Here is a 71,942-nt window from a genome sequence, read left to right as displayed (position 1 = left end):
TCAACATAGGTGGCATGTTTAATTCGACTCCAAGCTGACGGAGGTCATCTTCAATGAGGAATCCTCTATCCGCCATTACGCTGTCCCCTTCCTCGAGCAACTCATAGAGGCCACTGTGTCTCGTGATTTCTCGATCGGAAAGTCTCCCAGGTGCAAGATTTGACACGAAAGAAACGAAGCCGTTTGGAGTGATGCCAATGAGCCCTTTTGCAGTGTTGTGTCCTTTGTACGAGCTGAAAGTGTCGCTTTGCGTACTGTAATCAGACGGGTTCTCGATAAAAATTTCTGTGCAGTCCAGTACAATGCGTGTCGATGGGTACAATTCTTTAAAATTGTCTGGCATGAACATGTCCACTGTGTTACGGGATGGCCACATTGGTATCTGGATTAACATTTCAAACAAAAAATTTACCCAAAATGTGAACATAGCACTCACGGTTGACACAGACACTTTCAGGCGATATGCCAAATCCTGCTCCAGTAACCCAACCCGGAGCCTGCAAAGCACTGCAATGACCTGTTCTTTCATTTTCAGTGCTGGTGGCCTGCCAGCACCTGTTTTCAGTGTCTGGTACATGCCTTCAACATGTTCCAGAAACGCATCAAATTTTTCAAAGGAGTTAAACCCTGTATAAAACACTAGTCGCTTTTGATCTGAAACAAAACCGTGAACTTTTGAGACACGGTTTTTTGTTTTTAGCTTCTCTTTAAGCGCCTCAACTTTCACATGGTGCAACTGAGCCTCCAGATCCTCAACCGTTTTCTGGAGCACAGATTTCTCTTTTCGAAGCAAATTATTTTCATGCTCCAGTTTTCCACATACTTCGAGAAGGTGGTTGACTTTCCTTAGTGCGGCAGCAGATGCTGTGTCTGGAGGCCCCATGGAGTACGAATGCTCGGCACCTAGAAAATAAAAACTGTTTATTGATTTGCGAACAGTTAGGCCGTGCTTTAATACAGATTTCAGGGCTTGAAATAGTCACTTCAGCCCACAATGTGTGTTCTGAACCCTTGCTCTCAGCTTACACTGATATACAGACAACAAAGAACTAGGATGACAAAGCCATAGAGCCCAACTCTCTTTCACTCCACTGATCCACCTGTGCAAGCAGCTTACCAACCAGCATGGAACCATAGGTTTCATGCACCCAGCACATCAGCCAAATCTACACTGTATATGCATTTGGATAGCCTGACTTTTGTGTCATTTTTCCAAGCTGTGGTGAAGGGAATAATGTCGCGGTGAAAGAAATGAAATGGGTAAGTTTCACAATGCATGCACTGGTGGAAGAGGTACCGCGTTTATCAGAAAACTCGCTGAAGTAATAACACATGCACGGTACAAATCACTGATGACATGTCACAGAATACATGAGGTTATGCAACTCATAACATGTAGACTTCCCATGGCTAGCTGCAAAAGCTTGCGAAAAACTGGCTTCGCGGGAAAAAAGTTTGGTCCATTTATTAATATACCGGTCGCCACAGCACCCGTGGACCTCCCAATGAGTGGGCGCGATAGGGGTCCGTTAAATGCGAAAAATAAGTTTTCATAGTGGAATGGAGAAAGTGAGAATTTTGAACCATCACTAACCTGTTTCCGTGCGAGACGAAGCCGGTGCACCGAAGGTCAGCTGGGTGGGCTCCTGGGAAACTACGTCGCTCTCTGCGTACAAACGCTTTGATGAAAATGCGAACACACAAAATCGAAGCCTCAGAAAAAAGATGGCACAGTTAAAGCGTCTCTTACGTTGATCGCATTGGGGCACGTCAACTACGTAGCCGATCTCCAACTCGTTCAGGACGAGCACAGGGCTGGCAGAGGCAGTTTGGGAGCTCGTCTTCTTGCGTTTCGCGACTGGAAGAGATTTGGCAGTAATGATAATATGCGATAACCGCCTGAATATATATATTTACCGGTATTAAAGGAAGGAGATAGTTGACTGATGACTTTATGAGGGAAAATTGTCGGCAACCGGTCCATATAGCCACGGCGTCCACTTGCGTTGAAGTGAGCTCCGCAGATCCGGTGGTGCTTAGAAGGTTGCCACAAAGAGAAGCGACCAGCACTTCCCTGGCGGTTGATTCTTCTCACCCACTCCTTTTTTTCTTTTTCATTTGCAGGGAACGCGTGAAATGAAACGTTCTTGTCTTTCAGCGTGTTGTTGTCGCAGCCAGGCACACAACAAGTCTGACCGCCGCCTCGGCACTTCGACGACATCGCGCGCAGTAGTGGCAGCGGCCACTAAGTAACCCACAGGCACGTAACACTTTATATAACGCACCTGCAACCGCCCACCACCAAAAAATACACGAAATCTTAAAGCAATCGAAGCACGTACACACACACACACCACAGCTATGCGAACGCAGGAGGCAGGAAAGACGAGCGGTCGGTCGGCGTTCGCTCACTTTTCCCATAATGCGTCGCGCGCCCGCTAGGTTTTTTCGCGGCGCTGCGATTTCCGAAATGGTGCATTGGTCATCAAAAAGGTAGCCCATCAATAAACTGCCTTGCATCATGGTCGGCATTTAAGTGCGATTAGTCGGATCGTAATTTGCGCAGGAGCATGTTTTCCAATACCGAACACTGTGCTTCGGTTGTGCCGACGATGTTTGTTCTACTAACCACATGCAAATGGGCGTTTTCTGCTTCAAACTGTCGCATATATCCGAATGGGCTTTATTGTGCCATATAGGCGTTGTACAGTGCAGTAGAACTGCTCTTCATCCGAGTTCTTTTAACCACCGAGATATATGCTACAAATGACACGAAACGTTTGCGCGCTACTCTGAACGCAAGCGTGTCTGTTATACTGCGCAGTCTAGCTGACCTGAAAATTATCACAATTAAAATCGATAATCCATCGTATACGGCATGATCACGTATTGGTAATCCCAGCGATGCTTATTACCTTCGGAACATGCAGTTTTGCAAGCGGAAGAAATGTTTTTCGAAACTTTAAATAAAATTTAGAAATGCGCAATTTTTGTCGTTTCTTGAAATATTATATAGGTACGTACGACAACTTATATTATTTCTCTCAGGATTTTCGAATATCCACTTTGCTTCCGTCGACGTTTGTTATCTAAAACTAATGTACAGCTTATGAAAACGCGTATATCGATTTAAGAAAATGTTAAACACGTTAATTTTGAGCCATATAAAGAGCAGTTAATTTCACCCTGTATTTAAACAAGTTAATATACACAAAATAGCGGTTCAGCAGAACTGTTTATTGTCTTTCATTCCTGAATTTTTCATTGACGCAACTTTTTTCCAAAGGGAAAAAATAAATCTTGAAGTTGGGGTCACAATTCCCGCATGTTGCGTCGTCTTAACGCCTCTTCACCGCAGAGCACGGCACGCGACGCGGCACAAGAGGCACTTGTGAGTAGACAAATAGTAACAAGCACAAGTACGTACGTCATCCGATAACATCGCGGGGAGCGCGCGCCTCGGAGCTGCGGCGAGCAACCCGATACGCGCCGGCGGGGAGCTCGGCCCGTTCGCCCACGGTGGTGCCTCGCTGCCTCGCTCGCCTGAGGCGGCTTTTCTCACGAGTACGTGTTCGGTTTGCGGTCGTGTTAAGAACCCCTCTATTAGCGGAAAATGGCATTGGGGGGTTTAGTCCTGCTCTGCGGTAAAGGAACGACATAACTTGCAGCGCGAGCTCAACTTCGAAATAATTTTCTCGTTCTAAACAAAAGTTACCTGCCCGAAAATTTCAGAAATGAAACGTAATAAACTGTTCCATTCAACCCGATATTGTTTGCATTTTTACTTGTACATGCTCAAGGTGAAATTAACGGATGTTTAACTGAAAACGCACTTTCTTTTTTTTTTGTACTTTAATGTAAACAGGTTCGACATATCCATCTACGGTGAATAATTTAAAACAAGTTTTTCTGCATGCTCCGACTTATGTCAGAAGCAGAAACCTGCGAAATTGTCAAACGAATATCTTGAATGGTTTCTGAAATTTTGTTTTTATTTGACAAGCAGTTCCTGATTTGTCGCTTTTCGTTCAGGCTGCGGTAATCTCAATATTAATTTTAGGCAAAATATTTTACTCTTTATTATGGCCATTTGGATAAATTTCAAGGATTTTAAATGTTCTTGTCAAATCGGAGATTGTCGAGCGTTTGGCCATTTGGCTATATACTTTGGCGTGGAATATGGGCTTGTATCAAGTCATTTCATATCTAGCCGGTTCCGTAGCCATTCGGCCAATCTGCCATTCATTTGGGAGCTCCCTTTGTTGTGACTAGCGGCGTGCTGCGAATCTGCAAAATATGTTTGTGCTCATTCAATATGAAAACGAAACGGAGCGGCATGTGGTAGAGCACGACGCTATATCAAATTTCCACCCAAGAGACATCGAGGACATCGACAGAAATCACCTATATGAAGCATTTTGGTCAGGCGATGACACAACGCTTGGCGGCTACTACAATGCCAGAATTCTGCACATGACAGGTGAGGAGACACCACATTATACTACTTTTCATTGTATTTAATTGCATCAATAGAGCATCGCGCGATTGTTCTTTCTTTTTTTGTTGTTCAGTGCGAAAATTGCAGAAACGGAGGAGGAAATGTCGGCATGGCGTGCCAGCCGAGGAAAAGCAAGGGCACCGCGCAGACGTGATGAGGACCAACCGCCCAAAAAAATGGTTCGTAACAAGATTTCATTAGGACGCTAGTTTGCTTAACCTCTGTAGGCGGTGCTGACTTGTGTTAAAAACGATTTTTGACTTTCTTAATGCAACTCTCAGCGAAAATGTCAAATCGGCCGGAAAACAGACATGTGAACTTCCACACTTTGCTTGCAAAAATGAGTAGCTGCAGGTTTGCTAGCAGCGATGTACTAGTTTACTGCGGGAGGGTTAACATAATAACCGCAATTTTTTTTTTTTATTTTTCTTCTTCTTCTTATTATTTTTTTTTGCGGGTACTACGCGTGGGGTTTTACCACCAGTGTCACAATGCTGCAGCGGGGATGACCACAAGAAGTCTGCCTGAAAACCATGCACTGCTAGCTAGGTTTAACATTTGCATCTTTTTTCAAAGTGCAGTCAAGCGCTCTAGGCAAGCCTGCTGACTTACTTTGCATTAAAATTATCTCAAGGCAACTGTAGCACTGCTCTTTGATGTTACCAGTTGGGAAGCTCTGCTCCAGAAACTGGCTAGTTTTTAATGCACTTTTTAGTTCTTTATGGGTTGCAGGGCCATCTAGCAGTGGTCGATAAAGCTATATGCCATTGTCGTTAATGCCTTCGGAGAAGCACTTTTTTTTTTAATTTTGCCTCTTATCTCTATGGATTTTGCCTCTTAGAATATTTGCCACAGAACCTTTCACCCAATTTTCTTGTGGGGTGGTTATGCATTTATCAGTAATATCTAAGTTTCAACTTTGCCTTTACTACAGTGGCTGAGCATTTTAACAAACTTTGTTGGCCGTTCTCTGATACATGGCCCTTATGGGAGGTTTTGCATCTCGTAGCATTTAAGAGCTCTGCATTGTAATGACCGTAGTGAGCTAATTTATTGTGACTTCATTGTTTGATCATTTTTTTTAAGTACCTCCGAGCTGCCGCAAATTAAAAAAATGAAATATTACAGCACACTTGAGTGCAAACATAACTAAATATGTTGACCTATATGTTCAAACTTTGGTGCAACACTAACTTCAGGTAGTTGTCTCCATGTCATGACTTTCAGTCCAAGCCCATTGTGCAGCGAAAGACTAAGTTTTTGAAGCGAAGACAGTCATCACTGTTTTTCACTGTGCAGGAAATTAATAAGGTACTGGAATCAGAAGGTGGTTTTGTGAACTCATACTTTGCCTACTGGTTATGCTGCATGTCTAAATGCACTTTTATGTGTAAAAGTATTGGGGAAAGATATGAATACATAAATGAATAACAACTTTATCCCATAAGGGAAAGGGGCAGTGGGAAAGGGAGGGGGGTTCTATGCTGGGTACAGGCCTCAGCTACCTTCCGAGTTCAATGCAGGATCTGATCCTGAAGATCAGGCACTGGGCTGCGCAGGGTAGGCTCCCGTTACTCCTTTGAGTGTATTTTGGTGGGTGGTGGCAAACACATGCCCAAAATCATGTGGTTAAGAGAAGTAAGCTCTGAATCTTGCTGTGTTGTATGTGTGTATAAGATTTAGGCGGTGATCAATGTGCTTATGTCTTAGGCACGGACTGACAAGGCTGCAAAGGCTGCGGCTCAGCATGAAGCAGAAGAGGATCTTCTACCAATTGAGGATGTGGAGAGCCTTAAAGACTCACTAATTAGGCGACTTCAGGAAAAAATTCTATTGTACTGTGATAGTCATCGCCATCGACATGCACCTGTGCGTTGTGCGACGAAGAAGAAGTACGCTGGGCTCGCCGTTGCAAGGTCCTGTCCTCACAGCTCTCCATCTGAGCGTCAATAAACGCCCTATTACAATTGGCGGAGGTGCCGGAAACGATCCCACCCAAACTGGAACTGCGAAGCCGTACGCTACCCTCTACGTCCGCCATGCAAGACACTTCGACGCTGCCGGCCGTTCCACCCACGATCATGTGTGCTGGCGTCGTGCGCCAGCGTGACCCTTGCCTGTTCAGCGGCACGGCCGATCAAGATGTCGACGACTGGCTGTCATCCTATGAAAGAGTAAGCACCTACAACAAGTGGGATGACTCATACAAGCTCAGTAACGTCATATTCTATCTGACGGACGTGGCGAACCTCTGGTTTCGCAACCATGAGGCTGACCTGTCATCTTGGTCGACATTTAAAAAGAATTTCGCGGAAGTGTTCGGCCGCCCGGCAGTGCGTAAGCTTCGTGCCGAACAACGTTTACACGATCGTGTTCAGCGCGCTGATGAGACCTTTACCAGCTACATAGAAGACGTCGTTGATCTCTGCAAACGAGTCGACCCGGCCATGCCGGAAGCAAACAAAATCCGCTACATCCTCGAGGGCATTTCTGAGGACGCCTTCCAGATGCTGGTAGCGAAAGATCCCACCAGCGTTAGTGAACTCGTGAAGCTTTGCCAGAGCTACGACGAGCTCCGCAAGCGGCGCGCTTCTAGGCGCCGCTCCAGTGTGTGCGACGAAGGCGTATCCGCATTAGCCCTGGGTGGTTCGCCAACTTCTGAAGGGAGCCCGCTGAATCAAAAGATCAAAGATTTTATTCGTGAAGAGGTCGCACGTCAAATCTCACTCCTTCCCCATTTTCAAGACTCGGGCCGCCTCGTTCCTGAACTGGTTCCATCTTTGGCCCCTGCTATACGCCGTGTCGTGCAAGAACACGTCGCTGATGCCTTGCCGTCCAACCCCGTGGTGCCGCCTGTGACGGCACCTCTCACGTATGCCCAAGTAACGGCTAGGCCACCACCTTCGCCCACGTCTGGCTCCTATGTGCAGGTCCCTGCCTACCGTTCACCGCCGCATGCTGAGCCTTCGTTTCAAGCCCCACCCTCAAGGTTCCGCCCACATCCTATGAAACCTTGGCGTACTACGGACAACCTTCCGATTTGCTATGCCTGCGGTCGGCCGGGCCATGTTGCGCGCCTTTGTCGCCAGCGCCTCCAACCTTCACAGCCTGACATTCGATTTTACCCGTACGATACCGACTCACGCTCGCAAATGATTCCGCCCGGTTCTCAATTTGTCCCACAAGATCGCCAAACCTATACCACTCGTCGATCACATTCTCCTCGGCGCCGATCGCTTTCTCCAGTGCTGCGACGTTCTACCAGCACCGTTGAGGGAAACTAACAGTCGCAGTTCCGGGGGCAAGAACTGCGCTTGTTTCGAATTCCTCAAGTCCTCCATGCCGTCCCGCTAATGTTATCAAAGTTTCTGTAGAAGGCGCCACAGTTCTCGCTTTCGTCGATACCGGTGCAGCCGTCTCCGTCATCAGTGAAGCGCTCTGCCGTCGAATTCGCAAAGTGACCACTCCGATTTCCGACTTTTCGCTCCGCACCGCCTCATCACAGCACATTCACCCCTCCGCATCTTGCACAGCCCGTGTGCTCATTCAAGACGTCTTGTACCCCATCGAGTTTATTGTTCTGCCGAACTGCTCGCATGATATCATCCTCGGATACGATTTTCTATCGACTCATCAAGCCGTTATTGACTGTGCTCGTGCACAAATTGCCTTCGCCCCCCTCTGTGATGCCCCCTTCTGTGATACCCCTCCCCGCACTGCAAAACTTCTCGTCGCCCATGACACCGACATTCCTCCGTTCTCTGCTGCCCTCGTACCACTGTCTTGTGAGTGGGTAACTCCTTTGACTGCGATTTTTACACCTTCCGAAGCCACCTCCCGTCATCCCTGCCTCCTTTTTCCGTTCGCTGTTCTCGAAATTCAAGACGGCAAGAGTGCACTATACGCCTCGAACCCATTTTCTTGCCCAGCAGTCCTGCTCCGTGGCGAATGCATTGGACGTCTTGAAGAGCTTGATCCCAGTCATATCACCACTCTTGCTGACTCAACCCCCTCCTTCGACGTTAGTCTGTGCTCTTGCGATGTTGCGACCGCTTCGACGCCCTCCGACGTTTTCCAACATGCTATTGATGCTGATCTTCCACTTGCGCAACGTGATCAACTTGTCGCCCTCTTGCAGAACTTCGCTTCTTCATTCGACTTTCCTCAAACTGACTTGGGCCGCACGTCTGTCGTAGAGCACACCATCGACACCTTTAAAACTGCACCTTTGCGCCAGCGCCCCTATCGCGTGTCGGCTTCGGAGCGCCAAGTAATTGCTGATCATGTGGACGACATGCTCCGTCGGGGTGTCATTCGGCCATCCCACAGTCCCTGGGCGTCTCCAGTTGTGTTGGTACCTAAGAAAGATGGCTCCTTCCGGTTTTGTGTCGATTACCGCCGGCTCAACAAGATCACGCGCAAGGACGTCTATCCTCTGCCACGCATCGATGACGCACTAGACTGCTTGCAGGGCGCCGAGTTTTTCTCCTCGTTGGATTTACGATCTGGCTACTAGCAGGTGCCAATGGCTGACGCTGACCGCTCTAAAACTGCCTTCATCACACCAGATGGATTATATGAATTCAACGTCATGCCCTTTGGGCTTTGCAACGCCCCGGCCACATTTGAACGCCTCATGGACACTGTGCTTCGTGGATTCAAGTGGCGAACCTGTCTTTGCTATCTCGATGATATCGTAGTCTTTTCTACCGATTTTCAATCCCACCTGCTCCGACTGAAGGACGTTCTCACTTGTCTCGCTACCGCCGGCCTCCAACTGAATCTGAAGAAGTGCCGCTTTGCTGCTCGCCGACTAACAATTCTAGGTCATGTCGTTTCTAAGGATGGCATTCTTCCCGATCCCACCAAACTTCGTGCAGTTGCCGAATTCCCACGCCCAAAATCACTGAAGCAGCTACGAAGTTTCATTGGCCTATGCTCCTACTTTCGCCGCTTCATCTTAAATTTCGCCTCTATTATTGCTCCTCTCATCCAGCTCCACTCCGGTAGCTCCGACCTCTCCGCATGGACACCTGCTTGTGATGACGCCTTCAACACTTTACGCCGTCTTTTGGTTTCGCCTCCCATCCTCCGCCACTTCGACCCGAATGCGCCAACTGAGATTCACACTGACGCTAGCGGTATTGGGATAGGCGCCGTTCTCACCCAACGCAAACCTGGTATCCGAGACTATGTGGTGGCGTACGCAAGCCGCACCTTGACCAAGGCAGAGTCCAATTATTCTGTTACGGAAAGAGAATGCTTGGCCATTATTTGGGCCATCGGCAAATTCCGTCCGTATGTCTATGGCCGACCATTTTATGTGGTCACTGATCATCACGCTCTGTGCTGGCTGGCGTCCCTCAAGGACCCGTCCGGCCGCCTTGCTCGCTGGGCTCTTCGCCTCCAAGAGTATGACATTCGTGTCATATATCGCTCAGGCCTCAAGCATACTGACGCGGACGCTCTTTCGCGCTCACCGCTGCCTCCCTCTTCGTTGCCTGATGAGATCTGCGCCTACGATTTGTCTTCGCTTGCCACTATTGACATGGCCACGGAACAGCGGCGCGACCCGTGGATATCTACACTTCTGGACTTTCTTTCAAGTCACTCTCCAGGTCGTCTGTCTCGGGCGCTTGCCCGCCAAGCTCACCATTTTTGAATTCGTGACGGGCTGCTCTATCGCCGCAATTATCTTCACGACGGAAGGAAGTGGCTTTTAGTCATCCCCCGTCATCTCCGCGCCGAAATTTGTGCTGCTTTCCATATACTGATCCCCAGTGCGCCCACGGCGGAGTGTTGAAAACCTACACGCGCTTGCGTCTACGCTTCTTCTGGCGTGGAATGTACCGCTTTGTCCGCCATTTTGTCCGCTCCTGCCAGTCTTGCCAACGCCGAAAAACTCCTCTCAAGTCCTCTGCTTCGTTGCAGCCGTTGCCCTGTCCTGCCCGTCCGTTTGATCGTGTCGGCATAGATCTATACGGTCCCCTTCCTACAACTTCAGCTGGCAACCGCTGGATTATCGTGGCAGTGGATCATCTAACCCGCTACACTGAGACATCATCATTGCCCTCTGCTTCCGCACGCGACGTGGCTGCCTTTATTCTGAAAAACCTGGTTCTTCGCCATGGTGCCCCTCGCGAACTGCTCAGTGACCGCGGACGCGTTTTCTTATCAGACGCTCTTGAGGCTCTCCTGAAAGAATGCCGCATCATACACCGCACCGCTACCTCGTACCACCCTCAGACGAATGGACTGACAGAACGTTTTAACCGCACTCTCGGTGACATGCTGGCTATGTACGTGAACACCGACCATTCCAATTGGGACCAAGTTCTACCGTTTGTTACTTACGCATATAACACCGCGACACAGGCCACTACTGGATTCTCTCCATTCTTTCTCCTTTACGGGCGCGAGCCACCCTGTACTATGGACACACTTTTTCCCTACCGCCCTGACGTTTCCGAATCTTCCCCGCTATCCGATGCCGTCACGTACGCAGAAGAATGCCGTCAGCTCGCCCGCTCTCTCACAACAGAAAATCAGTGGCAACAAAAATACCTCCGTGATACCGGCGAAGCTTCGCCATATCTCCCGGACACACTGGTGTGGCTCTGGGTGCCCTCCACAACCCCTGGCCTTTCAAAGAAGTTTCTTGCTCGCTACCACGGGCCATATAGGGTCCTCCAGCAAACATCTGCAGTCAACTACGTAGTTGAGCCCGTCACGCCCTCTGCGGACTTGCGTCGCCGTGGTCGTGAAACAGTTCACGTGAACCGATTGAAGCCATTCTATGACCCCGCTGTGCTTTCCGCGCCATAAGTCGCCAGGATGGCTCCTTTTTTTTACCCGGGGGAAAATGTACTGTGATAGTCATCGCCATCGACATGCACCTGTGCGTTGTGCGACGAAGAAGAAGTACGCTGGGCTCGCCGTTGCAAGGTCCTGTCCTCACAGCTCTCCATCTGAGCGTCAATAAACGCCCTATTACACTATGGTTAAAAGCAGAAAACGGCACGTTGCGAAAGCTAAATCGCAATTTGCAGGAAGCCCTGCTTTCAAAAATATTTGCTTCTGGTATGTGCAAAGTTGTTTTTTTCTAACGATTCCCTTAACACCACTTTCACAATTTTTCTTTTTGTCATCATTCTGTTTATATCTTTGAGCTGTGGATTCTCGTGTAGCAAGCAGCCAGATGAATATTTCAATTCGTCCTTGGTGTGCTATTGAAGGTGGCATGACGCTTAACCAAGAGGTAATAAATCAAAGCTATTTATGTTCCTAACACAAGGCACAAATATGATGCAGTGGCAGGTATAAAAATGCAAATTTGTACAAAAAGATTTGGAGTGTTTCTTGAATTTGCTTTTGAATTGAGGAAATTGGTGCAGTTAAAGCAAAGAAAAATCCCAGAGAATGTGGTTTTCATTCCAGGTTTACCAGATTGGAATGCATATGGATTCAAGCATTTAATAAATATATTAAGCATTATTTTGTACCTGCTCCTATGCATAATCACTGCTCAGCTGCATCATGTTGCTTTGATTTCATCATTGCCACAGAATATTTTACTCCATATTTGGCAGATAGCACAAAAAAAAATGAATGGAACTTTTGCTCACAATAGCTACTTATTCTTTGTAAAGTGTGTATCGCCACTCTGCTTGATTTTTGCCATTTGAAATGTTTCTGTCCTACTGCTAGAACAAATACCTGCCTCCGGTCCTCGGCGAGGGCATGAGCAATCAACTGGACAAAAAGAAGCAGATGCAGGCTTGTATGGTAGGTTGAGATTTGAGTTGTTTGGATAAAGCTGCCCTCCTTTTATACCTGCTGAGCACCCATTGAATTCATTGTGAGCAAAGCATGGTAAAATGTATGAAAATATTCTTGTGTCATATGCTGTCTGACATTGCAAGTGGCATTTCCTTTTATGGTTAAACTTGGATGTAACGGACCTGCATATGTAGTGAAATCCTTAATATACCAAAATTTCTTCTCAATTGTCTCTGCATCGAATGAAGGTGTTGTGGCTCTTTACATTGATAACACGGATCTGCCACGTCAACTCTGTTAGCTAATGACAAGTTACTGGAAATTTGGCAGAATATGCAAAAGTTTCATGACAGTAAAAGACAAACTGACATGAGAGGCATGTCTCAGATGACAATGGGAGACTGCAGATGGCAATATGCATCATAGTTTAGTACCATAAGTGTATATTTATGGCAAATGCAGCAGCCTCCGGCACTTTGCTTTAGAGCGTCACGCCATTTGGCACTAAGCAGTTTAGTTCATGATCGAAATGAGTGAAGTTTAACATAATACAGAAAAGATCACAAGCATTCCCATTGCCGCTATGATATTGCTCGCGAGATTCTGATGCTGGTAGCTCTCACATGTCAGGAAGGGGGACAACAGATAGTGCCCGCATGGGTCTGTGCATGCATCTTGCATGCATCACTTGTATGCAATATTCTGACTTATGAAAGTCTTGTTCTTAGTAACGATATGTATTGGCCATCATAGGGGCTAACCTTTCAGTCTAGCCTGACTTATAATTCCTGTCTAACTTTCCTTGAAATTGCTTCAAGTTTGAAAATGCTACTAATTTTGGATGAACTGTTGTCTGTGTCGCTATGCCAATCCATTGCTTTTCACATACTTCTGCCCTGTCACTAGAGCCGACAGCAGCCTCTGAATGCTGCACAAGCCGTGCATCAGGAGGAGCAGCAGACTCAAATGGTTGGTTTATTTTGCTGTTGTATCGGTGTATCTTAATTCCCAAGATTAACTATTTTGCTGACATATGCCGGATGCAGTCACTGCGAGCAGAGTACGACAAAAGGTGCAAGAATGTTGCATGTCCAATGGAAGCTAATCATAGCCAATGGCAATACCCTTGTCACTTGCAATTAAGTTGAATTGGAATGATTTATTCAGACAAGCTGGACTTAGACATTTTACTGACGGTAACATTCATAGCCATCTGTTTGCAAATCATTTTAGTCTTGCTGACTTGTCTCACTTGAAGATGTTTCAGCTGACCGAAGTGTCTAGCAACATAAGAGCTGCCATTAGCTAGGTGCTGCAATCTCACCACAGCATTTGTTAGCCAGAAGTCCAATGTTGCAGTGAAAATAGTCCATATTCTACTGTACCTGCTCATATTCTACTGTACCTGCTCAAAGCAAGTATTTGACAAGCCTCGTGGTAGTGCAGTATAGGTTTCTTAATTTTTTTTCCTGTCACCTGCTTGCTACTGGGGGCAGAGTAGTTTTGGGATGTGGGGGAAGCTGGATTTTAGATGATTTTTCAGTAACAGATTTTGGGTGCAGAACTGAAACATTAACAATATTGGGCTTTACCACAAAATAAAAACCCTTTTTCAATGATCTGCATTTTGTCAATGTTGCCCATTTTAGGCAGTGTTATCCTTGCACCACCACTTCATGAATTGAATCCTTTTGTATATGCTTGTGCTTTGTGACCAGAGCTGATGGCCACCTGCAGTCCTCGGCCAAGTCTTGCGGCACCGGGTCCACTTGGACGAAATGAAGAAGCTGCAGTCTTGGATGGTAAGTGTTGTAGCGGCGTGTGCCGCAGATGTACACGGACTGCCAAGCAACCAAGAAAATCCTCTTTATTTCAACATGCAGTCACTTATATACACAGAGCGACACTGGTGCCTCTGGCGGCCGGTGATCACAAACTCGGTTCAAAAACGACTACATTGGTTAGTAATTTAGTAGTGGTAGTACGTTAGTGCTCGTTTACCGAATTATATTTACAATAACGACAACGTGCTTGTCCTAGCACTTAATACAAAAGTATATAGAAAACAAAACAAACAAACAAACAAACAAAACAAGATACACTTCAATAATGTCCACATCTTCCAAACTCAACAACATTCGTGCGGAGAGTGATAAATTCATGTTCACTACAGCACAACGAGTCCTTCTGCACTTAGTGTCCATAGCGGTCTGGGGGTCGCCTGTTCCTTGGTGGCTGTACCCTACGCTGTGGTCCCGATGCTTCAGAGAACCCACTGGCTGCAGGCGAAGTCTCTTCCGGTTCACAGCAGGTCACTGATGGCATAGGTTGCTGCTTAGCAGCAGCCACAGCTGAAGACCCGGTTGGCGCTTCTGAAACGGGTCCGTCCGTGCACTCTAAGAACTGGAACTCTTATTTCAAGAGTCAAACAGCCTAATTACTCCTGCAGATCTCACTTTACTCCTGCCATATGCGAGGAAGAGTGAAATGGCCTTTCAATCTTCCAAGAAAAAATGAGTAAAGTGAACATTCTACTCCTGCAGATTTAGATAGCGTTAAAGGTTGTTTTACTCCTGCGATAAAGAAATTATAACTTTCCGTACCACACATGTTTCGATTGTTGCTCGGGCAGCACAAGTGTCCGTATTGGACATTGAAGCAGGCTTCTTTTTCATTTTTTCCTCCTGTCTGCGTGATACCGCATTAAATAGTAGTAATCAGCTATCAAGGGTAAAGGCTTCCAGGCGTGTCGTCTGCTACTGTTTTCAACTACGAAACTGTCAACTGCTCAAACCAAATTTACCTGAAGAAATGAATAACCTACGACCATCTAACTTCACAAATGAACCTTACTATTTGAAAATAATTTATGCATTCACAAATACTTGATAGTTATCAAACTCATGCTCCCTCTTCTTTCTTTTTTTTTTTTTTTTTTGCGTTGCGCAACTGTTGCTCTCCTTGTTCAGTTCAAGCGCTGCGTTAGCTGTGCGTTGTTTGTTCTTGCGGCCTGTCAGTTACATCGTATTTCGCTTAGAAATCCTTTATTACCGCCGGCTTGACCTCTTAAACTACCCTGTTATATCATTATGAAATGCATCGCAAGCCTCAAGCCTTCGCAGTGTTCACCATTTGCAGCGCGCACACAGGATATGACCTGCAACTTGCTTTCAATGCTCGCTCGCCAACGGCATCAACGGTCTCCGGACAATAATGGAGTCATTCAGGTAAGGTTCGCTTCTATTTTTTTTTTCCGCAACTGCAAGTTTAAAACGCGCAAAAGCGTGTAGACTTCTGTTCATTAGCACATATTTTGAAGCCTCAGTTTTACCAAGCGCTATTTTCTTGTACTGGGAGCAGTGGCATTGTCGCTTGTTCGAACATGGGAGGCGCGTAGGCGCTATTTGTTTTGGCAGTGCTGTAACCGCTAATTTTCTTCCGTAGACACAGAAGTATGTGTTCTTGTGCATACATACTTTAATAACTTCCATTTTTTATCATCACAAATATGCATCGGCAGTCACGTTTACGTCCGGTTGAGTGAGGCATTACAATTTTGTTCCTTGCACTTCCAGGTGTACACTGTTTTTGAAAATGTTCTCCTGGAAGACAGCTGCTTGCTCAGGGTGGATGCTTGCTTGGTTGCTAAAGGCGTCCCGTGAACAGCATTAAGCTCGTAAGTGTGTTCTTCCGTCACATGATTCTCAAAAGGCACTACCATGATTAATGGTGATAAATGCTTTATTTGCCTACCTATGCTGTACAAGTGGAGGAACCGCGGCCTTAGGCTAAGCACATGCCCACGAAGTGCGGTCAGCTGTTGCCATGGTCTCCTAGGCTGTTCTGTCTGAGGACGTCATTGCATATTAGGGCACTTCAGATGGGCAAGCAGCTTGAGTATGCGAATGTGTTTGCTTGCACTTTATGTTCTGAAGATTAGTGTCGTGTGTAGCAGCCAATCAAGGAAGTAATCGTGAGTTAATCCGAAGAAAATGAATTGTTCATTTTTCACTTCCTGGCATACTTTTTTTCTTCTGTAGAAAAGTCACTTATAAACAGTATGCATACTTTTTTTATAGCTGCAGCATGGACATGCTGTTATAAAGCCACTTTGAAACCTCAAAGAAGTAAAGTTGCTATTTAGGTCATGCTCATAAGAAAGAGAAGCTGCTAAGAATGGCTCACGAATTAATTGTCGAGTCATAAAGAATATTCTTTGTTGCTGTGCAAAATAATGCAAAATGTCCTACATCTAAAAAAAAAATCTGGAAACATTTCAGTGACCTGTTGCGTGCTTGCTGAAACACACACACACAAAAAAAAAAGAAAATGAGGGTGGGGACCAATGTTGAGTGCACACAGGAAGTTGAGTAGCGGAGGAAGTCATCACCGAGCTCTATGACAGCAGACTTGGCATGGCAAGGAGTCATAGAGCACTGGCACGACAGTGTTGCATCGGCTTCAGCTCTTTCCACGCACTTTTGATGGCCTTCCATAACTCATCAGAATTTGCAGTGTGCAGGACCCTTTTTTGCAAAATGGCTTTTAATGCCTGAAATGTTTTCAGTGACTTTCATATCAGCGACCTTAGGAAGCCAAGCTAGTGTAATGGGCTACAAAGCTTTTCAAGGTGCACTTTCACAATGTGCGCCGTGAGGATAGGGAAAGAATGCTGTGGCAGAAAATGCCCATTCTTGTAAGCCATGATTGACAGCTCTTAACCACACGGCCAGAGTAAAGAGCACATAAATGACGAACACAGGTGCTGAACTTCAATTTTATTCTGTAACCACTAATATTCTGCTTATATACCCATAAAGGCACAGACAAGTGGCGATTTTTGACACTTGTGGCAACAAAAACTAATGTGACAGATAAAAACCAAAAAAAGTACCGAAAGGGCAAACCCGAACGAGGAGAGAACGAGATAGGCAAGTTATCTTTTAAGCCGCCAACACATGGAAAGTGGACTAATAAGTACAAAAAAATTACAAATGTGGAAGGAGAGCAGAAAATGGGTAGCAGAGGTAAAGGTAACAATTAGCACAGCAAAATGCATGAGATGAAGTGCACTAAAACTGAAAAAAAAAGCGTCATGAACAGCGACAATGAAGCCAACAATTGACATTGCCAAATGCAGAACACAAGCAGTACTAAATAGCTAAACCAAAGCAAATGAACGAAACGCGCATGATCAACAAGGGTGAAGTCAACAATTAACATAGCGAAAGGATGAAGATGAGGCGCATAAAACCAAACAACAAAGATAAAATGTCAAGAAATGAATTCAACAAATGTAACAAAGCTAAAACCAGGCTAGATTACAGAATTCCATAAAGAAAGGCAATCTATTTTTCCAAAAGTGAAATGGAGGGGGTGCTAACACAATCATCCTTGAGCCTCAAAATCTTGGCAGCTTCGACTATTTCATGTGTCAGCTTTACCAATGTGTTTTTAACACTGTTTTTTTTTTTTTTTTTTCAAAGATTGGGTGGCATGGCTTCTTTGAGTCGGTTCCTGCAGTGGACGGGCAGATTCCTGGGGAATTACCTGAGAAGTCATTTTAATGCTCCATTAGCCTTTCATTGATGCATCAAAAAGGCTTGTTTGTCCATGTATACCTTACGGCAAGTGAAAGGCTTAGAGTGAGCGCCTTCTGTACACTGCTCCTAAGGGTTTTCTGTGCTTCTTGGTGCGGCATCTTTTCTTTTTCATTAACGATCCACGAAAGCTGCAATAGTTGCTCAGGGGCAGAAAAGAACGTCAACTCCTGCTTTCTTTTCACTCATCGTAAGGTTGTGGGAAATTTGGTGCATGCAACGAATCACTGCAACCTTTTTGCGTGGCCTGTGCACTTCAGCCAGTGGTTGTGTTTTTGCACTTGGTGTTTTTCAGCACTTTTTCTGCGACAGTGGAGAGGACTTGTAATGGGTACCCTGATTGCGTGAGCCTGCATACCTTTTTCAAGAAGCTTTCTTGCAATTTGTGCTCGCATGACTTGTTCAAGGCGTTGACAAGGGCAGACTGGATGATATTTCTTTTGACCAGCTTTGGAACGAGCGGAGCTGCATGTTAGGAAGGGATTGTTTCCCCTTGGTCCAATCCGCCTTTTGCGCGAGTTTTCTGCGCATGCGCGAAGCCCCAGCGGCGACTGATGAAAACACACTGAGAGGCGTCGACGGCGCTTCTCGTCGCCGCACTCATAGCCAACGCACGGGGGCTGGAGGCGCGGTACGTTCACAGCCTCGGTAAAACGATGCCAACCACCTGTGCCGCTTACGTCTGCCACTCTCGAGGCGTGCCGGGATGCAAGACGCGTTTTGTTAGGTTTCCTTCGGCAAGCCGCGACCTGCAACGGCGTGAAGCTTGGATTAGGGCAACCAAGCGTCAAGACGTGAATGGGCGACCTTGGCAGCCGACTGCGTGCTCTCGACTGTGCGAAAAACACTTCGTTACAGGTATGTATGCATCTAAAGGAAATGTGCATGATGAAAAGTATCTACCGGAGTTTGCACCAAGCCTGTAACCCACCAGTGATAGCAGCAATGAGCATTTGTTCGGCGCGTCTGATGGCGATGTATTTTGTCGTTTGTTGCGAAGGGGCCGGGTAGCGCAGATATCAAAGGTGGTTGTGTGCGCTAGACCGTAATATTTAGCATGTTTTATTGCGACTGCCGCCTGACTAAAAAGAAGAAGAAGAAAAAAGGTGTTGTGATGCACCGCCGTCAGCGAGCCGAGTGGTTGAGCTGGTCATGAGGCTCGCGAACGGCAGTGCATTAAAACGCCGTATTTTTTTTTTCTTGTTAGTGAGGTGGCAGTCACGATAAAACATGCTAAATATTACGGCCTAGCGCACACAGCCGCTTGTGATATCTAAGCTACCTAGCCCTTTCGCACATAAAGATAAGAAGGGACAAAATACATCGCCTTCAGGCCCCGGTGCAACTGAAGCAATCACGCACCGAAGAAATCCTCATTGCAGCTATCACTGGTGCGCTACAGCCTGGGTGAAAACCAGTAGGTACTTTTCATCATGCCTATTTCGCTTAGATGCATACATACCTGTAGTATCTGTGTTTTTGCCGCTCGGAGCATATGACGCACTTGCACGACGCACAGTATTTTTTTTTTTTTTAATAAAAGGCTCGCCTTCGTGCACGCCAAAGCATCCGGACTTTGTTCCTTTAATGTACGCAATCAGATGCACTTCGTTAGGGAGCTTGATAATCGTCTTCGTCCAACCGTTCGCAACGGCAAGGAAACCGCCCGGCACAATAAATGAGTCTCCTGGAGGGTTCATGCTCGTTCACTTGCAGAGTGGATCGCTCTGGACGTAAAACAGGGTTGGTTCCTGACCGAGATGCGCATCCGATATGTAGGAGATTCACATGTGTCACCAAGTTGTTGATTCCGCAGAAATCGCGGCGGAGGCAGAAATGAACGTTGGAGATCCTTTCACAACAGAATGACCATTCTCTGCGCACCGAGAACCTTTTCACCACTGCGACCACATCCGTTCCGACTCCTGAGGCCAGAAACCGGCTACAGCTCTGAATCATCCATTGCCAGAAAAATGCAGCGCGTTTCCTGCAGGTGTGCATTTCGGCCGGGACAATGCCCTTTTCACGGGGTGTGTATATGTGACTCTCTGCCGATCTTCGTGGATGAAATCCTATAGCTGCACGGTTGTAGATGACGCGAGGAGGAAGCGACGCCCATTGCACCATGCCGGCGCCGCGGTGACCGCATTGTGCTCGGTAACTCAAGACACCCCACGCATATGCGCCGCTCAAAGTCACAGGATACGATTCCACCTAGCTCTGCAGCATCAACAAACCCCTGGCTGCTTTGCCCTTTGAGATCCCTCTCTCTCTCTCTGCCCCCACGCTCTCCTGTCTGCCGAAAACCTGCACGCGTCGAACACGGCCCGCGCTACACGCTCTTACAATACGAAGATAGTATATGCGTACGTGCGTTATGAGTGGATTGTGAAAACGCTCTACCTTCCCCCATACTGCGTGAGCATGATATGCTGCAATCACTGTCACTACTTTCCGCTCCGAGGCCAAAAAAGGGGGGAAGCTTTCGCTTTCTACCAGCGTTGGCGTGGCCATTTCGTATGGTGCGCTCTCGCGTCGTCTGCTACACTGCCGCTCAATGTGTTTCCCGCCCGCTCCCGCATGATGGTGCCACATCCTCGCGCAAAAGGCGGATTGCCCGGCACACATAACTGGGTGTAAAGAAGATTCTTAGTTCCAGGATGTGCATGGAATCATTGTCCGGCATTTCGTGCATAAATTTAAGGGGAGCCAGGGCACTCTTAAGGACACTAAAAATTTCAGGTACTTCATGAAAAAAAAGGCTTCCTTGTCACAGTCGAAAAGAACCAAGAAATCATCCACAAAGCAGAAAATATTTTGAACTTGTTAGTGTTTGAAATGGTTCCTGAGACTTTTGTCATGCATAGCTAAGAACAGATCACTGATAACGGGGCAATACATGATCCAATGCAGATCCTGTGACTTTGGATAAAGTGTAAACCATTCCATTCTAGAAATGTTGATTTTAGGTACACAGAAAGCATAACCAAGAAACCATCTACAGAGACACCACACTCATTCTGGAAGGATACTGCTCCAGGTTTGTCGATAGCTTCACGAACGCATTTCATGAGGTCCCCCATCTTGAGGTATAGAATAAAATAATTTTAACATCTGTAGAAAAACACTGTAGGCTTTCTTTCTATTCCAGTTCAAAGACCTAATGATTTCATCTGCATTCTTTACCAGAAAGGTATCATCGATAGAAAGCAATTTCTGGTTGCCTTGCAAATACATAGAGACGTCTTTCTGCCAGGTATCCTCCGAAACAATAACGCACAGAGGGCACGAGAGGTATATCTGGCAGAAAGACGTCACTATGTATTTGCATGGCAACCTGAAATTACTTTTTATCAATGATCCCTTTCTGGTAAAGAATGCAGATGTAGTCATTAGGCTTTTGAACGGGAAAAGAAACAAAGCCTATCATGCCTTTTCTATAAATGCAAAAGGCTTGTTTTATTCTATACCTCAAGATAAACCTCATGAAATGCGTTCGCAAAGCTATTGACCAACATGGAACCATATCCTCCCAGAGTGAGTGTGGTGTCTCTGTAGATGGTCTCTTAGAATTGTTTTCTGTGTATCTAAAATAAACATTTGCAGAAAGGAATGATTCACACCTTATCCAAAAGCACGGGATCTGCATCATATCATGTATTACTTACTCCCTTGCTCAGTGATCTGTTCTTAGTTATGCATGACAGTAGTCTCAGGAATCACTTTGAAAACTCACGAATTCAAAAAATTTTCTACTTTGGGGACGACTTCTTAGTTAATTTAGACCGTGACGTAGAAACCTTTTTTCATGAAGTACCTGAAGTTTTGAGTGTCTTTAAGAGTATCCTGGCTCCCCTTGAATTAAAGCAAGAAATGCCAGACAATGATTCCATGTGCTTCTTGGAACTAAGCATCTTCACACCCAGTCACGTGAGCTGGGCATTTGAACCAAGGGGCAACTAGCCCTTCCTATAAAATGACTCCGCTCGTTCAAAGCTGGTCAAAAGAAATATCATCCAGTCTGCCCTTGTCAATGCCCTGAACAAGTCATGCGGGCACAAATTACAAGAAAGCTTCTTGAAAAAGGTATGCAGGCTCACGCAATCAGGGTACCCGTTACAAGTCCTTTCCACTGTCTCAGAAAAAGTGCTGAAGCACATAGGCAACACGATAATGTTCCAGGGATTCCTTACATGCACCAAATTTCCCACAACTTTACGACGAGTGAAAAGAAAGCAGGAGTTGACGTTGTTTTCTGCCCTCGAGCAACTATTGCAGCTTTGATGAATCGTTAATGAAGAAGAAAAGCAAAAAAAAATAAATAAAAAAGAGGCCGCACTAAGAAGCACAGAAAACCCTTAGCAGCACATGCGGAAGGCGCTCACTCTAAGCCTTTCACTTGCCGTAAGCTATACATGGACCAAACTGGCCGATGAAGGCTAATGGAGCATTAAAATGACTTATCATATCCCCCAGGAATCTGCCCGTCCACTGCAGGAACCGACTTAAAGAAGCCATGCCACCCAATCTTCGAAAAAAAACTGTGTTAAAAACTCATCGTTATAAGCTAACACATGAAATAGTTAAAGCTGCCAAGATTTTCAGGCTCAAGGATGATTGTGTTAGTACCCCCTCCATTTCACTCTTGGAAAAAAAGATTGCCTTTCTTTATGGACTTCTCTAATCTAGCCTGGTTTTAGCTTTATAACATTTGTTGAATTCATTTCTTGACATTTTATCTTTATTGTTTCGTTTTATGCACCTCATCTTCATCCTTTCGCAATGTAATTGTAGACTTCACCCTTGTTGCTCATGAGCATTTCCTTCATTTGCTTTGTTTTAGCTATTTAGTGCTCATCTTCTGCATTTAGCGGTCAATTGTTGGCTTCATCTTTCTTGTCATGCACTTTTTCTTTCAGTTTTAGTGTACTTCATCTCGTGCGTTTTGCTGTGTAATTGTTAGCTTACGTCTGTTACCCATTTTCTGTTACCATTGCATTTTTTTTTTCTGTTATTAGTCGGTTGTTCCACGTGTTGGCGGCTTAAAAAATGATTTGCCTATTTTGTTCTCCCCTTGTTCGGGTTTGCTCTTACGGTACTTCTTTTTGTTTTTATTTGTCACAAGTGTCGAAAATCACCACTAGTCGGTGCCTTTATGGGTATATAAGCAGAGTATCAGTGGTTCCAGAATAAGGTTAAAGTTCAGAGCCTGTGTTCGTCTTTTATGTGTTTACTCTGTCCGTGTGGTTAATTAAGCACTGTCAACCATGAATCAACACCATTAGCCCGACAACTTTTTCTATCCTTGCAAGGTCCTTTTAGCAGGTGAGAAAGGAGCTGGTGGCAATGATTACAAAATAAGCTTGGGAGCTCAGCTGACCATCAATGCAGGGAAGAGGTGAGAGGCTGTCTTTGTGGCAACCTCCCCCCCCCCCCTTCACATGTTTAAGGATTTTTGAGTGCTTGGCCTGAGGCCATTGACATAAAGGGGATCATACCTTAAAATAGCAGTATTTAATGAAAGTTACAGCCTTGGCAGCAAAACAAACATGGTATATAAGAAAGCAAGCCACAGGTCAAAAGACAAAAGTATAATCATTTACTTTTTAGCAACTAGGCAGCACTCTTTTTGTTTCTAGGCCCACCCAGTACAGGCCCACCCAGTAATGCCTTAAAGTTAGGGCTTTTGTGTAGCCATCCTATCTGAATCCTGCTTTGTCACGCCTTTGCCTAATAAATTTATCTGACACATTAAGGCCCTTATCTCACCCCCTGTTACGAACAGGCTGTCACTAACTGAGGCAACAATTTGTAAATTCTTTTTGGTTGCTTTTTGGTGAGATAGTGGGAAGCATCTTTGATTTGGTCTTCATCCCGGTAAGTATGTATGATTATGCCCTCTGAAGCCTCAGCCACTCCAGTTGCTTTTCTGTAGTGCGCTGTCCAGTGATGTCCCTCTAATTATGAATCTTTTCGCTTGAGGTATCGCGGCAGCCTTATAGGTCCGTAGCCATGCTGAAGCTCTAAGCAATGCATGTTGATAACTGTCCATTTTACAGATTGAAAAAGCGTTCACATCAGAAAGTGAGAAATGAACGATCCATAAATGGGTGTGTTTGGCCAGTGTTTAAATTGCATTTCTTCAATTGTTTGCTGTATAGGACAGTCTTCAGAACATAAAATATGAGCAAGACCGTTTGTCTGCTCATGCTGCCTGTTCATCTGAAGTGTGCTAATGTGGAGTAACATCCTTAAAGAACAGTATAGCAGATGTGGGCATGCTATTCAACCCATGTACAACCTCTTGACCAATCACTTTGTGGCTAAGTGCAGTTACTACAGGCCTACTATTACCTTCCATGCTATGTGTGTGTTAATTGTTGCACTCCTTATTTAATCTTAAGAGAATGATCTGTGTAGGTAATTGCATAAAATAGATCACTACCTTATTTTGACAACTGATTTATTGCTATTGCTGCCATGCAGCATGTGACACTGATTGAGTGTATTGTTCTCAATCACTTCCTTCAGCCAATGCTTGGTTTAATAATTTTGTTTTCATTGTCTTGTGTTAAGTAATGGCAATAATTAGTGAACTGGTTGATCTTGTGCCCTTCCAGCAGGTGTGCTTCTGCTTGGCAGCACATGAGACTCACTGATTCTTGTTTATAAGTCACTGTATCTGTTCTGTTCCCAAACATGTAATTGTACTCAAGGGGACGCAATCACAGTTCTTCAATGCTGTTTTTTTTGTAATATACTAGTTGACTTTGCTTTATATTTGATGATATGTATTCTTTCCTTGACTATCATTGTGTATATCAGTGGGCCTCTTAGATTATCCACTGTCCGCAGGTCGCCTGAGTACAGCCCAGCCATTTGTTTACTAGGGTTGCTCTGGCGTTAGTCTTTCTCCAGGTGGACAGTTCCGGGCTACCTGCTGGCTGCTAGACTTGCCAGGATGATTTTATGTTGGCTACTCGCATCCAACTAGCAAACAACGGAGAGGTGATGGGGAGGTGAGGAATGTCTGCGGCTGTTTTTATTGACTAGGACCGCAGAGCTTCGGGTGAAATTATCTTTTGTTTTAAGGGTGTCTTTAATAATGTGCAGGCAGGTGCTCATTTCAGCTGATCTGCAGTGCTCATTTATTACATCTTTAACTGTCGCCGCATACATATTTTGTATGTGTGTGACATTGTCTCCCATCACATAATTTACAAGATCAGATGTTCGTTCCATATTGAGCTTAATGAGTTCGGATTTGCAAATTATATTTGATCTGTCAAGTTCTAGCATCAACTTATTTTACAGCATTGTTCGAGAACCTTCTCGAGCGTGAGAGCAGACTTCAATTCCCTGTGCACTCAGGCATGCGCATTCATGCAAGTATATCGTCAGCATGCGATACACGGTCCGAGTGTTCGGTATTTACTTTTGTAGCGCAGTGGAAAGGACATACTTTGGTAATTGCTCAGAAATATTTTAAGATGTAACGCATGCATGCACTATCACGTTTCACTTGATTCATTAAGGTGGTCACGACAGCTAACAACTGAGCATAAACTAGTTATTGCATTTCACTCCTCACACGTTAAATTATAAATCCTCGAAATTTGAGCTCATTCGGTGCAGCAGATAGTTTTAAAAATAATTTTTATTATTATTGAAATTGGCTTTCTGGTCTGGCAACCATTGGCCGCTGACGTCATGAGATATCATTCCCATGTCGTCTGCTATTCGCGATGTAGTCTATGTATGCTGCACTTTTGCATTCGTGCTTGGATGGTGGTCACAGATTTTTTTTTTTTCAGCAAAAATATTTTATTCGCATATTCTCTTTTCCTTGAAAAGCCTTTACTATAATATGCGACTTTAGTGATCCTCGGACTTGTTTTGGGCTTCGTCTAGAGATTGCCGAGGAGGCTGAAATGGACGGGCTCATGCTGTATAATTCAGCATACAATCAGAAGCATCTTATTCTTACACTATGAGATTTAGCTTGTTTTAGCAACAAGCACTCACGCATATAAAAAGGTACTTGTCCGTTTCTTCCCGCCGTGTACCCGCGCCACGAAAGTGGGGAGGGGTTAGCATTATGTTCCTGATTGCTGAGGTATTGCCGTTGCTCTTTCGGTCCAAAAACTAAGAGTAAGCAAGCATTACCTTGAGGCGAGAGCATACCTTGCAACATTAAAGGAGCAGACAAAACTTTTAAACAAAGCAGTACCTCTTGACGACCTTCCATTGATCAGTTCCGTCGGTGTCGCGGGGCCGAAAACCTCACACTACGGTGATAGGTGCTGGTCGTGCTGGCGTCGTCGCCAGTGTAATGCAAAAAATCATGCGTCGATAAGCTAAAGCTGATAAGCTGACTGACCGTGCCTTATGCTGAAGGAAACATGCCTTATTCTATATTGCTTTTGTGCAGTAGCATCTTCATCAAGCGCTTTCGTCTGAGGGTCGGCCACTGAGTCAATCAACTCCCTCCCCCCTCCCTGCAAAGAAAAAAAAAGTGTCCTTTGATATTGCAGCCTGCATTTCAGACGACGCTCCACCGTGCATAGTCTCCTGTCCGCAGTGATAAGAATGTTTTTAATATGAAAGCGCCTCTACTTTAATAAAACTTTAGCAGCACACCTCTGATTTGAATTCATTATGCAATTGGGGCTGGTACAAAAGCAGCCAATGGTGTGTGCTGTGCCTTCACTGTGGGGAACAACTGCTAGCATGACCAGCGTGGCAGTACAGCCTTGCATGTTGTTTTTCATGCATGATGGCTCACACGGGGAAGATTGGGAAAAAATAAGGCGATAGATAGTGCATGCATTTGGCATTTCTCAAATATTTCTGAGTGCTTCCGAAAACACATTCTTTTTTCACTGTGCAGAAAAATGAAATGAAGACGTGAAAAATTAATGCACTCATGATACTGATGTACTGTCTTTGCCAGAAGTAACCAGGCTGCGTGTTCCGCTTCTCAGTCGGTTAGCAGAGAATTCATAAAAGTTCTGATGCTGTAAATTGGTGCAACATAAATGAGAGCTCCTGTCTTCACTTGCCAAAAAGTTATGATCCTCAGGGGATCCATGTTAGCTTCAGAATACAAGCAAGAAGCAAAACATGCAGCCTGGTTACTTTTGGCAAAGACGGTACATGCACTTATTAATGTGCCTTCTCGAGTACGTACTGGGAGCTGCAACCCACGGCAATGCTCGAGAAGGTCCTCAAACAGCAAGTCAAGTAAAATAAGCTGAGTACGGACTTGAGAGATGAAACGTATTTTGCAAATAAATCGATTTAATGAGCATAGTATGACGCAAACATCTGCACTTGTAAATGGTGAGAAGAGATATGTTGCCCCACATACACAAAATAAGTAAGCAATGGCAATGGAAAGACACACAAGATGTCCACCACGACTGGCAGAAATAAGCACTATCCTTGAGATTGTACGAAATGTCTTGTTCACTAAAGTACCGCACATGCTCACCACTTCCATATAACCTCTGTTGTCTGCTAGCCGCCCAAGCGCAACTCACACTAAATCATCCTTGTGAGAGTGTGGCATTCAGTGGCATATCATCAGAGAAAAAATGACCCCCCCCATACACACAGAAAAATGTAAGAGCTGGCTCCACGCTCGGGCGCCCCTTAGGCTAATAACTTAAGCCCAGTGACAAGGTGGCACGTATGCGGAAACTAACGATAAAAAAGAGTAAGCGTGACAAATGTCTCTTAAATGTAATTTATGTTCATTATTTTACCTGTGTTTGCTGTGTTTTTGGTCATTTATTTTTAATGTGACAGTATTGAAGGCCCCGTTTCCCCAAAATCTTGCATTGTTGGTGGCAACGTCGTGAGCAAAAAAGTCATGAGCAGGGTTCTAGCATTTGGTAATAAGCAGGTGACATTTTTGTGAGTCAGGCATTGATTTTTGGTGTTAGTTTGTGTGGCATCATGAGGCCGCATGAGATGCCGAATTGCCTGGAGCTCCTTACGATTGAAGGGTGAGATGGGCCCTTCCGAGTCGCACTTTTGTGCAATGTTGCTAAAGCAGGTATATATATATCTATGTCAGGTTGTCTTTCAGATAATGTGGTAGCTTATCACTGTATGCTAATGAATGTTTGAGATAAATGGATCAGTGACGAAGCGAATAGCAGTATGCAGGTACGAAAAGGTGGGTCACCTTGTAGAAATGCAGACTGAAGACAGTCAAACTACCACATTATACCCTTAAAGGCAGACTTTAAGTATCCCTCCAGGTCTTAATTTTAATTTATTTATCCGAGGGCTGTTTTTAGCACCTGTTTTCCTTCCGGATTTGGTTTTCATTTATAATTGTGTGAATTTAAGGTAGTCTCATTTCTCGCAAGGGTGGAAGAACGGGCTAGTTGCTGGTTCATATTGGGAAAGGAAAAAATGATTGCACACTCGACAAAGTGCTGTGTTGTCATTTTTTGTTCATGTCTCAAAAATGCGCTGTTATTTTTTCTCAAGCTCTCTGTTCTTACTGAGCTTTTTCATTTCGCCTCAGATGCATGACCTACAGTAATGAAGAAGGACATGCCTCTGTGTTTATGCCTTATCACTTAATGTTGTAGTATTATATTTTTTTTCTTATGTCTATAGCCCTGTGTTTTAGATAAAAAGAACGACCGAGGTTGCCCTGCTTTGTTATATTGAACAACAATGCACCATAAAGTCATCCCGCTGTCAAAACATGCATGAACATCGGAGCATATCCTACCTTCCGTTATCACTCTCAAAGAAAGTGTCTAGTATGCAGAAACACTAAGGCGGTAGGCATTGCTAGTGAAGTTAACTGCCGCCTGACCACATGCCCACAGGCTACGAGGTCAGCCACTCAGTGTGTATGTGTGTAAGGGCTGATGTGTTAGCAGAATTAGTGTAGCAGCAGCTTCTCTACACTACCAGGAAATGAACCACTGACAGGGTTTTAATTAGTTTGAATACTTGTCACGCAGTATGCTGTGTTGGTCCAACTGGTCACATTGCAATGCATCACCTTCTTAGTTGGATCTCTGCCTTCGCCACTACTGCAGAGTGTAGGCAGCAGTGTGTTATTAGTCTGTGCAGACGTAATTGAGCGGAAAGGTTGCTTTGTGGTCCAAGCAACAGCGATCCGATATCACCTTTCTTAAAGGTTGTTGGGCTGGTGGAGTGCATTACACAAATATTACATGTATAATGTATGTTCTGCATGCACATGTGCTTGGTAGCATTGCCGCAGTATCTTTGACTATTCAGGATCGATGACAAGAATGCCAGCCTACCTACCACAAGCTGTTGTGAACACCTCGATTACTATATTATTGCGTTGCTATAGTGGCTTATCCACAACCAATGACTTGGTCAAAAGAACATAAGCACTCCAGAGAGCTTAGACGTTAGCTTGACAGGGTCAGGGTGCTTACTGAATTTGGTATGGCAAGCATCATGCAAAAAAGGAAGTGGTGGCAGTCCTAAAACTTTTACACTCTGCTAGATATAACTTCTGTGTGGATCTTGCATGAAAGTAGCAATTATCAGTCAATTTTGCAAATATATTCGGTGGAATCAGCTGTGCAATACAGTATGATGCTATATCTGGCTAATTGCACATACATTTAGGTTTTTTTTTTATTCTGCAAGCTCGCCATAAGGCATATTATAAAAACCCATCTAAATTGTTTTCCATAAGTAACCGAAGAAGGCTCTTGCTCTTATCGTTGTCGGTGAGCCATTTGGAGAAGTCCGCTTGCCTTGTTGCAGTTAGTCCTACTTCCTGCTGAATCTGTCCTTGATGGTCCCTGCACAAGTGCACAGCAGGTGGCGAACATCCACTTCTGCAGCTGGTGTGCAACACTTCGGGCATGTGGCGGGTCCGATGTCTTCTTGAGATTCCCATCAGCATGTTACAGATAGGGTAAGGGCCGCCCCAGCTCTTATTCTTGTTTCTTGCTATTGTTGTCTGCAGTACTAAAACCTGGCTCCTCATCTCCCTGGTATATGAAGTAATCAATTACAGGCTCTGCATCTCAAATACCCATATATTTGAACCTTTGAACAACAACAGCATCTGGGGACATCACATGCAAAGATTTGAAAATACGCAAACAGACAGGCTTAAGTGACACTCCAAGCTAACCTCATGGTGTCATTACGTGGTTGACTGCTGCCATGCGCAAAGTACAGATGTGTCTGAATTGTTCTTTATATGCCACAGAGCTAGACGATGATAATGATGGCAGCAGGCAGGGGCAGTACCTCGGGGTGTATGCAGGGCCACTGTACTATGCAGATTCCATTTCCTTCCAAATAACAGGTTCCAAATTTACAAGGAGTGGCTCATACATAAATGTAGCCCTTAGTCGAGTGTAAAAGGCACTCTATATTTCCTTGGTATGGATGATCAGGTCGTTTAGGCTTTTTGAGAAAATGTATTGCATAAAAGGGTTGCCCTTTCTCAGTATTATTTACACTTGGCAAAGTGCTAGACTGCATTATGCAAAGATAGTCTGCAGTCTACCTCTCCCTTCTTGCCGCCCTGCTGAAAGATATCTGTTGTATGTCTGTAGCAATGCATCCGTCTGTTGTTTCAGGCTACTAGGAAAAGTGACACTATGCACAGGCAACCGTAATAAGCATACTTATTGCGTCCCCACTAGCAACGTAAAGCAATTTGCCTTTACAGTGGTCTTGTTTATGCTCTTTCAGCTAATTGCTTGCCTTTTCATGATGCTATTTCCTTACACCTTCAGTTAAGATCACTGCAAAATTGCCATATATGTGCCCTGGGGGTGAAACCGCAGCCATCTGCTGGGAAATAAATCACATGACTGCATTAATTTTGTAAGAACTGAATCTGCAGTTTTTACCACACATTAGTGGTGCATTAGAAAGACACCAGTATCAGTTCTGAATGAAAAATGTAACCCTTACTAAATTTTATGGACATAAACACGTGAAAAAGTGCTGGCCTTTACACATTCTTTAAACTGACCACTGAAAGTCAGCAACAGAGCTATCTATAGATACATACACCTTCACATTGTCTTTTTGTTTACTGTTAAATACAAATAAAGTCAGATATCCAAGCATTCAGGCGCCTGATGCAGTCATTGGTTGTGGGTGTGCTGCTTTAGGAATGCAATAATAAAGCAGTTGAGGTGTTCACGACAGCTGGTGGTTAGGTGGGTCGGTGTTTTTGTCATCAACCCTCAACAGTTAAAGGCTAACCAAGCAGATGTGCATGCAGAACATCAATTGTACGCATAGTTTTTGTTTAAAGCATTCTAGCTGCACATCGAGCTTTAAATAAACTGATACCCAGTTGCCGTTGCTCTACTTTTGAAGCAACCTTTCTGCACAAGTAGATCTGCACATACCAACAAGCCTGGTAGGAAGTGGCTCTTTAGCATAACACCATCGGCTGCTGTCTAGTTTCAATTGATGAGTGTGCACTGCTTTACCTACAAAGGAGAGGTGCAGATTATTTGCTCTGTGTGCTATCTGCACGCTCCAGTAATTGAGAAGGTGCAGATCCAGTTGGGCAGGTGACACATTGTCATGTGACCAGTTCGGCTAACAAAGCATACTTCGTGGCTCGTATTCAAACTTCTCAAAGCCCTGTTAGTGGTTGATCACTGCCAGTGTAGAATAGCATTAGTGAAGCTGCTGCTACCCTGACCCTGCTCACACTTCAGAAGTTTTGCCTAGCCGGCACACTGACGGACCAACTGATCGACCTTGTAGCCTGTAAGCATGTGCTCGGGCAGTGGTTAACTTTACTAGTGCTTCTGATTTATAGTTTCTTGCACTGTTTTTTACATGCTCGACACTTTCTTTGAGGATGATAATGGGAGTTAGGATATACTCTGATCTTCATGCATGTTTTGACAGTAGGGTGACTTTATGGTGCATTGTTGTTCGTTATAACAAAGCAGGGTGACCTCAGTAGTTCTTTTTGTCTCAAACTCAAGGCTATAAACACATATTTTGACAGTAGCTCCACCCTCGTTCACAATAAGCATTTGTGATAGCTGAGGCCAATATAGGTGGGCTCTACTTCAGAGCTAGAAAAAAGTAGTGAAACCAGTACCAACAAGTTCCATAAGTACTCACTGGTACCAAGCTGTCAAGGATTTTTTCTTTAGTCTGACATATCGAATACACACACATGTGGCAGCTGTTAAATTAGGTTAAAAAAAATAAAAACAACAGTAGGCGATAATGCGTAAACAAATTCATCTTCTTCATTGCTGTAGGTAATGCATCTGGGGTGGAATGAAAAAACTCAGTAAGAATAGAGAGCTTGGGAAAAAAATAAACCGCACTCCTAAGACATTGAAAAAGAAAGAGATGACAACACAGCGCTTTGTCGTTGTCTCAAGAGAGTGCTGTTTTTTTTTCCCAGAGATGAACTACCAGCTAGCTCATTTTTCCACCCTTGCAGGAACAGAGACCACCTTAAATCGACGCGGTGCTACAAATGGAAAGCAAGTCCGGAAGGAAAGCAGGTGTTAAAAATCTCGGAAAAATAAATTAAACCTAACTTTAAAACCTGCAGGGATACCTAAAGTCTGCCTTTAAGGGTATGCTGCTAGTTGCTTCGTCACTGATCCATTTATTTCAAACATTTATTAACATACAGTGATAAGCTACCACATTATCTGAAAGACAACCTGACATATATATACTTGCTTTAACAATTGTATAAAAGTGCGACTCGGAGGGGCTTGATTGCCATCTCACTCTTCAATCACAAGGAGCTCCTAGCAATTCGGCATCTCATGCGGCCTCATGATGCCACACAAACTAACACCAAAACTCAATGCCTGACCCACAAAAATGTCACCTGCTTATTACCAAATGCTAGAACCCTGCTTATGACTATTTGCTCACGACATTGTCAACAATAATGCAAGATTTTGGGGAGAATGGGGCCTTCAATACTGTCACATTAAAAATAAATGACCAAAAGCACAGCAAAAACAGGTAAAATAATGAATATAAATTACATTTGAGACATTTGTCACACTTACTCTTCTTTTTTATTTTAGTTTCTGCATACGTGCTGCCTTTTGAGTGCACTTAAGTTATCTCATTAGCCTACGGGGCGCCCGAGCGTGGAGCCAGCTCTTGCATTTTTCTGTGTGTAGGGGGGAGGGGGGCTACTTTTGGTTGCTCCAGAATGCGTTCATTTTTTCTCGACGATATGCTGCTGGATGCCAGACTTTCACAAGGATGATTTAGTGCGGGCTGCGCTTGGGTAGCTAGCAGACAACAGAGGTGATATGGAAGTGGTGAGCATGTGCGGTACTTGATTGAACACGACATATCGTACAATCTCAAGGATAGTGCTTATTTCTGCCACTCGTGATGGACATCATGTGTGTCTTTCCATTGCCATTGTTTACTTATTTTGTGTATGTGGGGCAACATATCTCTTCTCACCATTTAAAAGTGCAGATGTTTGCGTCATACTATGCGCATTAAGCCAATTGATTTGTAAAATGCATTTCATCTCAAGTCCATACTCGGTTTACTTTACATGGCTTGCTATTTGAGGGCTTTCTCGGGCATTAGCGCGGATTGCAGCTCCCTGTGCTTAGTCAGGAAGGCACATTAATTCGTACATGTACAGGGTCCTTCAAAATATTGCGAACACGGCAAAGTGTGCCCGCGCTCCGTGAGCGTCAGCGCATCCGGCGCGGTCGCGCATCGAAACAATGCGGCGCATGCGCACGCTATGTGCGCATGCGAACGCTTCGAATATGTGCGAATATGCGAATATGTGCGAACGCTTCGCCGTGTTCGCACATATTTTGAAGGACCCTGTACATCAGTATCATGAGTGCACTCATTTTTCACATCTTCATTTCATTTTTCTGCAAAGTGGAAAAAGGACGTGTTTTGGAAAACACTCAAATATTTGAGAAATGACCAATGCATGCACTATCTATCACTTTATTCGTTCCCAATCTTCCGCGTCATGCATCATGCATGGACACCAACATGCAAGGACTGTCACGTTGGTCATGCTAGCGGTTTCTCCACAGTGACGGCACAGCACACACCATTGGCTGCTTTTGTACCAGCCCCAATTGCATAAAGAATTCAAACCTGCGGTGTGCAGCTTAATTTTTATTTATGGTAGAGGCGCTTGCATATTAAAAACATTATTATCGACGTTATGCATGGATGACGGCATGCAACAGACACACTGTCGTGTCAGCTCTACCACAGTGTCCTCTTTTCCCCTGATAGATTCCTAAGACTGCACTGCATTCCCATCCAGCAATGGAGCCAAAGTTCGAGCGTCACCGATGCTGGCATCGACAAATCCCATTGATGCTCTCTCTCTCATGCTCCCTGTTTCCGCACTCCTTTATGTTGAGTTTTGAGAAACTAAAATCAGCTTTAAACCTGTGCCCTTTTAGCCATTTAAAGCTGTGTCTAGCTGGGTCAAAGCTATTGCATGACCTTTCAATTTTTTTTTTATCATATGTTTTTGGACTCCTAAAATCGTGACTCCCATTTGAGAAACATTGCTTTTTGATGGCTGAAGTGAAACATGATAGTGCATGCATGTGGTACATCTCAAATATATCTGAGCTATTACCAGAGCATGTCCTCATTTCCACTGCATTGAAAAATAAAATACCATGCACCCAGATTGTGTTTCACACACTGGCGATATGCTTGCATGAATGCGCATGCCTGAGCATGTACTGAGGGCTATGATCTGATGTCACACTCGAGAAGGTCATTAAATGATACCATAAAATAAGCTGAGGCTATGCACTTGACAGATGAAAGATATATAGAGAATCCGAGTTCAGTGAGTTCATTATGAAATAGAAATCTGCAATTGTCAGTTGCCTGGTGGGAAAGAGTGCCGCATGCATATTATACGTATATAAGCAGCGACAGCTGACAAAAAAAAAAAGATACCATAGGTGGGCACCATGGATCAGCTAAGAGCACCTATGATGCCCTCGGATAAAAGAAATGTCGCATGATACTCCTGTCCTTCTAGTCAGTTTAAAAATAGTGCATAAATTTCTCACTTCTATATCACCTCTCCATTGTCTGCTAGTTGGAGGGCTGCAGCGAGCATAAAATAATCCTGCCATGTCTGGCTGCCAGTAGGTACAAACAAGACAAATATGAATAAAAATTGAAAACGTTGCTTATGCTTTCTCTAGTTTCGCTGGCTGCTAGCTTCCCTATGTAATTTGTCATTTGATAGATTTCATTACTACAAAAGCAGCGTCACTTCAAAATTTACACTGTCATGGTCTTGCCTGAGTGGCAGTATTAACTTAAAATTGTATAGACACCATAATAATGCCACAGCATTCATGGCTTTATTCTGGATATAGTCTGATATAGGCATTTTGAGCAAAAATCATGGGCATATCTCTAGCAGGTGGTGGTTGGCTGGTGACATGGCTGGACACTGCTCAGTGGTTGTGCATGTCACGAGTCTACATGACACGGCTAAAGGCCCGTTCACACTTGCGACTAGCAGCGGTCGCGTGACCGTTTTGGTCGAAAAGCGACAGTCGCAAATGGTCGCATCGGTCGAAAAGCGACTGCCGCGGGCCGATCGGGCACTGCTCGAATTTTCAGTCGCGCGACTACTAGTCGCAAACCATTTCACCAATCAGCGAGGTCCCGGAGTACTTGATCGAGCACCTTCTCAATGCAATTAAAGAATACCCCTACCTTTTCAACAAACGGCACCCGGAATTCAAAGGCAGGGAGATAGGATATGGCCTGGGAGGAGATTGGAAAGATATTTGGACTATCTGGTAAATACCATGAACTTTTAAGAAATGGATTTTTCACGCAGGTGCAACATTTTATATTGACACCACGATGATTGACATTGTCTATTCGTCGTCGGCGTTTTCCTGGAAACACGAGAGCGCGGCATGCGTACCGGCTCGCCTGAAAAAGCTGAAGTGTCTGGCAGGCGGCAGCTACCGACGTTCACTGTCATCGCCCAGCAGCTCTCCTACTCCCAACTCGTTCGGAACGAGAACAGAACGAGAAGGCGACTGTCGCAAGTGTGAACATCGGTAGTGGCGAGCTCCTCTCCTCTGGTCGCGCGACTGGTAGTCGCAAGTGTGAATAGACCTTAAGTTGGCAGATAGGAATTCTGGCTTTAACCAAGCCATTAAATGTGCCCGAGTGACCTAGGGGTAGCATGTCTTTGTCTGGATCCAAGGTTCTTTGGATCCAGTCAACCAGGCATCCCCAGGTGACTCAGGTAGGTTCAGATCTCTTGGTTAAAGCAGGTCTCTATATCTTTATGTGGTCTAACATAATGTGATGGCTTATACCTGCGTTAATGAGTATGCACAACATAATAGAATAAATTGTGGGGTTACTAAATTACCCTGTAGTGAAGTGTCTGTACATGAATGAGAATCCACACGGAAGCCCCAATGTGCTCCATCATACACTTAAGGTAGAGTTTAAAGGACCCCCGATTTTTTTGCGTGTTGTCTTTGTAACAGTGTGCATGACTATACATGGATTACCACATAGTATTTGTTTATGGCTGCTAAATAATACAATCTCTCCCATCATCTGTTTCAATTTCAATGCCATAGCAATGGCTGTGTCAGAAATCAGTATAGGTCATGGAAGGCATGAAAAACAAGAAACTGCAATATCTGCTTCATGATTTTATTCACTATATCGTTGAAGCTAGCCTGGTTCAGGAGCAGTCATCACACCGAACATGCCTTTATGACCTTCTTGATATTTGACACAAAAGCCTTCTTCTCCTGGATTCTAAATATAACTAAACTCAAGGATTCATTCAAGTTATTAACACGAAAGCGTTACTTCGCTATGTTCACAGATTTCTGTCCGTAGACCGCACCCGCAAAATCGTGTCCGCAGCAGTTGCGAGTAATTAAGAAACGTGAGAGGTTAATGAGTGGTGTCAATCGATAGAGACTGACATAATGTTGCTGCCGAAAAATAGGCCAGTAAGCTAGTTAGGTAATTAATTACAGGCAAAAAATGTAAAAGTTCTCTGCAGCAGTTGTGAGTAATTGAGAAGTGGTAGAGGTTAATGAGTCCAATTGATAGAGGGTGATGTAGTGTTGTGTGCGAAATAATAATTAGGCCAATAAGGTAATTAGGTAATTAATTAGAGGCAAAACATGCAAAATCATGTCCGTAGCAGTTGTGAGTGATTGAGAAATCGTAGAGGTTAATGAGTGGTGTTAATTGATAGAGGGTGATGTAATGTGTGCAAAGAATTAGGCCATTAAGGTAATTAGGTAATTAATAAGAGGCAAAAAATGAAACAGTAAAGGCAAAAATGGTCTCATTAGCTAATGGCTTGGTGCCACATTTGAATGTATCAAATACTAAAATAATTAAACCAGTGAATTAAGGTGACTTCAAGTATGTGACATTACACAACCTGAAGTCGAGCTAAAAAAGGGCATATGAAGGGACTAGCATGCAATTTCAAAGTACCAAAGACTAAAGCAGTTAAGGCAGTCAATTAGAGTGGCGTCAAAGGTGTGACGTCACGCAACTGGAAATAGAGCTGAAAAAGGGCATAGGAAGGGATTGTGCAATTTGAAAGTACCAAAGACTAAAATGAATAAACAAGAAGTGGATAATGTGAGCTAGAGGCTGTGACGTTGCACTACCAACCGGAAGTATAGCTGAAGAAGGGCATAGGAAGGGATTGGTGCACAATTTGAAAGTACCAAAGAAAATGGGTAAACAATAAGTGAATTAAGCAAACAGAAGCAACCAACAGCAGATTCCGTGCTTTTGCATTACTCCAATTCAGATTCTGCAGCGCTGTTTTTAGTTGTAGATGGATGCCACTCTGCAGAAGCGGCCTCAGTAAACTCCAGAAGGAGTGGAGGTTCGCCAGTACAGCTGCATGTGTTCTACATCCAAAGCCAATTCTCGAGCAACAAACGGTCCAGTGCCGCCCAGGCTTGTGTTTAGCCTCTGAGGGACTAGCATAGTGGTATTCCCACTTGAGGTATAGCAAATTGGCAGTCAGAATAAACGAAGTATGTGGATTTCTAGATCACTAGCTTTGTTTAATGATTTGGAATGAAAAGTCTACACTTGGTCATGATGTGCCACTGCTAGGGCATACCTAGGTGGCGACCCCAGGCGTTCACACCAAGTTTTGTTTTGTTGCATTAGCTGTAGGTTAAAATGAAAACTTGAGATTAGGAGTATGTTTAGTTGCTTATAATGGTTTGCTTTAACCTCCCTTGCATTGTTTTTATTCTATATGCAGGCACCTGGAAAATGCAAGGATATCTTGAGCGGCTTCACTCGGCTCGGCAAGCTGCGATGTGGTCGAGCGGCAGGATCACTTGGTTAAAACTTTGCTCACAGGATCACTTGGCTTGTAGCAGTGTTCTGGGCATCTAATGCCAATTAGACTGTGGTGTCGAAAACACTGATGGGCCTAGACCTCACAGAGCACATCCCAAATGTATTGCTGGCATGCACAGCAATTGTGAGAAAATAAAAGCTGTCATCAGCGTGCTTTTGCATCCCTATTTATTGAAGCACCGATTTCACATCACAGACTGTTGTGTGTATGGTGCAAGAAGTGTGGAAAAAATTTGTACATTCACCATTGAACAGTGTGTAGTGGAAATACTATGCACCGTTTTGCAGAGGAAGGTATGGCCAAAGTGAGTCCTACAAAACATATGGCTGGAACTGGTTTAAAAAATGGTAGGATATGTAAAACAGGCCATGAAATTCCATCAGGAGGAGTAAAATAAAACTCTCCTTGAAGGAGTACAGGCACTCCTATCAGTGGAGTCCTTGAACTCCTCCTGGAAGAGTTGTAGGACGCTACTACAGTGTGTAGTTTTACTCCTTTCGGAGGAGTACCTTTACTCTATTCACAGGAGTAGCGCAGTACTCCATCAGTGGAGTCCGATTACTCTATGGCTAGAGAGAGTTCTTTTACTCTGGAAAAAGGAGTCGTATATGGGACAAGCGAAAACTCCTCCAAATGGAGTTCTAGTACTCCTTCTGTTTTTAGAGTGTGGTAGGCGGTGAGCTGCTTTCCGTAGCGGTATCATTTGTACCATTCCTTTCACCCCACCCACAAAGGGATGTAGAAGCTTGTGGCATCCTGGACAATTTTGAAGCGTTCCACGTTTTTCCATCATCAAGGTGAAAGGACGATTGCCCCTGCTTTCTTATTACTTTTCTTGGGCTGCTAAAAGCGAAGTCACCTTTAAATGCAGTTGTAGGTCTCCGTACCCGTACAAGGTCACCAACATCCACTTTGGTTTCACTTGCGGCCCTGCGAGCGTCTGTGTAGAGTTTACTGGATTGTTGCTTTTGCTTCACCCGCTCGCGTAGGCGGTGGAGCTCTGCACTAGGGTCAGTCGAAAATATGGCTGACGGGTACCCAACCACATCAAGTCGAGTTCTTGGCAAACGTCCATGCAGGAGAAGTGCTGGGGCAACTGCAGTTGTGGCATGTGGCGTGCAACGGTAAACGCCCAAGTATTCTGTTACCGCCTGGCGTAAGGGACGCTGCTCGAGTGTAGCTACTTGAACAAAACTTTTAAAAACTCTGTTAAACCGTTCTACCTGACCGTTTGCTTGGGGGTAGTATACGGACGAATGCCGCAAGCGGATGCCGCGATCCTGCAGAAAAGCTTGGAACTCTCGAGATGAAAACTGTGGCCCGTTATCGCAAACGATTTCTTCTGGGTAACCTTCACGTGCGAACACTGACACCAAGAAGCTTGTCACTGTGCGTGTTGTGGCTTGGTTGCAAAAATATACCTCGGGCCACTTAGAAAAGTAGTCGACCAGCGTGATTGCATATCGGCAATCGTGTGGCGCTCTCTCAAATGGGCCAACAATGTCCATTCCCAGCTTTAGCCACGGTTCCTTTGGTAAGGGGACCGGGTTCAATGGTGCAGCCCTAACCTTCGAGCTTTTGTCCGCTGCCTGACGTGTAGTGTTTGGATAGCTAGCTCGACTTGCCTGTCCATGGCTGGCCACCAAAATTTTTCTCGCAGACGTGCTTTCGTTCGTACAATTCCAGGGTGGGCCTCATGAGCAGCGGTAATTATCCGCGGTGTAAGTGATGCGGGGACCACAAGGCGTTCGCCACGCAAAATCAAATTGTCCACCACTGAAAGCTCATCGCGAAGTTTGAAGAAAGGTTGAAGCTCACCCGGCAAGGATTTGTGCGTAGGCCACGACGATTCAATGTAAGCCTTGATTTGTTGCAGTGTGCCGTCTTCCGACTGGGCCTGTTCAAACTCTTCCCTGGTAATGCAAGACGATACAAAGGCAACTGATACAGTTTCATCTGGTAAAGTCTCTTCTTCCTGAGGAGATGACGCAGGGAGACGAGAAAGCGCATCTGCTACTCGATTTTGCGAACCCTTTCGGTACTTTACTGTATAGTTGTACTGCAGTAGGCGCTCCGCCCACCGTGCTATTCGCAAAGGACGCCTTCCTGGCCCTTGGGTAGAAAGCAATGCGACCAAGGCTTGGTGGTCAGTAAGCAATGTGAAATGGCGTCCCCACAAGTAGACATGCCACTTCTCGCACGCCCAAACACACGCAAGTGCTTCACGTTCTCCTACTGAATATCTCCTCTCTGCGGATGAAAGTGCTCGAGAAGCAAAGGCGACTGTGTGCAGTTCCTCTCCATCCACCTGTTGGAGAACCGCTCCAAGCCCACAGTCAGAAGCGTCAGTGGAATCTACAACGGGAAGGGATGCATCGAACATCCGCAGGACCGTGCTGGACGCAAGTTCCTCTTTGATCTTTCGAAAACTGTAGTCTACCTCGCCAGACCAAATAAATGGTTGCCCTTTTCGAAGAAGAACACGCATCGGTTCAACCATCTCGGCAAAGTTGGGAACGAACCTAGAGTAGTATTCGACCAGTCCAAGGAACGATCGAAGGCTGGCTGCATCGGTGGGTGCCGGGGTATCCTTGATGGAAGCAACCTTTTCCTCCAGGGGAACAATACCACTTGCTGTGATCCTGTGACCCAAAAATGAAAGTTCCTGCGTATCGAAGATACATTTCCTGTTCAGCTTGAGTCCTGCCTCTTTAATGCGTCTAAGTACTGATGCAAGGTTATCTATGTGCTCCTGCCGGCCCCGCCCGAAGACTATAATATCATCTATATAGAAAAGCACGCCCTTACATCCCTGCAGGACTTTGGACATCATACTCTGAAATGCAGAGGGCGCGGAAGCCAGCCCGAAGCACACTCTTTTAAAACGAAAGAGGCCTTCGTGAGTAAGAAATGCGGTCAAATCGCGACTCGCAGGGTGAAGCATGACCTGGTGGTAAGCTGATGCGAGGTCTAGCTTAGAAAAATTTGTTGCCCCCACTAGGCTATGCATTAGCTCTTCTGTATGAGGAAGGGGAAAGCTGTCTGCTACGACAGCTTTGTTTGCTTGTCTAAGGTCTACACAGAGGCGAATACCTCCCTCTTTCTTTTTAACGACCACAATGGGTGACACCCATTCAGATGCCTCCACCCTCTCTATCACGTCCATATTTTCCAATCGACGGAGCTCTTCCGAGACCAATGGTCGCAGTGAGAGCGGAAGGCGCCGAAGTTTTGATTGGAATGGCTGCACTGTGGATCGCGTTTTGACGTGGTGCACAAAACCTTTTGCGAGGCCAAGGCCTGGATCGAAAAGAGATCCAAACTCTTCAACTAATTCCTTTGGGAGGTTAATTTCCTGCACGGCTTTTGTCGGCTCAGAGCGCTGTTCCCTTCGAGAATTAGACGTTAGCGTCGTTTCAAGGCATTGAAGAGATGACCCATCAATATGTAGCCCGAGAGCCTTGATGGCACCGATACCCAAGAGTGAGGTGCCTTGTTCTACAACATAGAAAAGAAGACTTGTTGTGTCAGCTTTGTATGTAACGTCAGCGAAGAAACAGCCACGAACCGGAATTTGCTGTTTTGAATAGTCTAGTAACCGAACTGTTGGGGCAAAAAGTACGTGGTCTCCAAAATGCTGCTTGAAAAGGTCCTGTGTAACAATGGAAACAGATGACCCAGAATCTACAAGGAAAGTTACGTCCGTGCGGCCAATCGAAACTGTGACGTGAACTGCGGAGCGAGCGGCCGTCGTCACAGCCAGAATGCTCAAAACTTCCTCGCTAGAAGAATTTTGGCTGTCTACCTCACGAACCGGAGCGGAGCCTCGTTTCTTGCAAACAGAGCGGAAGTGACCCATAACACCGCAATGGTGACAACGCTTGCTTTTGGCTGGACAGCGAAATGATGCCGCACTGTGCTGAGATGAACCGCAGCGATAACAACACGATTGGCGGCTGTGTGACTGCTTCGAGCTCTCGTCGGAAAATGGTGTGCGCGTCGTATTTCCACGAGTATTTATACGTCCAACAACTTCAGAAGGAAATTCTTGCAGATCATTGTACGCCTGCTCAAACTGCCTTGCCAGGAGTACCGCTCTAGCGAACGAGAGAGACGATCCTTCAAGAAGAAAACGTTCGCGCAAGCTCCGAGACGAAATACCCGCAACGAACTGGTCACGCAGCGAATCTTCCTCAACAGGAAACGAGCATGTAGCAGAAAGCTCCCGTAATGCAGCGATGTACTCATTCACTGATTCACCAACTTGTTGGACACGCCTACTAAAACGATGCCGTTCGGCAACAACATTGCTTGTTGCCGAAAAATGAGCATGCAGAGCGGCCACTGCGATATCATACGATGATACTTCAGGCCTTGCATCGCCTGAGCCCGATGCTTTATCAGTAGCAATTTGCTCACCGAGCTTGGCGTTGTCCAAAGATGGGAGGGTGTAAAATATGCGCTGACCTTCTACCCCGAGACTGTGAAGAAGTAGCGCCTTGCGACGATCCGGTGTGCAGTCGGAGGCACCCGAAGCAAGCAGGTAGTTCTCGAAGATGCGGAACCATTGCGGCCACGCAACAGCAGGTTGGCCAGGCGCGGGCAGGAACGGGGGCGGTGGCGCGGGTCCCGAAACACTCATGGCGCCGAAGAGCAAGCGGCGAAAGTCACGCCCCCCGAAATCGGCCAATCCTCGTCGCCAATGTTGTAGCGGCGTATGCCGCAGATGTATACGGACTGCCAAGCAACCAAGAAAATCCTCTTCATTTCAACATGCAGTCACTTATATAAACAGAGCGACACTGGTGCCTCTGGCGGCCGGTGATCACAAACTCGAACCGAAACCAAATATACAACAGTAAGTTGATTTTATTGTATTTGGTATACAGTCGAACCTTGAAATAACGAACCTCAATGTAGCGAAATTCACAATGTAACACATTTTTTTTATTTCCCATTGTTTGCATTATTGAAAACAGTTTAATTTTCTCATGATTTAACGAAGTAATTTTATGTCGCACTTTTGACTTAAAGCCGTCCTTGTGCATCACATGCATGCATCGGCAGCCACCTTGATATAAGCATGAGAACTTAAACTTTAGCCAAGGTACACCGCATTTTGCATTTGCCTTGCATCTACGTCGGTTTGAGAGGGTTCAATATGGGGGAAGAAGGAAGATTTTTTTTTTTTTACGACAGTTGTCTATCTTTTTACCCATCAATCATCAAAGAAAGTATGCAATCAGCTGCGACCATGACGCGGGCTTTTAGCATCGTTCGCTTCAGAAGGCATTTGCTGCTACACACGTTCCCTCCCCCTTCACCCTACCACTGGAGCTAATGCACACCGTGAAGTTCTAGCTCGCAGAATCTTGGCGTCCTGCCAAGAAATACACTGTACTGCGACAGCGCACAACGGAGGGACGTGTTGACGAGTAGAGTTTTCTTTTTTTTTTTTTTGGAGTTGTCGGCAGCAAAAATATGAGCAAGCCCATTACACATGTAAGTAGGTACGCATACGTGAGGCCTGAGGTAGCCACGTCGGCGTGGGCGATGCGCTCACTTTATGCTCACATGAAGTAAATGATGCGGTCTTACCCGTTTGCTATCGCCCATTATCCTCCTGATGTACAAAACAACATCCAGTGCCCTTGTTAGTGTTATATTGCAAGAATTGCTTGCTTATTTTCTGAATTTGTAATTTAAAAGTTCCCATCTGTTAGCTGTCCCACGAACCTGTTACTTCATTTGGGCAGCTGAAACATGGCAACATGGACGTAACGAAATTCACTACGCAACGAAACTTTCGGTGCAAGTAGGACTTCATTATATCGAGGTTCATCTGTATATCCTTTGGTATCAGATTACTTTTTTAATTTAGAGAAAAGGTCGGTCGGTAATTTTTGGTGCACATTCAGGAGCGAATCAGGTTCAGTAAAAAGTTCTGTAATGTAGGATTTTTTTCTTAATGACATTTCAAGCAAATAACAGTATACAGTCAATGACCAAGACATTGTGAAAATGTGAAAAATCAGGCAGTCCGAAATAACAAATCTGCCCCCACAAAGGTCATTTTATTCTTTACTACTTAGAGGCCGGAAGAAGTGATACTCTTCTGAACCATGGTTCTGTTACGAGCTAGCAAGTCTGCCTGAGTTTTGGCTAGAGTCGCTGTAAGCTAACAAAAAATTTGCGACCACTTGCATCAGCTCAGCTTGCGTCGGCTGTGCTGCGGCAGGCGAGTAGTCATGCTCTCAAAACACTCTAAGCGCTTGGCAAATTAATTTTTCATCTTTTAGCCCAGTTGAAAGTTCCAACTCGCTATCCACGTCCGTGGAGTCCAAGAATGAGATGGCTGATGGAATTTTGATGCTTGCAGTGCAAAGGTCGTCTAGCTACTCACTGTCAGACAGCTGCTCGACAACGCTATCCTCGCCCACTCATGCATAGCAGCAGCCATTGCGAGTTTTTCATATTCATCTAATGCAGTCACAAATGTTTAGACATATTAAACCAGCCAGTAAAATTCAACTCTGGCTAGTACTGAGCATGCTGCAGGATAAAGCAAGGCACTTGAGTTTGTGTTCTGGTCAGGTAACAATGAGGTAGTCAGACAAGCAGTTCCCATTTAAGCATAGTAAAAATATAATGCTATTTGCTGACACAGAGCTTTGCCTTACCGTGTGATGTGGTGGCACAGCATCTCCCCACCCTCCCCCCCATCCTTCGATGGGAGGATATTTTTGCAGATCCTGGGCGCTCAATCACATGACGTAAAATTGACGTAGGGTCTACATCACACCTGCTTGTTCTGTGTATATTCTTTTTTCTTTTACTTTCATTGTAATGGAGGGAGTGAGAGGGTGAGTGAAAAATGTCTCTGAAGTCAAATGCACGGGAAGGATGAAGGGAGGCACTTGGACGTCGGAGCGTGGCTTCGAGCTGGAGGAGAGGAAGCATCTAGCCATATTGTGCTCACAACACACAACAGCTCCCATGCTTCCTTTTTTTTTTTCTTAGCAGTGAGGGGGAGGGCAGGCTAGCGAACATGGACAGCGCTTCAAACTAGTGGTGGCTTGGAGCTGCCCACTGCAAAGTAAAGTACAGAGCAGTATGAACACTTGCTTGGTTCCTTTTTTTTTTCTCGTAGTGAGGCATGGGCTGCTTTACCTTGAGCGACAGCGGACAGAGCGCTAGAGATCTGACTGCTCCTGTGCACAGCGTGTGTTACAGCACAGGGCTCAGTAGGCCCCTTTTGAAGCTAGGCAGTTATGTCTTTTCCACCACTACAAAACTGCTTGCCTGTGGGCGCACGTGCGTGCAGATACCGTATTTACTCGAATCTAGGCCGGCCTCGATTCTAGGCCGATCCCCTAAATTCAGACGGTCAGAAAAAAAAAGTTTACTCGAATGTAAGCCGAATGAAAAAAGGCATTGACTGGAACTAGAACATCCATTTTATTGTGCTTGCGACACTCATTGTAGCACGTCCAATGCTCACTCGCTGTCTTCCTCGCCGTCGCTGTCCTCTTTGTCGCTGGTTTCCTCCCACAGCGCACTGTCTTCGCTTCCGTCCAGCGCGTTGGAAATACTGCACTTTCGGAAGGCCCGCACAATCAGTTCGGCTGGAATCTCCTCCCACGCCGCGGCGACCCAGTTCACCACTTGGCTAAGCGAAGCACGCTTGATGCGCCCGGTCAGTGTGAGCTGGTGATCTTGCATTGTCAGCCAGTCGTTGTAGTGCTTCCGCAGCCTATCCTTAAATGGCTTGTTGACGGCTACGTCAAGCGGCTGTAGCTGGCTCGTCATACCTCCGGGGATTATCGCAATGTCTGTACCGCCATCCGAAAGCACGGACTTTACGGCATCTGTCAAGTGGCCGCGGTAGGAGTCGAGAACCAGGAGCGACTTCTTGAACAACAGGGCCCCGGGACGGCGTTGCCAAACGGTCTTCACCCAGTCTTCGACAAGGGCACCACTCATCCATTCATTCTCATGGACGCGCACAAAGATGTTTTTAGGGAAAACTTCTCCAGCTGGAAGCGTCTTCCGCTTAAATATGATGTAGGGCGGCAGTTTTCGCCCATCGGCCATGCAACATAACATCACGGTAAAACGTTGCTTCTCGTACCCAGCAGGTCTGACTTTTACCTGTTTTGCGCCCTTTTCATTCACTGAACGCTACAGGCATGTCAAAACAGACTGCGGTCTGGTCGGCGTTACCGACTTGGCCCAGTCTGTAGTCCTCCTCCAACCGCTTCTTGATAACAAAGCGCTGGAATGCGACCAGCTTCTCCTCAAAGTCAGGGGGTAGGTTTTGCACACAGAAGTCCTCCGTCGCAAGCTGAACCCGAAACGCCTCATGAAGCGAGTGACCCAGCCCCTGCTGGCCTTAAATTGGGTCCGTCCAACGCCTCTAACTTTTGCGATCTCCCTCGCCTTCGCCTGTATAATCTCCGTCGTCACGGACATTGCACTTTCCCTTTGCTTCCTGATAAAATCAGCGACATCTTTCTCCACCTCGTGGTGTCGCCCGCTCTTGGGTCCAGTGAAGGCCATTCGCTTTGCAGCGCAGTCGAAAAGCTCATTTCGCTGCTTGCGCCATCGGCGCACGTTTTTTTCATCCACGCTGAAGTCGTGCTGAGCTTGTAGGTTTGACGTCTTCTCCGCCTCTAAAACTACTTTCTGCTTAAAAGCCGCAGTGTAATGGCATCGCTTGGTGGGAGCCATCGCGCCGCGAACACGACTGCTTTTTCGAGGGCACGCAGAGACGCACACAAGGAAACGCGAAACGACGAGACCTTGGTGCAACGTTCACAAAAGCCAAATGGAGCCTGCAAACCTGCAAGCTTCAAGCAGTAGCCGCGAGATGGCGCTACATGTCTAGTGGTTGCGGGCAAACCGCATCCTCGAATCTAAGTCGACCCCCGACTTTCGTAACCAATTAAAAAAAAAAGTACCGGCCTAGGTTCGAGTAAATACGGTAACTCATGGGCAGGTACTCAATATATCTACCACTCCATGTATGGTGACCTTCACTCTTGCCCGTTTTCATTACAATGAGGGAAGGAAATGCACAATCCCTGCAGCGCGTTGCGAAGAAGCAGACTCGCGACTCCAGTTTCTACGTCGATTCCAATACAAGCCACCCCGCCAAACCTCCGGAAGAAAAAGAATGAAAGCAAAAAATTGTGACTGCACGGAATCGACGCTCAATCTACATTACCACGCATCGTGCCTTTTGACTTAGCAGCATGCCTTTCTCAAGTAAAAAAAAACCTCCATGAGCAACATCTACATGATGTATAGGCGACGTCACCCATGTGTCACGTGATTGTGCACCGAGGACCTGTAAAAATATTCTCCCCCCCTTCAATCGCCACACCATTTGTTTAGTCTTCATGGCCTTTGTACTCCAGAACCTTGCAAGTGGAGGCATTTTTTTCTTACTTAAGACCTCCTCATTACGAATGTACCCTAGATAATTCAGAACATTATTACATATTGTTGCTGAATCAACAAGCTGGGAAGGAAGGGTGTGTTTTATATCTTTTTAAAAAGCAGCATCCATCACGGCTGTTTTTGCCCCTGAACCAGACTTTTTCAAGAGTTGCATGACAATCGCAAGTAGTGAAGGACTCCAGTAGTGGCTTTAATTCAATTCCAAGCACAGTTTGAGCTCAGATTTTGTGCACACTGTTCTTTTGTTGCCACACATGGCCCTAACCCTTGAACATTTATGTATTGCTCCTAGAGCCAGCAGTCAGCTCACTCCCCTTGGAAACTTGTCTCAGACCAGCTTCAAACATGCAAATGCAGGCAGCTGCAGCCCCATGGGGTAGGTCGATTTCATTGTTCAGTAGATATTTTTCAGGCATACGAGGCCTGCATTATGGTAGATCATCACAGGTGCTCAGGGAATGTTGTGTATTACCTGTGCAGCTTGTCATAGATACATTTTTTGCAAAAATGTAGCTTTGTATTGCTGTAGCCACCGGCCTAATGCAGTCGAACCTCAGTATAACGAACCTCAGTGTAACGAAATTTGCGGTATAACACAATTTTCTTATTTTCAAATCTCTGCCCCATCGAAAACCGTGTATTTTTTTGCAATTTAAAGCAGTAATTTTATGCCAAGCTTTCGGTTTAACAAAGTCCTCGTGCATCGCATGCATGCACCAGTAGCCATCTTGACAATCGGATGAGCACTAAAACTTCAGCTCTGACACACCACATTTTACATCTGATCTTTGATGCACCAATTTTGCCGTCAGTCTGGGATCTGTGATCAAAACAAAATATGACAGGTGTACCGCCGCGCAATCCATCATGTGCATACAAAACCCACGGTGCGGAAGTTTTAGGACGTCACTGCCCAATCGGAGCGACAGAGCGTTAACTGTATTTACTCGTGTAATGAACCCACTTTTTTTTTTTACGAGTCATCCATACCAGTCATCAATCATCAAAGAAAGTACGCGGTCAGCCGCAACCATGATGCCGCCTTTTAGCATCGTTTTGGTGGAAAAGCCGCATGCTGCTATTACACATTCCAGTGATCTAATTTTGCGGCAGCGGACGGCGCCCAACTCAATTGTGGAGAAATATTATGCATTCACATCTGTTCGCTATCACTCATTATGTGCTCCTGATATACAAAATAACATCTGGTGCCCTTGTTAGTGCTATTATTGCTAGAATTTCTAGCTTATTTTCTGCATTCACAAGTTCCCAGCAGTGTTCCATGAAACTGTTACTTCAGTTGGGCAGCTAAAACACAGAAACCTTGACTTAAAGAAATTTTTGGTTTTACGAAATTAACTGCAAGTAGGACTTCATTATATCGAGGTTCAACTGTGCACTGTAAACTTACTTCTGTCCTGCCACCAGAGCCAATGGTCAGCACTGAGCCTAGTGGCGTTGCTAAAGTCACCCTCAACTGGTGCGGATGTGTGAGTTGGCTGAGGGGTGAGAAAGGCACAGGAGATAAATGAACAAGACAAAAGACTGCCGGGGAGATACTGCCAGCGGTCCTCGCTTGGGAAAGGAGAGTGAACTGCACATTCACATAAAGAGGTCGTGAGGCAGCGCGGCCACCGACCAGTGTCTAACACGCTCCTGCACAGGGGCTTCCGGTGGGTATTGGGTTAATGCTAGTGTTTCCAAGGCAGCCGCATGTACGCAGGCCTGGTGCAACGTTGAAATGGCATGGAGTCTCTGGCATAAACTAAGGCATGTGTTTTCAAGCAGTCCTCACAACAAAATAATTCGTTCTACGAGAAGATCACACTTGCCAGTCAGTGTCTCAGCGTCACCAATGTGCGCCACAATAATTCACTTTGCCCCTCGCCCCCTCTTACTACCCAGCTTCACCCCCCCTGAGCGCTGCATCTGGTGCGGACCTCACCCAGCTCACAATGCCACTGACTGAGCGTGATCAGAGCTGGGATAATGCGCCTGCCGCTCCACGCAGTAAGATTTTTCAGTGTTATTCTATGGGTATATCTTTTGCCTCTAATGCACGTTTCTCAAATGTAAATAAACCATAAAGGGAAACAGGATTTGTCAGTAGTAGTTGGAGTTAAATCTGATTATAACGAAATTTAAAATGTCTGCAATGTTTCGTTGCATGCAGTTTTTTTTTTTTTTTTTTTTTTTGCAGTTTTCACGTGAAGACTCAGTAGGACTATATAGAACGAAAACCAGGTTAAAAATACATTGTAAGGGAAACCACTTTGCAAGTGTTTGCAGTAAATCAGAGTTATTATAAGTTATAGGAGCGGGGAAATGTTTCACAATGGGGCTAATAGCATGGTGCGAACTATGGCAGCAACCTCTGCCGTGGCTTGTGCGATGCGATATGTCTACAGGAAAATGGGGAAAGGGGAGTGGAGGAATCAGTGGAGGAGAGCATCGGCATTCGCACTGCCAGCGAGCGAGGAGCTGCCTGGGTCTTCAGGCATATTCCTGCTCGTCCAGCACAATTGTCCCTGAAAACCAACTCTGCCTATTGTCGCCAGCCTGCTCCGCTGTTCCTGCTAGTGACATGCAGGAGTCTGCGAGTAACTGTGTGGAAGCAATGGATTCACACTGTTCACCCAAGTCTTTTTACTTTGTTTCATCATTTTTTGCTGCTTTTAAGCATGAACTATTGTAATGCCATGTTCTGAAAACAAAAGCAGCGGAGAGTGCTGCATCTACCACTTAGATACGGCGTCTGCGTGGGAACAGGGTGCATTGTATCAACTGCCGTCGCTTGTTGCTATAGTAGATGCTCATCTCACTTCAGTTCATGTTTTATGATCCAGAAACTTGCAAGATCCTGTCAAATTTCCAGTAGTTCAGCACTAGGTAAGAGACAGTTGCCCCCGCCAAAGGGAAAAAGCAAGGTGTCCATGTACTAGCTGTGTGATGTCAGTGCAGGATAATGAACTATTCGGGGCTCAAGTTACTGGAATGCTTCATTTCGGCATCCCTTATAACCTAAACGTATGCACAGATTGTCGTGTAAGAAATGAATACAGTAACCAACAGATTTTTTGGACTCCAATAATTCGGGCTTCCACGATACTTCGCACTTTGTTCAGGAACTGTCACACACTCCATAAAAATATGTACATTTTCACAGCCGATATTTCTCACCCTTAGTGTCCAAAAGCTTGATTTTTCAGACCAAATTTGGCGCCAGCAGTACTGTGATCGTTTTTCGCCCAAGGTTTTTTTTTTTCTAGGCATGAAAAAGACGCGAGCAGACATCGTCGCAAATAACTCCGTTTTGCGTGCCCGGGAAAGCTTATAGGCGAAGGGAGTCATTCTGACGGACTAGCTTTATTGGCTCTCTGTGTACCGTTGCTGTTGGAGCAGAGAAGAAAAGTGAAAGGAGGGGGGGGGGGGGGGCGGGGGGGGCAATGCATTCAAGTAGGGTCTCATTCCACTCATTTTCTTTTTTTCCCTGTGAGCAGCAGCGAAGTTCATGATTTCTTTAAAGCAGATAAGCTTCTGTAGAAAAGTGAATTTTCTCTCAAGTTCAGGGATTTTTCGGACTGTTCGATTATTCAGACTATATCCCCGGTGCCACCGAGTCTGATCGGCGAGTGTATAATGTGAGCGGCATGTACACATGAGAATATTTTTATGGCTTCTTTACTTTTCAGTTGGGCATACTCCAGGGACTCAGAATGCAGGGAACTCTGGTTCCAGCACTTCTAAAGGTAGGTTTGTGATTCTTGCTTAAGAATGCGCCAAAGGAAATGCTCGAGATATTTGAAATGAAATTAGATGTCATATTTAGAAAGTCTCCATATGTTCCCCAGCCCCACGAGTTGTCACAAATTAGTGGAAGCACGCAGGTTGATGTGCAGGTGAATCCAATAATTTTATTTATTGAGCATATTTAAAGGAGCAATCACAAAGCCATCCGACTGATTAAATGACACATGCACATTAAGTAGGAAGCACTGGGATCTTGTCATGGAAAAGCTGAAAGCAGCTGATGGGGTCACTTGAGAACGACAACTTTGAGTTTTTTTATCTTAAATAGCCATAGAGCATACTTTTTAATGAGAAGTATTTTAAATGGAGTATGGTTCAAAAGGTCATTTCATGTGGAGTTTCTCAGTTGTTACGGTCCAAAAGGTGGGATTTTGTTGTGCAGTCATTAATGGTTGTCAGACTAGTCAGCTATTGAAAGAAATGAAACAAATTGTGTTGTAAATATTTTATTGCACCAAATGAGCTCTAATTTGAAGGATTATAATTTGTAATGTGGGATCAAATGCAATAGTTATTCTTCAAATATTTGCTGTCACGTTCCATTTGAGATTTGCAGTCTCCGGCGCTGCATGGTTATACACAAAAACAATACACACACAAGAGAATTAAGCCAAGACCTTAACACAGAGGATGCGCTCGCTACCAACTGCCTGTTTTTGTGATACGAAGAAGAAAGCAAAAGAAACGTGGGGTTACAATATGAAAAAGAAGTAAACAAAAGATTCAGAAAAAATGCGAAGAAATTCAGGATGGAAAAATTAAATGAAAATAAAATGCAAATAACATGAAAATAATGACAAATTAGTTCTAGCGTCTTTTCACATTGTCCAAACTGAGAAGTATCACCTCCTTGCTGTTGAGCGCCACTGACGGAACACTCACACATTCCCCTTCTCCCGAAATCCGTCGCATTTTTTCTGAATCTTTTGTTTACTTCATCTTCATATTGTAACCCAACGTTTTTTGTGCTTTCTTACCACAAAAATAGGCAGTTGGTAGCGAGTGCATCATCTGTGTCTTGGTTTAATTCTCTTGTGTGTGTATTGTTTTCATGTACAACCATGCAGCGCCAGAGGTCGCCGGAGTCATATAGCCAACTAGCCCGCTCGCAAGTACTACTGAGATTTGCAGAACATGCGACTTTTCACATTTTGCAACCGAAAATTTAGCTTTTGAAGATAATGATCAAACATACATTGTTTCCAGCTGTTGCAATGCCATTGGAGCTACCTCCATCTTTTGGAATTGCCGATAATAATGGTCAGGTAAGCGGTACATTTATTGACTGAATTTTCTTCTACAAGATGACAATGATTCAAAAGTACATTTTCAGGTCACCATATTATATTCAATTCAATTCAGTTTTATTTCTGTCAAAGCGGCAGGGGCTCAAACAAAAGTGAAAAACACTTGACGAGGTTCAAGCCTCTGTGTACAAGGCATACAGCGGTCGCAAATGTTTACATGAGCAGTGCATAATCTGCAGGACAACCTTTCATAGAAAAAATAAATCTGCAAGAACATTGCATGAACTGAAGCAAACATAATAAAATAAGAAAGCTACATTTGCATGTTAAAAAATTGCTCAATCAGTGTAATGAACACAATACATATATATACAGTATGGACAAAAAAAAAAAAAAGAAATCCTCATCATAGAATTCTTAACGAAGGTACCATTTCTCTTATGATGCAAAAAAAGTATTCAACATTGACATACTAACATTTTCTACATTTATATTGTGAGTGTGGAGATTATTAAGCAACGATGGAAGTGAAAATTCCAACATTTCACAGCTAAAGGTTGTGCGTAAAAAAGGAACTTTCCAAATTTCTGGTGACCAGGATGTAGACCTACCCTTCCTTAAACTTAAATTTGCATTGGATGTTGTAAGGGCCTCGTTGTTATGTAGACTTTGCTTGTACCTTCTGGCCAAGGTGAAAGTATATCTATTTATTAGGTGCAGTAAAGTAATTCAGGATGCATTTATTCTGGGTTTAATAATATTTTGAAAGTAGCATACGCACCCCGTGCAAAGTGACGGCCCTGCCACTGGTGGCAAAGTTGACAGTAAATCCTGGAGCGGAGCCGGCCGCGTTGTCTGCTAGCCGTGTGTTTCTATGCAGTCCTCGCATCATGAAATCATTTTCCCGCCATGCTTGCATTGCTGCCTCAACAGCATCCGCTCTCAATGCACTGTAACATAAACTATGGGGCATCTTCAGCGATAGTTTTTGTTTGGGCAAATATTTGAAAGTTAGAAAAAATGGTCTGGAGATTGTATCTACTCGTCCCATTTCGGCAAGCAATACCATCTACAGCGTCCTGTTTGAGTTCACTTCGCTTTAACAAATCGCTTGTCATTCCTGCCTCATATTTCAATATGAAATAATTTCAAATAATATAGGCGCATCATTGTGAATTTTCTGAAAATCGCTATTTTTTACATTAGGTAGAGGAAAAATAATATATGTTGGTTACTGGGTAAAGCAATAAGTTAATTTACTTAGTGCAGTGCTGCATATTTTTATGGTGCTAACTTTTGAAGTCAATAAGTTCTGATTGCAAAGTAAAGACTGATATAATAAGCATCAGGTACGAGATTTAATGAATTAAACGCTCTAAGAGCATGGTACCAGTGTCATTAATAGGGTCATCTGTACCCAGTGCGAGGCGTGGCGTGGCTGCTCCCCCCCTCCTCCCTATCCCCGCTTATTAAGCACCGAATCGCAACTTCCTTTCTACCTCCTCTGTGCTCATGGTTTGCTTTAAGTCAAGTTCGCTCTGCACCCAACCACGTAGTGCGAGTGATGTGGCATTTTTTTTTACACTTAGACGCAGCGATCGTGCCCACGAGTGATAAATCAGAAAAACATCCCATCGAAAGCACATATATTCGAAAAAAAGCAGAAACACTAGCACGTGTAAGTTGCGAGGAAATTCACTGAGCAAGTAGCTTAAGACATGTGATTGCCCAGTATGAGACCGTAAGAATAAAGGGGCCTTATGGACTAGTTACGCAATGAAGGCACCTCTGAGATATTGCAACCAGAAGCCTTCATTATGCTGCAGCTAACTGTCTTGGGATACGTGTTCGGTTGCATTATTAGTACCAAGAGGGCAATGATAGTAAGCGAGATCGCATAATGGGAGTTCACAGAGAAACACTCTTTCAGCACACACTGTAACTGAATGCTCTGTGTAGGACAGATGGGTAGGAGTCATCTGTCCTACCCATCAGTGGTCATATCGTGACGGGGCCTTTTAGCATTGTTTGCTACAAAAGGTGTCTTAGTTTCCATGTACTACTGCTATTTCATTTTATACCTGCAGGTGCACCTTGCGGATAATGTCGTCGTGAGCAGTGACACTTGGACAGTGTTGATGAGCCAGCCAGGGGATTCTTCGTTTTGCAAGCATCTTGCCGTTGCCTTGTGGGGGAACAACGTACTTGCACAGCGTAGCCTGACCGGCAAACAGTGCAATAAGGATATTGCAAAGGGGAAAACAGCGGTGTACCCTCCGTTGTCACCTGCTAAGGTGGCAGGCATGTCATGTGAGTATCATGCAGTATCATGAGTGAGCTTCTTGCAGCTCTTGGTGCATGCCAAGTCTGCATGTCCCTCCAGCAAGTGTGATCAACTATATGATACTGTTATGGGCTGTCAGAGTGTATATAGGAAGTGAAAAATACCATGTTTCAATTACTGGTCTGTTTCAAAGCAGTGTCAGGGTGTCTAGCGACCGGGAAAACCGGCAATTGTCAGGGAAATTTCACGCATGGAAATTTCGCCAGGTCAAGGAAAATGGCACGGTATATTCTGCATGGCATTTTCATCTTAAGCTGGCGCACAGCAGATTTGGGAAGGGGGGGCAGAGCATGCGGCCCCCACTGCGGCTGCGCCGCTAGGCGAGGCGCGATATATTAGTTTACGTCAGCGCACGGCTGAGCTGCCACAATAGAAGAACCAATACGCACGTGAGTTGGGTACTCAATAAAATATACAGAAGCGCTGCATGGGAGTAGTACGTCGTAATTTATTTGAATGTTGTGAATTTAGAAAAAAAATAGTTGTACCTACAGGAATCGAATACATGTCTTACAATCAGGTACGTGGTGTTTATCTATTACGCCACAAGCGACGGGTAGTGCGGTCTTTAAATGCGCTCTTACTCATTTTGATTTAATGCACTAAAGATGGCACGACGGATGCAACTGGCATGATCAGAGGATTACTGCAGGCAATTTTAATCCAGCAAACTATTTTATTGCGTATGCATTTTAGTTTATGCACTGCAATGTATACTCAAAAAACATAGCTTTATGACTTCTTTTTTGTTGTGTTTTATTTTTTAGTGACGCCACCCGGCACTTCCGGTGCTGCGGTTTTCAGGGAATGGCAATAAACGCCTTGAGGTGGTGGTGCTCTCTTGTAGAAAACTTGCTCTCTTTCATTTCTACTCTTTCGGAATAAGTCTCGTTTTGATGAACTGAAAACTAAAATTCTACGCAACTGATTTTTTTAGTGTTCCAGCTTCTCTTTTTAGCACATTCACTTCAGCTTTTTAAATTTGTAAGCAAGGCAGCAAATATTGCTTGCTGTGAAGCTGCAGTGACCATTTCAAGAGTGCAAAGAATAGATAGGTGCATCAGCAGTGTTGTTGTAATTTAGCGTGCCTAATATTTTGAGTTTTTTAACCTCACATATGCTTAATTTATGGTTTCTTTTCAGCTGCTTTCCTGCACTACCTGAAGGCTAGTGGTTGCCCGGAGGATGACATACCGAAGCGTCACAAGATGCTGAGTCGCTACCTTGCACAAAAGTGTGCAGATCTACGTCGCTGATCAGGTAAGCTTTGAAGGAGATCAACAATATATATTGTGTGTTCAGATAAGAACAGTGATCGAGGTCGCGTAACTATTTTTGTTTGCAATGAAATCTATTTGGTGGGAAAATGTCTTGACACAAAGGAACGAACCTTAGTTCTGCAAGACATGGCGTAGCTTTCTCGGAAAAAAGCTGTATACCACTGGAGGTGAAAAACGCCATTTTTGCCATTTCAAAAAGTTTCAAGTTTGGAGACTTGCTGCTTCCGCACCAAAGTGTTGTCAACTATTTCCTTTTACCCAATAGATTCAGCAATTTCTCGTATTGTAAAAATATTAAAATCCCTTTTGGTTGTTTGCAGTTAATTTAGTAAAAAATCGTAAACTTTCCTTCAGGAGCAATGTGCGCTGCAAAAAAGTTCACTTTCAACCTTACATACCAGCATGATGACTTACAGGTGTTTGCACTAAATCCTTTTCCCTTTATTATGAGAGTTATATTCTTAATTTCACACAAAATTCGGAGCTCTAGATTGTTAGGTGTGTTCACCACAAGGCACAAAAATCGCCCGAAATTAAAGAACAGCCACCGTGATGGTGCAGTGGTAAGATGACCGACTACTGTGCCGGAGTACCTGGGTTCGATCACGACTGCGGTGGCTGCGTTTCGATGGAGGCGAAACGAGGCCTCCGTGTGCTGTGCGATGTCAGCGCATGTTAAAGATCTCCAGGTGGTTAAAATTACCCTGAAGCTCTCCACTACGGCTCCTCTTTCCACTTTCACTCCTACCCTCCTCCTTTCCCTTACTGCACAGTTCAGGCGTCCACAGAATCGAGTGTGACCGATATTGTGCTTTTCCCTTCCTGTGAAACAATTAAAGGGGGGGGGGGGGCAAATTGGATTTCGGTTAAAAAAAACCGTCCTATGTGATTTTTATTGAAATCACTCTCATGAATTCTCAGTACCTCAGAAATCTGAGGGACTAGCGAAGTGTTGCACTTAATAAGGTGGTGTTGAAGAATTCAAAAACTTCGTAATATCGAGAAATTCGCTACATGGAGGTTCTTTACATAGAGGTTTAACAGTGTCATCATCATCATCACATTTTTAGTGCATGATTAAAACACTAATTGGAAGGTTGCATTTCTAGGACATTTTTTCTTCTCTATTATTTCATGGCATGCTGGTCAAAAATTTTGTTTTCCTAGAGCTGTCAATTTCTCAGACCTGGGAAACGAAGCATGAGCTGAAAAATGGCTGCTTTTAAGTTCATTTTGTCTAGAAATTTCATTTCTGTATGTCTATGTATGCATTCGGTATAATGAGGCAGGTTGTTGAGCTATATTCAGTCGCAGGAGCTGTTTGCAGCATTGTATAAGGCAGGGGAGACCTGGCCTAATCAGTATTCCTGTGCACTGTAATGAGTAATTGTGCTTTTACACACCTCTCATCACTCCTGTACACTACAAAAGATGGGACAATTTTCGCAAGGATGCAGAGGATCATGTGGCAACAAGGCGACATAGAACCGACGCCATGGCAACTTATATCTATCCTGGTCTGCTTTGCCTTCAGCACGCTTTTGTTGCAATTTTTTTTTCCACCTCTGGGGACAGGCACTCCAGCACTGTGGTTCGTCTGTGCGCGCTTTTGGTTCTTCACTTTTTTCCTCTTTTTCTAGCCGCTGGAGATGGAGTGTATGATCAGCCTCTAGAGGTGGTAAAATTAGGCAGCCGGTGACACGGGAGCATTGCACTGTCCCCTCTTCCCGTTTAAAGATACTTTGCTGCACACCGCATCATTTCTGAAACTCAGTTGACAACCTTGTAAAGGAAAAGGGAAAAATTTGCAAAAAGCAAGTAAGCATGTAGGCGTATGGTACCCTCGAGCTGCACTCGCTGCTCGATTTCTGCTACTGCTTTCGTGCATAGTATTCTCTACAGCCCTTTTCACACTTGGCAGGAAACAAGCAATCAAATTCAAAGCAAACAAAGTGGGTGAGCAGTTAAAGTATTTCATGTTTACGTTTCATTCCGCATATTCGAGTAAAAATCTGGAGAGGAGGGATAGACCATACGGTGGCTGTCATGCATGAAGAAAATGTCAAAACAAAAGTAACTAAGACCAACTCAGCAAAGATCAAGCAAGTCAAAGTTCCACGGCAGTCTCTGAAGAAATAAACTTTAATGAGACAATAAATTCATGACAGCTTTCAAGAAAATGAAGTGTAATGCTACTGTATTCATCGCTCCTGTAGTTTTTTCATCTCTTTGCCATTAATCTTCCCATTAAGAGCAAGCAGAATGAGCTTGCCTAGTAATTAAAGGCACCTGCCTCCTGCTCGTCCACATATTTTTGCCATTTTGATTTGGGTAGTATAAACCAGTTTGAGTTCTTCAATGTGTGTGCGATAAATCGAATACATAAAGGTGAACTGGAGCAAGATAGCACAGCTCATCTCGCTCATACAAATCATTGAAATAGGGATGTGTTATCAACAATGGGGAGTGAGCTTTTCAGAGCACACGTGCACCTCAAAACATCTTCCTCGGTAACCCCCACCTGCACACACATCCATACACAAACATGCACAGAAAAGGAATAGATTTGAGCAATGAGTTTGCAGCTGTTGCGTATGCTTCTTTCAGTCTGCTGAGCGGCCACTCCCCCATTCACTTCACTGGGTTGTCAAAGAGTCGTAAAAACATGCAATTAAGAGAGGGCAAGAATGTGCCCATTCCCAGTCATTGGGAGGTGGGGAAAAAATTATAAAAAAGTGGTGAAAGTGCAAGAACCAGGATGGCAATACATAGCTGGGACGTAGATTCTACCACAGCCTTGTTACATGATCATCCGCATCTGACGTGCAAAAATTGAGTCCCACAATATAGTGCCGCCGCTGTTGCCCCATCCAATTTGGGAAGTGAGAGACACATAGGAGCACAATTACCCATGACAGCATATGTGATCATCATTGGGCCCAGTCTAGCCTTTCACATTGCTGCAAACAGCTTGTCAAATGGAGTATCTATAATGCTTACAATATAAGGGGAGATGCGGGTCGAAAAATGCGGGTTTTTTCGAAAATGACTGATTTTTTGTTTTTACTTGTTTTGTCAAGTTTAGTATCTCTACTTTCATGAAAATAAAAATCAAAGCTGAGTTTAAACAGGAAATGGGCTGAAATTACGTTTAAAGAGCGCACGGTGGCAGTTAAATGACCGAAAGTATGCTATCTTCGAGCGTCCCGCGGTCGGCATAGCGCAGTTGATCGCCGTTGCGGATCACGTGAGGAGATCAGCCAAGCCGCATTCTCCCAATCACCACAGTTGCCCGGCGTCTAAAACACAAGCAATCTTAAAAAAAAGCATGCCTACGTCGCGTTTTTCAAGCGCTGCGACTGGTTTTTAAATCACGTGGTACGAATCAAGCCTCGCCATTGGCCGCCGCGCGCGCGCATGTGGCGAAGCCCACTTGCTGGCTCCATGCTACGTCGAGGTGCGTTTCCGAGTGACGATCGTTCGGCAACTTTATCTTCGTCATGGATGAAGCACAATTGAACCAGCGCAGTCACCGAGGAGTGAAATACCGCTCTGTTCACAAATATAGAGGACGTTGGCGAAAATCGAAAGAGAAGGCTCGTCCAGTGACAACTCGACCTGTGGCAGTTAGGCCTAGTGGAACCGACGCCGATCCCTCCAGCGTTCCAGATGCCTCCGAGGAATTTGAAGCGGCGTTAGATTGTGTGAGTGCCTCGGAAAAAAAGATTGGGCATTTCTAAGGTGAGGAAATAGCCTGCGATGTACTGACTTGGCAGCGGTGAACGTTCTTGTGGGTGGCGCGATTTGCCCAAGCCAGCGTTCAGGACTTCCATTATTCGGGAACCGGCCGCAAAGCGCAGACTCGCTTCGTTTCTTGAACTACTCTGTGAGAACTCTGCCTGCCTGCAATGTGTGCTTTCCACAACATACTGATTGCGGCGAGTTATGGCGTGCAGGGATGCGAGCAGAGATTGACAGCGGGAGCTCGGATGAAAGCTTCGCCGTCAACGTCAAAGCTGCTGTGGCGGCCTGTTTTATAGGAATTGGATATGAGCAGCTAGTGCGATTTTCCTCAATTATTGGACTCCACAAGCCAATGCATCATAGCTTGGCACATCCAGAGAAATAACAATGCAGAAACAAATGTCCTTGAAGCTGACTGCGGAAGCGAAGGCAAATCGCCGCACACTGAAGAAAAAAAGCGCATGTCAGAGTCCACTCGCAAGGGTCACGAGGGAGCGACATATGCTGCAGGAAGTTTCTAGTGCCAGTGGCTGCTTTATGGACAATTTTCTTCTTTTGTTCCAAAGTTTGATCGGAATTGAAGCTCTCTTTTTTAAATAAACATGCAATTTTAACTTCAAATGCATTTTTCTCAAAATGCAATTTGGGCAATTTTCAGTATTTGCCCTTCATGTTTTTGGTACTTCTGATGCTCATATCTGAATGAAATTTTGCACACATTTTCTCTGAGGCATGAGGAGTGCCATTATCTCTTTCAAAAATAAATACTGATCAAATATTTACAAAAAGAAAAATAATTACCACATGGTGGTGTCTTGACAATGTAGACTTGCCAGGTTCAAATTTTTCATGTCATTAGCATACTTAATATGTCCTTTATTATTAGTTTTTGGCACTCTACAGTTTATATGGATCAAAATGAGCCATCAACGATGTGTGTTTATGGAAGTTTAGTATGACATAGAAGGGGGGCAAAGAATGTATATTTTACACACTGTAACTAAACAGAACAAAAACTATGCAACTTACAATAAACCTAATTGCAGATTTGAAATCAGCATAAAAACTGAATTATTAAGCAGAGTTTCATAGCTCGAAGTCAAATATTAAAGAAAAAGTGTCTTCGAGTAGCATCTCCCTTAAGGGCTTACATTTTACCTTGTAGTTTAGTTAGATATATGCTTTGGCTGGTGATTGATAGTGTTTACTAGCTTTGTGAATAACAGCTGGCTATACTTTTTAAGAATGTTTTGTACTGCTTGCTTTCTGCAGGTTTAAAGGTGGTCCTGCGGTCGTGGTGGGTCCAGCTGGGGTCAATAAAGTGGATAAGTAGCCATGCATATATGTTCAAATTCTCACTTATGCTCAGTACATAAAGGCATGCTTTCATTTATCAACACTGTGCAATACTCATGAACCTCTCATTGATATTGCAGTCAGATGTACTAGTGTCTGTCTTTAAGAGAAAATGAAGATACTTTTTCCTCCTGTATAATTTTCAGCTAATTGTGTATTACATCCGTTGTGTTCTATTGTCATGTTTGAATATAATTTTCTTTCACATTGCATCTCATTTTTCTATTCTTATATGCTTATTGTGGAAGGTGTTTGTTCATTGCCAAATGGTTGCTTAGTTCATTTGTTCATATTTTTTGTAACTTTTGTGTATAGTTAGAACAGACTATTATGTTATTATCTGTATCTTTTTGTAAGCACGGTTGCTGTGAATTTGCTTTTGTATGTTGTTCACCCATTGCCACTATGTGTAAACTGGGGTGTAGGCCTCGTCAGGAGGTTTCTTTGCCTTCCTCCTTTAGGGGCATATTTGTTAAATATGGCTGTAATAAAATACTACTACTGCTAATTAAGCATGACGTATTGCAGAAACATGTGTGCTACTGTAGCAGCATATCTGAATCAAAGCAAAATTTTACAATTTTTTATTTAATTTATGAGAAACGCCACACTATTATGCCATACGATGCCGCACACTGCAATGCCGCTGCACTGCAATGACGATACGACACAACGGTGCGACAGACAACAGTACTACAGACAACAGTACGACATACAACAGTACGGTACTACTACTGAAAATGGTACGACAAAAAAGTACGACATACATCAGTACTACAAACAACAGGGTCCCATTTTACGACACACAACAGTACTGCAGACGCCAAACAACAGTACTACATACAACAAACAACAGTACTACAGACGACAGAACACTACTACAGACAACAGGGTCGCATCTTACAACGCACAATATTACTACAGACAACAGGGTCCCATTTTACGACAGGCTAGGTTTGTGTTGTATTTTTCGACTGGGGCACGTCATATTATGCTGCTAATTTTTCATCTCCCATAGCCAATTCTACTTAGGGACAATAAACGTAATGTACCGTATATACCACAATTAAATATCTTGCTCAGAGCTGGTTGTATGGTTAATTCGTTCATTATAATCTTAATGACCTTCAAAAATAAAATTTAATACTCTGAGAAATAGCGCTGCTTGACTTTGTCCGGATCCTAAAGATGTTCACTCGATTTCTAGGACCGTTGATGAAGAGTGCGTCACTCGTTGAAATTCGGGAAAGTGAAAACAGAGAAAAACTAATTCACTATTCTCTTGGCCTGTTTCGGCAATGATAGCGTTGAAGTGACAACTAATTGCAGTTTCCTTTGCAGCAGCTTTTGTGTACTTTTCGGTACGAAAATGTGCACGGGTAGTACCGCAGATGAATGGAACTCACAGCGCAGTTTCCTAGCTGCGTTCGATTAAAATCATACGCGCACAGAATATCAAGCCTAAACTTCTTATGGCCTGGTAGTATATACACCAAAACGTGAACGAGCTGCAGGCGTTTGTTATTGCGCTATTCGTCGTGTGGCCGAAAAACAATCACGGCAATTAGGAGTTTCAAACGAACTGGTCAAGTTTCAAAGCAGAAGTACAACGCACGTTAGCTGCCAAGGCAATCCGTTGCTGAAGGGTCTACAATTGTCGCGCTCAATGCCTCTGTCATTCGCTCTCATCTTCATCCGACCGCGAGAAACAAGTGAAAACAGGTACCACTTTCTTTTTTGTGCCTTGTGGCGCAACCAACCGCACCACACATTGCAGGAATATCGGGAATAATGCTCGAACACGCAGCAAGCGCCGCGCATCCATTGCAGACGGCCTATGCTTTTGCCTACACCACGAAAGTCACTGCTGTCGCCAGCGCCGCCGCATCTCCACTGACGTCACGGGCTGACGCTGGTCTATACTTCGTCTCACAAGATTTTTGCAGCACAGCGAAAGGCAGAGGCACCCCAGCTGGTCCAACCAGGATCACGTGTACAATAGACAATTGTGCTTCTAAGCGCCTCTCCCGCCCCCCCCCCCCCAAGTTGGTGGGGGTGACAGTAGGAGCACAATTCTCTATTATAGTGCCCACAGGCGAGAGGCACTTAGGAGCACAATCGAAAGGGCTCCTCTGCCTTTCGCAGTGCTGAAAATATCTTGTGAGACGAAGTATAGTTTCCGCTGTAGAGCCACGAACCCGATTTTTCCTACCCGCCGAGCGTGAGGGGGTTGGACTGGACTGCAGTAGGCTAGCTTGAGTGAACACAAAACAGAGTGTCAACATGATTGCACAGTGCAATCTTAGTACGAGTGAAAAGGAAAAGCGAATGGCATTATTTCTGCAGACTTCGTCAATGAACTAATAGTTGAATTCGGCGCCATGAAGAAGGTTGCCAACCAGGGGCTGAGGAGTGCGGACGCGTTTTGCGTCGGCTCCACACTTTTTGTCTCGATGTGCCAGAAATTTTCATCGGAATTTGGTTTCAGTGGTGCCATTGTGCGTCGGAAGGCGTCGTGATCTTGTGGACACCGAATTTGTGACTGTGAGTGCAGCAGTTTGGTTTTTATTGTCGGTCTTGTGAGGACCACCTGCGAAACGCTAGCGCCCGTTTGGCCTAGCGCGGCTTCGGCCGAGGAGACCGGCCCGGAGGCCCCTTCGCCGCCGGTCTACAGCCGCGTTTGTGGACCAAAAATGACGATGCACGTGACCGTAGAAGGTACTGACCTCGATCCAGAAGACTACTACAGCACCTGGGTACAAACGCTCAGGAAAAAGATTGAATCGAAAAGCAAGCGGACGCTTCTGAATGATTCCAAGGAGGACAAGGTGGTGCAACACCGCATTCCAAACGGGGAAGCCGCTCATGGCGCTGCTAAAGCAGCTAGAAGAAAATTGGCTGAACGGTCAATAGCTATGAATCTTCCGAGGTTCCCGGAAGAAGGTATCAAGGTGATTATTAGGCCTCGTGAAGGTCTAGCCGTCATTAAACGCACGTCGGGCCCGCTGCTTAGTGAGGCCCTCGCCATGGCTGCCGGAATCAGCTGGTCGGAGCTGGACTCGTGGTGTGTCAACGGAAAGCAAGGTACGGTGCTCTTTCATTCCTTGGACTTTAGTCGAGGCGTGAAGGTAGCCGCAATCCGTTGCTTTAAACTCGATGACAAGGAGCATGAAGTGGTGGCCAATCTGATCGCACCGGAGGATTGCGGCCGAGGAGTCGTTCATGGGATCTGTGATACATTCACGGAAGAACAGTTGTTCAGAGCTTTGAGGAAGGATCCACAGAACCCAACGGTCGCTGGGGTGCGGCGGATGGGGAAAACTTCCACTATTATTATCACCTTTTTGGAACCTGAAGTCCCAAGATTTGTCAGGATTGAAGGCATGCTTATGCCATGTCGATTGTTCAAAAAAAAGATATGAAGTTTGCTTCAGAAGTGGGGAACTTGGTCATCGCTCAGATGTGTGCGATAGTGAAAAACCTAAGTGCCGTGGCTGTGGGGTGGTATCGCCGCCCGAAGATCCCCAGTGCACTCCCCAATGTCGCCTATGTGGAAAGGGCCACCTAACGGGAGACAGACGCTGCAAAGAACTCTACCCTACGTATCAAGAAGAGAAAGTGGGAAGCAAAATTAGCCGCCGAGGAGGCAGCCAAAAAAAAGCTAGCCGCCGAGGAGGAGGCCAAGAAGCTGCAACAGGTCCGCTTTAGTCGTCGCGATGGGCGTAGTGAGTCCCACAACCGGTCCCAGAGCCGTACAAGAACCCGTTCCTCTTCGTTCCCGCGACTGCAGCCGCCGTCGTCAGCGACGATAATGGACGGCTCTCGACCAAAGCAGCAGCAGCAGCAGCAGCAGCAGCAGCAGCAGCAGCAGCAGCAGCAGCAGCAGCAGCAGCAGCAGCAGCAGCAGCAGCAGCAGCAGCAGCAGCAGCAGCAGCAGCAGCAGCAGCAGCAGCAGCAGCAGCAGCAGCAGCAGCAGCAGCAGCAGCAGCAGCAGCAGCAGCAGCAGCAGCAGCAGCAGCAGCAGCAGCAGCAGCAGCAGCAGCAGCAGCAGCAGCAGCAGCAGCAGCAGCAGCAGCAGCAGCAGCAGCAGCAGCAGCAGCAGCAGCAGCAGCAGCAGCAGCAGCAGCAGCAGCAGCAGCAGCAGCAGCAGCAGCAGCAGCAGCAGCAGCAGCAGCAGCAGCAGCAGCAGCAGCAGCAGCAGCAGCAGCAGCAGCAGCAGCAGCAGCAGCAGCAGCAGCAGCAGCAGCAGCAGCAGCAGCAGCAGCAGCAGCAGCAGCAGCAGCAGCAGCAGCAGCAGCAGCAGCAGCAGCAGCAGCAGCAGCAGCAGCAGCAGCAGCAGCAGCAGCAGCAGCAGCAGCAGCAGCAGCAGCAGCAGCAGCAGCAGCAGCAGCAGCAGCAGCAGCAGCAGCAGCAGCAGCAGCAGCAGCAGCAGCAGCAGCAGCAGCAGCAGCAGCAGCAGCAGCAGCAGCAGCAGCAGCAGCAGCAGCAGCAGCAGCAGCAGCAGCAGCAGCAGCAGCAGCAGCAGCAGCAGCAGCAGCAGCAGCAGCAGCAGCAGCAGCAGCAGCAGCAGCAGCAGCAGCAGCAGCAGCAGCAGCAGCAGCAGCAGCAGCAGCAGCAGCAGCAGCAGCAGCAGCAGCAGCAGCAGCAGCAGCAGCAGCAGCAGCAGCAGCAGCAGCAGCAGCAGCAGCAGCAGCAGCAGCAGCAGCAGCAGCAGCAGCAGCAGCAGCAGCAGCAGCAGCAGCAGCAGCAGCAGCAGCAGCAGCAGCAGCAGCAGCAGCAGCAGCAGCAGCAGCAGCAGCAGCAGCAGCAGCAGCAGCAGCAGCAGCAGCAGCAGCAGCAGCAGCAGCAGCAGCAGCAGCAGCAGCAGCAGCAGCAGCAGCAGCAGCAGCAGCAGCAGCAGCAGCAGCAGCAGCAGCAGCAGCAGCAGCAGCAGCAGCAGCAGCAGCAGCAGCAGCAGCAGCAGCAGCAGCAGCAGCAGCAGCAGCAGCAGCAGCAGCAGCAGCAGCAGCAGCAGCAGCAGCAGCAGCAGCAGCAGCAGCAGCAGCAGCAGCAGCAGCAGCAGCAGCAGCAGCAGCAGCAGCAGCAGCAGCAGCAGCAGCAGCAGCAGCAGCAGCAGCAGCAGCAGCAGCAGCAGCAGCAGCAGCAGCAGCAGCAGCAGCAGCAGCAGCAGCAGCAGCAGCAGCAGCAGCAGCAGCAGCAGCAGCAGCAGCAGCAGCAGCAGCAGCAGCAGCAGCAGCAGCAACCGCCGCAGACACCATCAAAAGGAGTGAGTAGTGATTCTCAGGACTCAGCTGAGGTTCAGGCTCTAAAAAAACAGAATCAGTTGTTACAGGCGCAAGTTAAGGCACTGCAGGAACAAATCATTGCGATAGGCAAAATTTCACAGCCATCATCATCATCATCAGCCTGATTATACCCACTGCAGGGCGAAGGCCTCTCCCATATTTCTCCACTTAACCCGGTTCTGTGCTAGCTGCATCCACTTGACCCCTGCGAACTTCTTAATCTCATCCGCCCACCTAACTTTCTGCCGCCCCCTGCTACGCTTTCCTTCCCTTGGAATCCAGTTTGTTACCCTCAGCGACCATCGGTTATCCTCTCTTCGCCCTACATGTCCTGCCCATGTCCATTTCTTCTTAATTTCTACTAGAATGTCGGTAAATTGAGTTATTTCTCTGACCCACTCTGCACGCTTTCTATCTCTTAATGTTACCCCTACCATTTTTCGTTCCATAGCCCTCTGGGTTGTCCTCAACTTAAGTAGAACTCTCTTGGTTAGCCTCCACGTTTCAGCCCCATAGGTGAGTACAGGCAAGATGCAACTGTTGTATACTTTCCTCTTGAGCGATACCGGTAAGCTGCTAGTCATAATCTGCGAGTGCTTGCCAAATGCGCTCCATCCCAATCGTATTCTCCTTGTTATTTCCTTTTCGTGGTCCGGGTCTGCGGTTACTACCTGTCCTAAGTAGACATATTCGCCTTCTACTTCCAGTATTTCGCTACCTAATGTAAACTGCTGTTCCTTCCCGAGGCTGTTGAACATTACCTTAGTCTTCTGCATATTGCCTAAATCTGAAGAAGGAACGCAACAGATTAGTAAGAAAGAAACCCATCAACGAATTAGCGGTGAGGGGGAGGGCAGAAGAGTTTAGGATCTCGCTACAGAATAGGTTTTCAGCTCTAACTGAGGATGGCGACATTACCCTAGAGGCAAGGAACAATAATTTCAGAGATATCATTACTGAGTGCGCGGTAGAAGTAGGCGGTAGGATAGTTAAAGAGGATACCGGTAAGCTGTCTAAGGAGACGAAAGATTTGATTAAGAAACGCCAGAGTATGAAAGCTTCCAATCCAACAGACCAGATCGAATTGGCCGAGATATCGAAGCTAATCAATAAGCACAAGGTGGCCGATATTAGGAAGTATAACATGGAGAAAATTGAGCATGCTGTAAAGAACGGGGGAAGCATTAAAGCGGTAAAGAAGAAATTGGGCATAGGCAAAAACCAGATGTATGCGATAAGGGACAAGGCGGGCAACGTCATCACTAATATGGAAAAGATAGTCAAAGTAGCCGAGGAGTTCTATACAGATCTCTACAGTAGCCAAAGTAGTCAGGACCGTAATGAGATTGGCGGTAGGGAAAAACAGTCAGACGTTCCACCAGTGACGAAGGACGAGGTCAAGAAAGCACTAGAAACTATGAAAAGGGGGAAATCAGCTGGAGAGGATCAGATAACTACAGATTTGCTGAAGGACGGGGGGGATATCGTGCTAGAAAACCAACCAGGGGCTGAGGAGTGCGGACGCGTTTTGCGTCGGCTCCACACTTTTTGTCTCGATGTGCCAGAAATTTTCATCGGAATTTGGTTTCAGTGGTGCCATTGTGCGTCGGAAGGCGTCGTGATCTTGTGGACACCGAATTTGTGACTGTGAGTGCAGCAGTTTGGTTTTTATTGTCGGTCTTGTGAGGACCACCTGCGAAACGCTAGCGCCCGTTTGGCCTAGCGCGGCTTCGGCCGAGGAGACCGGCCCGGAGGCCCCTTCGCCGCCGGTCTACAGCCGCGTTTGTGGACCAAAAATGACGATGCACGTGACCGTAGAAGGTACTGACCTCGATCCAGAAGACTACTACAGCACCTGGGTACAAACGCTCAGGAAAAAGGTTGAATCGAAAAGCAAGCGGACGCTTCTGAATGATTCCAAGGAGGACAAGGTGGTGCAACACCGCATTCCAAACGGGGAAGCCGCTCATGGCGCTGCTAAAGCAGCTAGAAGAAAATTGGCTGAACGGTCAATAGCTATGAATCTTCCGAGGTTCCCGGAAGAAGGTATCAAGGTGATTATTAGGCCTCGTGAAGGTCTAGCCGTCATTAAACGCACGTCGGGCCCGCTGCTTAGTGAGGCCCTCGCCATGGCTGCCGGAATCAGCTGGTCGGAGCTGGACTCGTGGTGTGTCAACGGAAAGCAAGGTACGGTGCTCTTTCATTCCTTGGACTTTAGTCGAGGCGTGAAGGTAGCCGCAATCCGTTGCTTTAAACTCGATGACAAGGAGCATGAAGTGGTGGCCAATCTGATCGCACCGGAGGATTGCGGCCGAGGAGTCGTTCATGGGATCTGTGATACATTCACGGAAGAACAGTTGTTCAGAGCTTTGAGGAAGGATCCACAGAACCCAACGGTCGCTGGGGTGCGGCGGATGGGGAAAACTTCCACTATTATTATCACCTTTTTGGAACCTGAAGTCCCAAGATTTGTCAGGATTGAAGGCATGCTTATGCCATGTCGATTGTTCAAAAAAAAGATATGAAGTTTGCTTCAGAAGTGGGGAACTTGGTCATCGCTCAGATGTGTGCGATAGTGAAAAACCTAAGTGCCGTGGCTGTGGGGTGGTATCGCCGCCCGAAGATCCCCAGTGCACTCCCCAATGTCGCCTATGTGGAAAGGGCCACCTAACGGGAGACAGACGCTGCAAAGAACTCTACCCTACGTATCAAGAAGAGAAAGTGGGAAGCAAAATTAGCCGCCGAGGAGGCAGCCAAAAAAAAGCTAGCCGCCGAGGAGGAGGCCAAGAAGCTGCAACAGGTCCGCTTTAGTCGTCGCGATGGGCGTAGTGAGTCCCACAACCGGTCCCAGAGCCGTACAAGAACCCGTTCCTCTTCGTTCCCGCGACTGCAGCCGCCGTCGTCAGCGACGATAATGGACGGCTCTCGACCAAAGCAGCAGCAGCAGCAGCAGCAGCAGCAGCAGCAGCAGCAGCAGCAGCAGCAGCAGCAGCAGCAGCAGCAGCAGCAGCAGCAGCAGCAGCAGCAGCAGCAGCAGCAGCAGCAGCAGCAGCAGCAGCAGCAGAAACCGCCGCAGACACCATCAAAAGGAGTGAGTAGTGATTCTCAGGACTCAGCTGAGGTTCAGGCTCTAAAAAAACAGAATCAGTTGTTACAGGCGCAAGTTAAGGCACTGCAGGAACAAATCATTGCGATAGGCAAAATTTCACAGCCATCATCATCATCATCAGCCTGATTATACCCACTGCAGGGCGAAGGCCTCTCCCATATTTCTCCACTTAACCCGGTTCTGTGCTAGCTGCATCCACTTGACCCCTGCGAACTTCTTAATCTCATCCGCCCACCTAACTTTCTGCCGCCCCCTGCTACGCTTTCCTTCCCTTGGAATCCAGTTTGTTACCCTCAGCGACCATCGGTTATCCTCTCTTCGCCCTACATGTCCTGCCCATGTCCATTTCTTCTTAATTTCTACTAGAATGTCGGTAAATTGAGTTATTTCTCTGACCCACTCTGCACGCTTTCTATCTCTTAATGTTACCCCTACCATTTTTCGTTCCATAGCCCTCTGGGTTGTCCTCAACTTAAGTAGAACTCTCTTGGTTAGCCTCCACGTTTCAGCCCCATAGGTGAGTACAGGCAAGATGCAACTGTTGTATACTTTCCTCTTGAGCGATACCGGTAAGCTGCTAGTCATAATCTGCGAGTGCTTGCCAAATGCGCTCCATCCCAATCGTATTCTCCTTGTTATTTCCTTTTCGTGGTCCGGGTCTGCGGTTACTACCTGTCCTAAGTAGACATATTCGCCTTCTACTTCCAGTATTTCGCTACCTAATGTAAACTGCTGTTCCTTCCCGAGGCTGTTGAACATTACCTTAGTCTTCTGCATATTGCCTAAATCTGAAGAAGGAACGCAACAGATTAGTAAGAAAGAAACCCATCAACGAATTAGCGGTGAGGGGGAGGGCAGAAGAGTTTAGGATCTCGCTACAGAATAGGTTTTCAGCTCTAACTGAGGATGGCGACATTACCCTAGAGGCAAGGAACAATAATTTCAGAGATATCATTACTGAGTGCGCGGTAGAAGTAGGCGGTAGGATAGTTAAAGAGGATACCGGTAAGCTGTCTAAGGAGACGAAAGATTTGATTAAGAAACGCCAGAGTATGAAAGCTTCCAATCCAACAGACCAGATCGAATTGGCCGAGATATCGAAGCTAATCAATAAGCACAAGGTGGCCGATATTAGGAAGTATAACATGGAGAAAATTGAGCATGCTGTAAAGAACGGGGGAAGCATTAAAGCGGTAAAGAAGAAATTGGGCATAGGCAAAAACCAGATGTATGCGATAAGGGACAAGGCGGGCAACGTCATCACTAATATGGAAAAGATAGTCAAAGTAGCCGAGGAGTTCTATACAGATCTCTACAGTAGCCAAAGTAGTCAGGACCGTAATGAGATTGGCGGTAGGGAAAAACAGTCAGACGTTCCACCAGTGACGAAGGACGAGGTCAAGAAAGCACTAGAAACTATGAAAAGGGGGAAATCAGCTGGAGAGGATCAGATAACTACAGATTTGCTGAAGGACGGGGGGGATATCGTGCTAGAAAACCTGGCCACCCTGTATACGCAGTGCCTGGTGTCATCGACGGTACCGGAACCATGGAAGAATGCAAACATTATCCTCATTCACAAGAAAGGGGACTCTAAGGACCTTAAAAATTACAGACCAATCAGCTTACTGTCTGTTACGTATAAGTTATTTACTAAGGTAATCGCTAATAGAATCAGGACAACCTTAGACTGCAATCAAGCAAAGGATCAAGCAGGGTTTCGGAAACGGTACTCTACTATCGATCATATCCATACCATCAATCAGGTGATAGAAAAATGCTCGGAATATAACCAGCCCTTATACATAGCATTCATTGATTACGAAAAAGCATTTGACTCAGTTGAAACCTCGGCGGTGATGCAGGCATTGCGAAATCAGGGGGTAGACGAGCCATACGTGAAAGTGCTGGAAGATGTATATAGCGGCTGCACAGCAACCATAGTTCTGCATAAAGAAAGTAACAAAATTCCCATAAAGAGAGGCGTTAGGCAAGGAGACACAATCTCCCCAGTACTA

The 71,942-nt window shown here is 45.6% G+C and overlaps 2 protein-coding genes across 4 annotated transcripts in view; one reads left to right on the top strand and one right to left on the bottom strand.

The window, feature by feature from the left end:
• LOC146180753 (uncharacterized) overlaps positions 1-2,366 on the bottom strand; it is a 3,817-nt gene extending 1,451 nt beyond the window's left edge. Inside the window, exons 1-4 of one of the 2 annotated variants that reach the window (XM_084576137.1) lie at positions 1,918-2,366; positions 1,751-1,858; positions 1,595-1,666; positions 1-903 (exon numbers count right to left, since the gene is read on the bottom strand). The exon at positions 1-903 is cut by the window's left edge and continues 1,451 nt beyond it. In XM_084576137.1, the coding sequence (XP_084432263.1) occupies positions 1-903; positions 1,595-1,666; positions 1,751-1,858; positions 1,918-2,221 (1,387 nt within the window). In that variant the 5' untranslated portion in view covers positions 2,222-2,366. Of the gene's footprint in view, positions 904-1,594; positions 1,859-1,917 lie in introns of both variants that reach the window. The other variant, XM_084576136.1, reaches the window with a different exon arrangement.
• Positions 2,367-13,119: 10,753 nt separating this feature from the next.
• On the top strand, positions 13,120-61,920 carry LOC146180752 (BEN domain-containing protein 5-like). Of its 2 annotated transcripts, XM_084576134.1 has the most exons (8): positions 13,120-13,246; positions 13,996-14,079; positions 49,655-49,759; positions 51,442-51,498; positions 52,766-52,824; positions 54,894-55,116; positions 56,294-56,410; positions 61,447-61,920. In XM_084576134.1, the coding sequence occupies exons 1-7, from the start codon at positions 13,141-13,143 to the stop codon at positions 56,404-56,406; spliced, it is 747 nt and encodes a 248-aa protein (XP_084432260.1). In that variant the 5' UTR covers positions 13,120-13,140; the 3' UTR covers positions 56,407-56,410; positions 61,447-61,920. The 2 variants fall into 2 exon arrangements, with proteins under 2 accessions (XP_084432260.1, XP_084432261.1); XM_084576135.1 differs by lacking the exons at positions 13,120-13,246; positions 13,996-14,079 and adding an exon at positions 46,119-48,125.
• Positions 61,921-71,942: the final 10,022 nt, after the last annotated feature.

This window comes from Amblyomma maculatum, chromosome 8 (genome assembly GCF_055883805.1).
Source record: "Amblyomma maculatum isolate TAMU_Amacu chromosome 8, ASM5588380v1, whole genome shotgun sequence".
In the NCBI taxonomy this organism is placed as follows: domain Eukaryota; kingdom Metazoa; phylum Arthropoda; class Arachnida; order Ixodida; family Ixodidae; genus Amblyomma; species Amblyomma maculatum.
Note: the sequence above shows the minus strand (reverse complement) of the source record. Positions and strands in the feature narration are given on the sequence as shown.

Coding starts and splice junctions, on each gene's coding strand:
- LOC146180752 (XM_084576134.1), top strand. CDS start 13,141: ATGCCAATCCATTGCTTTTCACATACTTCTGCCCTGTCACTAGAGCCG. Junction 49,760..51,441: donor TGCGCCTGCCGCTCCACGCA/GTAAGATTTTTC, acceptor TTTACTTTTCAG/TTGGGCATACTCCAGGGACT. Junction 52,825..54,893: donor TTGCCGATAATAATGGTCAG/GTAAGCGGTACA, acceptor TTATACCTGCAG/GTGCACCTTGCGGATAATGT.